The 72089-nt window shown below is 40.6% G+C and overlaps 1 protein-coding gene across 1 annotated transcript; it reads left to right on the forward strand.

Moving 5' to 3' along the window:
- Positions 33375-35923, forward strand: LOC109224284. The gene is made up of 3 exons (XM_019388872.1): positions 33375-34084; positions 34237-34743; positions 34975-35923. The coding sequence occupies exons 1-3, from the start codon at positions 33375-33377 to the stop codon at positions 35921-35923; spliced, it is 2166 nt and encodes a 721-aa protein (XP_019244417.1).

Genomic DNA, 72089 nt, shown 5'->3' on the forward strand with positions numbered 1-72089 from the left:
TTCGGCCCAAAATCTGATTATTCAAGGGTCGTTCAAGGGTTTTTATTCACCTGTTTTTGGACAGGTATTTTTCAAGATCTTTTTCTTCACTTCCTTTCTTTATTTTCTTTTATGATTCTTCTCTTTTTTGGTTTCCTCAAAGTCATTTTTGCATGTGCTAACTAGTATCCTCTTTAGTTTTTAGTTTGTTTGATTTTCAGAAGTCCCTTTTGATTTCAAAGTATTTTTGTTCATTGTTTGTTTGGTTTTAGTTTTCCAGAGTCTTTTGCTCATGCATGTTTAGTCTTGCACCTTTTTCTTTAATCAGTGAAATTAGTCCGTTGATTAACTTAGTTTACTAATTTAGTAAGTCTAGTTAATGGATCGTTTAGTTTAGGATTTAATTGCTGAAATGTTTACATTTTTCTAGTATTTCAGATTTTTTTAATTGGGCTAAGTGGTTGTTAGAGTCTTGGGATTTCTGACCCATTTAGGAAAAGAAGGGGAAGCCCAGTTTTGAAGTTGGACCATTGGGTCAAATTGACCCATATCCGTTCGGTTTAAGGGTAAAAACAGAGGGTCTGAGGGCTAATTTAGGAAACCCAAGTTAGGGAATCTTTGGGTAACTGCCTAGGAAGCTTCCTGGAAGCTGAAAAACAGACTTGCTTGACAAACAAGTCAAAAATTCAGGGATTAAGTAGCAAAAACCAAAATTGGAAAAGGGGCAAAGTGCAAAAATTGAACCCTTAAGGCTGCCCTAGTGCCTTGCCTATAAAGGCACCTTACCTTGCATTTCAAGGCAGAGCTGAAGAGATAAAAATCAGGAAAAATAAAAAACGGCTAAAATTTTTTTGATGAAAATCACTGTTTCATTCATTTTTCTTCTGTGATTCTTGAAGTTGTCAATTTCTGAAATAATATCTGACTCATCTGGAGTAAAAATGGACTGAACTTGGGTATTGTTTAAGTTTGTTGATCAAGTTGCTGTTCTATTGGTTTCTGGGTCAATTTCACTGTTTGGTTGTTTGAATCTGGGGCTAATTGCTGCTACTGCTGTTGCTGATCCCTTACCTATTGTTTCCTTCATTTTCAGGTATTCATCACATCTCTTAATGTGTTAGAATGGATGAACGTTGGGTTTGATTTGGTTAAGCTGAATTTTGTAAAGAGCAATCTTTGTTTAATGTTATTTCTGCACTCCTGTAGCCACTGATAGTCATATTGTAGATTGGTCCTTCCTATGTAGACGTTTGAGTTGCTGTTGTTGTCCAATTCTCCATGAATTTGGAGAGTTTCAGTAGCCATTTTATAGATGAGTTGTTATTAAAAGGGCATGTAACTTGTCTTAGGATTTTATGTTGCTTTCTTTCTTTTTGGGGTCATGTAGTTTGGTTATTCTGCTTTATTTAGCCTAGTTTATCATGTTTTAGTTGTTGTGATGTTTCTTTTTCTTTTAAATGGCTTAAGAGGTGTGTGTGAACCATGAGAATCAAATTCAGCGTAATAAGTTCTGATAGAAACAGGCATGTTTCATGTTCATATAAGCTTGTTGGATTTAATGTTTATGTGAGGATTCCATCCCAGTTTTATTCAAGTAATGTGTATAGATGCATTGATGTCAGTGCATGCTAGTAAACACTCCCTTTTAGTTAATTATTTGGTTTATCAGTGATAAGATACATGATATCTCAAAATGGTAAGGAACTGATTATCAGAATGCGTTTTTTTTATCACAAAGTTTGCCAACATTAGTTTCTTTTAAAAGTCTTTGCATGAGAATTTGATCTATCCTTTTTAATTGGACATAATCACGAAGTGGTTTAAGTGGCTGGGAACCGGACTTTTGCTTGTTTTGGGTTTTGAGTCTGAAGGCATTTGCAAGGAAATGATTGTTTGCGTTTCATCATTTGGGTCGTTCGTTGCTGGCTTTGGTTATCAAACTCTAACTTCACAGTTTCATAAAGTGATTAGAACCCCGGCCCTTTTAATGTTTGAATAGTCCAGTCTCATAAATTAGCAGAGGTGAGTCCTATTGAACAATATAAATAGTTTATGGCCCTCCGAAGTGTAGTTTGAATTCCCTTTTTAGAATTGGAATTGAGGTGCGCCGCGCCAAATAAAATCTCAAATGCGTGGCTCTCATTTAATTATTTCTTTTAAATCCTTAGAATTCGAGGCGTGCCGTTTAGAGAATTTTCTACGGCCCTCGCAAAGTTGAAAACGCGTAGTTGCTTTAGGCGCGTAATCTTAAAATTACCTTCCTAAACTCGGGTGTGCATTTCATGTGACCCAAATCCAAATCTTAATAACGTTGAATAAAATGTGTTCCGGATTGCGGGTGCATTTCATGTGACGCGGTCCAAAGACATGTTTTAAACGACGTTAAATCTTCTTTAAAAAGAATAAAAGCGGTTATGAAGTTAAAATTATACCATAGGCTAAAACATGTATTAAAATAAGATAATAGGCCAATTGTAATAGTTTAAGCGACCGTGCTAGAACCACGGAATCCGGGGGTGCCTAACACCTTCCCTCGGGTTAACAGAATTCCTTATTCAGAATTTCTGGTTCACAGACTTCAAAAGGAAAGTCGAAATCTTCCTCGATTTGGGATTTAAAATAAACCGGTGACTTGGGACACCAGAAAACAAACTATCCTAAGTGGCGACTCTGAATTGAATAAATAATCCCATTTCGAATAATGTCACTTAAAGTGGAAAAACTCCCTTATACACTATCCTTCGGGGTGGTGTGTAAAAAAGGAGGTGTGACAGCTCTGGCGACTTTGCTGGGGACCCAAACCCAGAACTTCGGTTCAGGGTTTAAGAATTCGAGCTTAGAATAGCTGTTATGATTGGCTTTATTTATTATCTAATTTTCCTACATGTTTAAGCCTAATGTGCTAAATGCTTTTAGTGCTTTGATATTCTGTGAACTGTATATAAACTGCTACGAAACCCTTCCTCTCTCTGAGTCTTCTAAATCATGGAGAAGGGTGAACTTCGTGTGACTTCTCTTCTGTCTAGAGTCTTATCCCATTCTAGAACGAGGTTCGGACAAGTTGTAAAGCTGGTGAAGCTTCTGTATTCCCGGTACGCTGCCCCCCCTCGGCTCGAGTTGTCCGCTCGGGTAAGCCAGGTCTAGAACAATACACCCACGGTTTTAAACCTAGTATAACAAAACCTCATGCCGGATCCCTAGTAGGAACGTTTGTTTGCATCACGTGCATTTGACTTAGGAGACTCAACACAGGGGTTGGGTCTGTCTAGGACAGGTATACCTGAAATGAAAAGACCATCCTGATGCATCCTACTTGCTACTTATGCATTTATTTGCTTCAGATTCGCATGTTGACCGGCTTGTGGATAATAGAAGAAAATTGGAAAAAGAAAATAGCAGTGTGAGGGCTCAGAGAGATAATTACTTGTTTTGAAAAAATTAGTGTCCAAAATATACTGAAACTCTGCCAAAATTCTGACAAAAATTTTTTGTTTGAAAAATAGTTGGTTTTTATTTTCGTCAAATCTGCCCGAACTACGCGGGTCTGATTCTCACCGGATGTGAGATACGTAGGCAAACCTCATCGGTTCCGACCCCAATTTTCAAAAATCCAAAAATATTTTCCTTTATTTCCTTCTTTAAAAATCTTTCCTTAGAAAATTCAGAAAAAAGGAAAGTAAAAGTAGTTTTTAAACTCAAAAAAAAAAAAATAGTTTCCTTCTTTCTAATGTCTTTCATGCGGAAAAAAAATCAATAAAAAACAAAATTCAAAGACAGGTTTCCTTCATTTTGAAGTATTTTTCAGAAAAAAAAAAAAAAAATTCCGAAACAAAAATCCAAAAATACTCTTTTCTTCTTTAGAAGTCTTTCTTTTGCAAATGTCAATAAAATTTTTAAAAAAAACACTAAAGTCCAAAAAATATTTTTGCTTTTCTTTAGAAGTACTTTTGTAAATAAATAAAAGTTCAGAAATTCAAAATATTTTTCTTAAAAAAAAGTCCCTCTTTCGAAAATTAAGAGGTTACATCCAAAATTCAAAAATATTTTCTTTCTTCCTTAGAAAAAGAGAAAACAAATGAAAATTCAAAAAAAATATTTTCTTTTTACTTTTGAAACTCCCAAAGTTCAAATCAGAAGAAAAGGGATTTGTATAAGCCTTTCATTCAGAAAAGAAAAATCAAAATCAAAAAATCAAAAAAATAATATTTTCTTTCTTCTTTTAAAGCATTTCTTTCAAAAAAAAATTCCAAAAAAAGAGAGATAGTTTATTTACTCTATTTTCGATCTTCCAGAACTACGCTCGGTCTGATTCATGCGGAGTCATGATACGTAGGCAATCTCCATAGGATTCGACCATAACCAAAAAAACAAAAAAGAGAAGAAAGAAAAGAGAGTCGAAGAAAAATCAAAAGAAAAATGAGAAAAAGAGAGCAAGAAAAGAAATGAAAAGGAAAGAGTGGAAGTTTGAAAGCAAAAACAAAAAAAAAGAAGAAGAATTAGGAAGAATAAGTAAAGCCGGGATGAAACATGCAACCGTTGCAAACATGTAGAAACATATTTAACTGTATAGGTGCATCACACCCCCAACGTGCGATTACCTATGTGTTATTTGTTTCAAACTAACCGTTTTGTTGCTGTGATCCCAATCCAGGTTTTATTTTTAGGTGGTTGGTTTTTGTGGTAATCTGGCTTCGCACCCATACTTTTCGAGGTCGAAAGGAAGCATTGAAATGTCTTCAGAAGTGACTCTGCCAACAATTCCCATCATGGAGGATAGTCTGATCTCGGGTATCCCAACTTCAGAATCGGCAGCTGCCGAAGAAAACAGAATCCTGCGTCTCCGTGTCATGGAAATGTGGGATGCTTGGGCAAATGGAAGAGAGCCACCAAGCGCAATCCCGGGATTCCCTGAACTCTTTCCTAGAGCAACCGGTACCTCCAATGTCCCGATCAGTCACCCAAATACACCACTAGGACACCCAACTATCTCAGCTCATTTTGTGGGAACACCTTCTGAGGTTCGCCCCCAGGTGTTAATGTCCGGTACAGCTTCAAATATCTTCACTGTTCCACTTTGCTCGGCTACGGCACAGCCTACACTGCCCAGGCCTAGTTTTGACCCATCAGCTTTCACCTTCCAAACACCCTCCTTCCCAGTGGAACCTACTCAATTTCCCACTTATACTTACTCCCAACCACCCCGGTATGAGTTTAGTGCGGGGCAAGAAAAGACCACCAAAACTCCTGAGCAAGAAGAGATTGCGAGAAAGATGAGGAGTATTGAATAGAGTCTTAAAAGCATACAAGGCTTGAGTGGACAGAAAAGTGTATCCTATGCCGACTTATGTATGTTCCCCCATGTGCATCTACCATTGGGATTTAAAACCCCAAAATTTGAGAAGTATGATGGGAACGGTGACCCCATTGCTCACCTCAAGAGATATTGTAACCAGCTGCGAGGAGCCGGTGGACAGGAAGAACTCCTCATGGCCTACTTCGGGGAAAGTTTGGTTGACATCGCGTCTGAATGGTACATGGACCAAGACATATCCCGCTGGCATATCTGGGATGATCTTGCTCGAGATTTCGTCAGGCAGTTCCAGTACAACATTGATATTGCTCCGGATAGGAACTCACTTACAAACTTAAAGAAGAAATCCTCGGAAAGTTTCCGAGAATATGCTGTCAAATGGCGTGAGCAGGCCTCCAGGGTAAAGCCTCCAATGGACGAAATTGAAATGGTCACGGTCTTTTTGCAGGCCCAAGAGGCCGACTACTTCCAGAACATGATATCTGTTGTGGGTAAGCCATTTGCTGAGGCTATCAAAATCGGGGTAATGGTTGAGAACGGTTTAAAAACAGGTCGAATCTTGAGTCATGCTGCTTTTAAGGCCACATCACAGTCTGCTCAGAATGGTTCGAAGAGTTTGATAAATAGAAATGGGAATGAAGAGGGAGTCATGATGGTTTCAAGCTCGAGGGGGGCCCGCAGGTCATTCGGCCAATCATATGTGCCTCCTATCGTCCCACCACACTATTATCCCCTTCAAGATGCTGCTTATGCCGTGGCACCGCCTCCCCATGCGGTGATGAATGCGCAACCTTACCCACGGCCACAACATTATATACAAAACCGAGCTCCACTTCCCAGAAATGCCCATCCTTACCAAGCTCCATATAATCCTCAACCAAATGATCCCCAATACAATCCTCGCCCAAGAGAGCCTTTCAAAAAGAATCAGTTTGCCCCTATTGGTGAATCATATTCAAGCTTGTTCCAAAAGCTAATTGGGCTAAATCTATTGCAGCCAGTGGCCCCGAACCGGCCGAACCCCGAGTCCTCCTCGCACCAAGCTGATGCTATATGTGAATACCACTCTGGAGCAGTGAGACACAGTACAGAGGACTGTTGGACCCTCAAAAGGGCAGTTGAGGATTTGACTGAAGCTGAAAGAATCATTTTTCGGGATGAAGAAGCTCCTGATGCGATGAACAATCTGTTGCCTGCCCACAACATCGGGCCAATGGTCGGAATGATTTGTGAAGTTGAGGAATGTGATCCGGCACTGAAGGCCATTGCATCCATGACCGAAACTGAAGAAAAGCCAAAAAACGGTCGCCAAGCCTGAAAGTTCCCCATCAGACGGGAGTCTCGGTAGCCAATATTGTTGTCCTTTCTGCGTCCGGATCGTCTCTGGGTGTGATCCGGATGTTTTACTTTATTGTCTTACTTTCCGATGTAAACCCTTCTATCTTCAAAATTGAAAAAGAAGAAAAAAATCAAAAAATCAAAAAAAAAATTAAATGAAATTAATATTTCATTGTCCAGGAATGTCTCTTTTCTTAATCTTGTCATTTTTCTTATTCTCTTTTCAGTTCTGTTAAATGCAGATTTCAATAACATGACATGCTTGCGGACTTCATGCCCAGATCCCAAAACGCTGTCAGACTTCGAAATAATGAATCAAGAGTCGAAATGCAAGGAAGATAAGTTTGAGGAAATGAAACAAAGAGTTTGAACAACTGAAGGAAAATTGGTTCCAAAATTGGAAAGGTCCATACATTACAACAAGAGTACTGCCAAAAGAGTGCGTTGTACTTGGGACACATCGAAAGAAATGGCCCTAAAACAACTGTTAATGCAAATGCAGTGAAAAGGTACTATGTTGGATCCTCCATATAGTTCTAATATTCTCCGGTTGGGATGACGAAGGCTTTCATTCTCGCTATCCAAACACTATCAACCCTTTGCAAACCCTTTGAGTCGGCTCTCATTATTTGATTACCCTCTTTGAAACCTGGAAGTGTTATTGAAAAATAAAATGAAAAAAAAAGAGAAAAAAGAGAAGTATAAAAAAAAGAGAAAAAAGGGAAGAAAAGGCAAAGAAAATGAGAAAAAAAAAAGAAGAAGAAGAGAAAGATGAAAAAAAAGAGAGAGAAAAAAAAAGAAACAAAACAAAACAGAAAAAAAAGAAAATCAAAAACAAAATGTTTTTCCTGAACTACGTTCGACTTGATTCCGAAAGGATACGTAGGTAGCCTCTCTCTGGGGTTCAGGCACACCAAATAAAAAAATCCAAAGTCCCCCAAAAGTGAAACTGGGGCAGAAGTTATAATGGTCCGGCGATGGGTTCGCCTGAAAGGTTCCAAAGTTGTAAGTCAATCCAAATCCTTTTTACCCAAATCCTGTTCAAGTCCTTCCGATCAATTGGTGAGTTCGAGGATCAGAGAATGCAACTACTTGGATCTGATACAACAAATGAGAAAAATGAAATGAGAGAGTCTTATTGGTGAAAATCCACACGGGCACCATGAGGCGATGGTAAGCAGAGAAATCAAAACGAGAGAGTCTTGTTAGTGAAAACTCGCAAAAAGTACTATAAGGCGATGGTAAGTAGAGAAATGAGAGAGGTCAGCTCGTGAAAACACGCAAAGGGCGTTCCTGATCGAAAAGAGGATCCTCACAACCGTCGATACCGACAGAGTCCCGGTAAGGTTCTCGGTCTCAAGGCAAATTTGTGATGAATTTCTGAGAGTCGGACGGTTTACACAGATCAGGCATCCAGTCCAAAGGGCATGTCATGTTCATTGAAGTCCGTATGTACTCCAGATAAGTCCTTCTTTCCTCTCCCCAAAAGGGACACTTCTTATTTTAAACTCATTCTCCATTCCATTGTTTGTTTTCTTTGAATCCCTTTCGGTCTAACACTGTTCCAAAACTAAGACAAAGAAAGGATGACAAGACTAATTTACAGGGTTCTCATTTGGCACGAGCTAATGTCCAAAAAAAAAGGCACCCAGCCTCGTCAGGGGGCATCAAGTTGACCCCGACTAGCCATGGCGGTCGATGCTTCGAAATCAAAACTCTTGGAAGGAGAAAATCAAATCGAAGTGCCTATAAAGTCAAATGAAGTTGAAAAGGTTGAGTCCCACGTGGCTAACCGCCTCGGCAAAAGTTGAAGAAGCCAAGGTACCCCAAATGCTCTGAAATTGAAGTTGGAAGAAAGAAGCCAGAAAAGAAAGGCCTACAAAGGCGAAATAAAGTTGGAAGAGGTTAAGTCCCACGCGACTAGCCGTTGTAGCAAAATTTGAGAAGCCAAAAGTTCCCCAATGTTCCGAAGAAAGGAAAAGAAAAAAAATGAAAAAAAAAGGAAAAAAAAAAGAAAAAAAATCAGAAGGTAAAGGCCTACGAAGGCAGAATAAAGTCGAAAAGGTTGAGTTCCACCGACCAACCGTCATGGCAAAATCTGGAAAAAAAACCCAGAGGTTCTCAGGGCCTGAAATGAAATCGGTCCCCATGAAACAAGCAGCAGCAGAGGTTCTCACCAAAGAGTTGGGCCGAGATCAAGTGATCAAAACAATCAAGGCCACAAAACCAACCACCATTTCAAACTAACAATTGTTCTTTGTTTGAAAAAAAATTGAAACAGGTGCAACCCAAAGCAACCGTGCAAAAGCAGGTGCAACCAAAAGGAAAAGATGCGCAAAAGCTAGAAACACCTTTGCAGCAATAATCAACCCAAAAGGGAAGTTTTCCTCCAAACTTCTTTCCTGCATTTTATTGAAAAAATATTGAAATGAAAAATGAAAAAAAAGAAAAATAAGAAGAATTTTTTTTTTAAAAAAATGATAGTTTAGAATCCCCAATATCAATCTTTTATGCTTTTCCAACATTGGGCTCCAATTCCTGAGTTGAGTTTTTAGACATAGGGCCTCCATTCCCTAGTCGCATTTTACCAATATTACGGCTCCAATCCCTGAGTTGAGTTTTTAGACATAGGGCCTCCATTCCCTAATCGCCTTTTACCAACATTAGGGCTCCAATATCTGAGTTGAGTTTTTAGACATAGGGCCTCCATTCCCTAGTCGCCTTTTACCAACATTAGGGCTCCAATCCCTGAGTTGAGTTTTTAGACATAGGGCCTCCATTCCCTAGTCGCCTTTTACCAACATTAGGGCTCCAATCCCTGAGTTGAGTTTTTAGACATAGGGCCTCCATTCCCTAGTCGCCTTTTCTACCAACATTAGGGCTCCAATCCCTGAGTTGAGTTTTTAGACATAGGGCCTCCATTCCCTAGTCGCCTTTTTACCAACATTAGGGCTCCAATCCCTGAGTTGAGTTTTTAGACATAGCCTTTTCACCAATATTAGGGTTCCAATCCTTGAGTTGAGTTTTTAGACATAGGGCCTCCATTCCCTAGTCGCCTTTTACCAATATTAGGGCTCCAATCCCTGAGTTGAGTTTTTTGACATAGGGCCTCCATCCCTAGTCGCCTTTTCACCAACATTAGGGCTCCAATCCCTGAGTTGAGTTTTTAGACATAGGGCCTCCATTCTCTAGTCGCCTTTTACCAACATTAGGGCTCCAATCCCTGAGTTGAGCTTTTTAGACATAGGGCCTCCATTCCCTAGTCGCCTTTTTGCCAACATTAGGGCTCCAATCCCTGAGTTGAGCTTTTTAGACATAGGGCCTCCATTCCCTAGTCGCCTTTTTGCCAACATTAGGGCTCCAATCCCTGAGTTGAGCTTTTTAGACATAGGGCCCCCATTCCCTAGTCGCCTTTTTACCAACATTAGGGCTCCAATCCCTAAGTTGAGTTTTTAGACATAGGGCCTCCATTCCCTACCGCCTTTTACCAACATTAGGGCTCCAATCCCTGAGTTGAGATTTTAGACATAGGGCCTCCATTCCCTAGTCGTCTTTTGCCAACATTGGGGCTCCAATCCCTGAGTTGAGATTTTTAAGACATAGGGCCTCCATTCCCTAGTCGCCATTCTACCAACATTAGGGCTCCAATCTCTGAGTTGAGTTTTTAGACATAGGGTCTCCATTCCCTAATCGCCTTTTTTACCAACATTAGAGCTCCAATCCCTGAGTTGATATTCTAGATATAGGGCTCCATTCCCTAATCTCTTCCTTCTAAACAGACACAATCCTTATTTTGTTGCTTCCAAAAAAAAAGAGTAAGTTTAGACTTTTGTTACAAATAACTCACGAAATTTTCCTAGTGAAAAATGGGGCAGAAAAATTTCGTTCGTTTGTTTGTTTTGGCGTCTGAGCAGGTTTGACCTCGAGGCACAGGATTCGAGGTGGCCGAAAGAAGGAGTCTTAATCCAGAATAAAGAAAAGAAGGAAAAGAACAAAAGAAGTGAATTCAAAATGCGGAAACAGAGAAAGATGCGGACTGCTCAAAATTTGATTGAAGTCACAAGCTTCGCGTGTTCCGCCTTGATCCAAAAGCTGAAGAATGAACTAGCGGTTGCAGCTAACGAGCATCAAGATTCAAATCGGAGTCCACATCAAGAACCAGCTAAGACTCAAGATCAAGCTTCAAGAGATTTATAGATAGGAATCTTGTAACTCGTAGTTGATAGGTTTAGCTAGCTTAGCTTTTTATTTTACATTTCGGTGTAATAAGGAGCTCAGCAAGCAGAAACAGCAGCAACAATAGTGAAATCACAGCTTCTCGGTAGTCCCAGCTACCAAAACTTCCAGAACTACACTGACCTGATTCCTTTATAACCAAGGATATGTAGGCAACCTTTGAAGCAAGGTTCGGTCAGACTCTTTCAAAAATGCTTCCCGTGGAGTTTCAAACGGGCAAAAATCCTCATAATTGCTCATTTTATCTTTGCCCGAAAACCCTTCGTGTCTCCGAGCAAAGAGGGGCAGCTGTGAGCATGTGATTTTTGCCTCACATGATGTACTCTTACAGAATTCCAAAAATTAGATTTTTCCTTCAACTATTTGTTATTTTTAGGAATTTTTGCATAATTTTTCCTGTTTGTTTGCATTTTTGTGTGCACATTTAATTTTATTTAATCCCTAAAAAATATATTGCATTTGCATTTAGGATTTAATTCTATATTTTAGGATTAATTAACAAATTAATGTTACAAAAAATGGAAGAAAATTACAAAAATAGTTTATTTTGCACTTTTTAATTTTTATTTCTGAATTTTGGTAGTTTTTCTTTAAATTTGGTTTTAGTTAGTATTTGTTAGGTTAATTTGGTTTAAGAATTAATTTAGGTTTTAATTTTAATTTGAAAAGAAAAGATTTTGAAATTGAAAAAAGAAAAGAAGAGAAATTGAAAGAGATCAGGTTTTTGGGCTCTTTAATTTTTCCCATAGGCCCAATCAAAATCAACCCAAACCCGCCAAATACCCGGGCCAGTCCCCCCCATCGACCAAACGACCCCGTTCCACTTTTATCAAATCTCGACCGTTGATTTCCTCTAATCCAACGGTCCGGAACTGAGGGTAGTCTTAATACTTATATGTCCAAACGCTCCCCTACCCCCCCTCATCGTCTCTAACCTCACACCCACCAGAGGCCAAGTCCTAAATCTTCACCACCGTACGCCGCCCACCGGAAATTGTCAACGGCGGCGGTTGACCACCAATCGCCACCAAAACAACACCCTGGACTCTTCTCCACCCCCTCATCTCAAATCCCCACTCCGTTCATCTCATATCCCCCTGGAATCCTTCGAATTTCAGATCAAAGAGCCAAACCCTAGCCAGCTAAACCCTGAAATCCCAACTTTTTCTGGTGGCGGCGCCACCACAAAACACCCTCAAACTAACACCCCTTGACCACCACGACCCCCTCTTCCCTAATCCATAATACGTTACCCAGCTTAACCGAACTCCTCGAATATTAAATCAAAGAAATGAACCTCAAATCCCAAAATGCAAGTCAGTCAGTTGGACGAAGTTTTGAGCTCGGATTGGACTTTAATCGCGTGTTTTCATCGAGAACACGCGATTAAGGTCTAATTCGGCCCAAAATCTGATTATTCAAGGGTCGTTCAAGGGTTTTTATTCACCTGTTTTTGGATAGGTATTTTTAAAGTATCTTTTTCTTCTACTTCCTTTCTTTATTTTTCTTTTATTGTATTCTTTCTCTTTTTTGGTTTTCCTTCTAANTTCTTTTATGATTCTTCTCTTTTTTGGTTTCCTCAAAGTCATTTTTGCATGTGCTAACTAGTATCCTCTTTAGTTTTTAGTTTGTTTGATTTTCAGAAGTCCCTTTTGATTTCAAAGTGATTTTGTTCATTGTTCGTTTTGTTTTAGTTTTCCAGAGTCGTTTGCTCATGCATGTTTAGTCTTGCACCTTTTTCTTTAATCAGTGAAATTAGTACGTTGATTAACTTAGTTTACTAATTTAGTAAGTCTAGTTAATGGATCGTTTAGTTTAGGATTTAATTGCTGAAATGTTTACATTTTTCTAGTATTTTAGATTTTTTTTAATTGGGCTAAATGGTTGTTTGAGTCTTGGGATTTCTGAAATTGGACCATTGGGTCAAATTGACCCATACCCGTTTTGTTTAAGGGTAAAAACAGAGGGTCTGAGGGCTAATTTAGGAAACCCAAGTTAGGGAATCTTTGGGTAACTGCCTAGGAAGCTTCCTGGAAGCTGAAAAACAGACTTGCTTGACAAACAAGTCAAAAATTCAGGGATTAAGTAGCAAAACCAAATTGGAAAGGGCAAGTGCAAATGACCTACGTACTCCGTCCTAGTGCCTTGCCTATAAAGGCACCTTACCTTGCATTTCAAGGCAGAGCTGAAGAGATAAAAATCAGGAAAAATAAAAAACGGCTAAAATTTTTTGATGAAAATCACTGTTTCATTCATTTTTCTTCTGTGATTCTTGAAGTTGTCAATTTCTGAAATAATATCTGACTCATCTGGAGTAAAAATGGACTGAACTTGGGTATTGTTTAAGTTTGTTGATCAAGTTGCTGTTCTATTGGTTTCTGGGTCAATTTCACTGTTTGGTTGTTTGAATCTGGGGCTAATTGCTGCTACTGCTGTTGCTGATCCCTTACCTATTGTTTCCTTCATTTTCAGGTATTCATCACATCTCTTAATGTGTTAGAATGGATGAACGTTGGGTTTGATTTGGTTAAGCTGAATTTTGTAAAGAGCAATCTTTGTTTAATGTTATTTCTGCACTCCTGTAGCCACTGATAGTCATATTGTAGATTGGTCCTTCCTATGTAGACGTTTGAGTTGCTGTTGTTGTCCAATTCTCCATGAATTTGGAGAGTTTCAGTAGCCATTTTATAGATGAGTTGTTATTAAAAGGGCATGTAACTTGTCTTAGGATTTTATGTTGCTTTCTTTCTTTTTGGGGTCATGTAGTTTGGTTATTCTGCTTTATTTAGCCTAGTTTATCATGTTTTAGTTGTTGTGATGTTTCTTTTTCTTTTAAATGGCTTAAGAGGTGTGTGTGAACCATGAGAATCAAATTCAGCGTAATAAGTTCTGATAGAAACAGGCATGTTTCATGTTCATATAAGCTTGTTGGATTTAATGTTTATGTGAGGATTCCATCCCAGTTTTATTCAAGTAATGTGTATAGATGCATTGATGTGAGTGCATGCTAGTAAACACTTCTTTTTAGTTAATTATTTGGTTTATCAGTGATAAGATACATGATATCTCAAAATGGTAAGGAACTGATTATCAGAATGCGTTTTTTTTATCACAAAGTTTGCCAACATTAGTTTCTTTTAAAAGTCTTTGCATGAGAATTTGATCTATCCTTTTTAATTGGACATAATCACGAAGTGGTTTAAGTGGCTGGGAACCGGACTTTTGCTTGTTTTGGGTTTTGAGTCTGAAGGCATTTGCAAGGAAATGATTGTTTGCGTTTCATCATTTGGGTCGTTCGTTGCTGGCTTTGGTTATCAAACTCTAACTTCACAGTTTCATAAAGTGTTTAGAACCCCGGCCCTTTTAATGTTTGAATAGTCCAGTCTCATAAATTAGCAGAGGTGAGTCCTATTGAACAATATAAATAGTTTATGGCCCTCCGAAGTGTAGTTTGAATTCCCTTTTTAGAATTGGAATTGAGGTGCGCCGCGCCAAATAAAATCTCAAATGCGTGGCTCTCATTTAATTATTTCTTTTAAATCCTTAGAATTCGAGGCGTGCCGTTTAGAGAATTTTCTACGGCCCTCGCAAAGTTGAAAACGCGTAGTTGCTTTAGGCGCGTAATCTTAAAATTACCTTCCTAAACTCGGGTGCGCATTTCACGTGACCTAAATCCAAATCTTAATAACGCTGAATAAAATGTGTTCCGGATTGCGGGTGCATTTCATGTGACGCGGTCAAAAGACATGTTTTAGAATACGTTAAATCTTCTTTTAAATGAATAAAAGCGGTTATAAAGTTAAAATTGTACCATAGGCTAAAACATGTATTAAAATCAGATAATAGGCCAATTGTAATAGTTTAAGCGACCGTGCTAGAACCACGGAATCCGGGGGTGCCTAACACCTTCCCTCGGGTTAACAGAATTCCTTATTCAGAATTTCTGGTTCGCAGAGTTCAAAAGGAAAGTCGAAATCTTCCTCGATTTGGGATTTAAAATAAACCGGTGACTTGGGACACCAGAAAACAAACTATCCCAAGTGGCGTCTCTGAATTGAATAAATAATCCCGTTTCGAATAATGTCACTTAAAGTGGAAAAACTCCCTTATACACTATCCTTCGGGGTGGTGTGTAAAAAAGGAGGTGTGACACCAGCTATCCTTCGGGGTGGTGTAGTTTCGATGTTATCTTGGGTATGGATTGGTTGTCACCTTATCTTGCTATATTGGGCTGTCACGCCAAGATGGTGACCTTAGCCCTGCCAGGGATGCCCCAATTAGAGTGGAGATGGACTTATGGCCACTCTACCAGCAGAGTTATTTCTTATGTGAAGGCTCGACGTATGGTCGAGAAGGGATGTCTAGCTTATTTGGCCTATGTTCGCGGTTCTAGTGTGGAGGTTCCTTCCATGGATTCAGTACCAGTTGTTCGTGAGTTTCCAGATGTATCTCCTGTAGATCTGCCGGGGATGCCACCCGACAGAGATATTGACTTCTGTATTGATTTGGCTTTGGGCACTAAGCCCATTTCTATTCCACCATACCATATGGCCCTGCCGGAGGTGAAGGAGCAGTTGTAAGATTTGCTTGATATGGGTTTCATTAGACCTAGTGTCTCACCCTGGGGTGTGCCTGTATTGTTCGTGAAGAAGAAAGATTGATCGATGAGGATGTGCATAGATTATCAGTAGTTGAACAAAGTCACTATCAAGAATCAGTATCCGTTGCCGAGGATTGAAGACTTATTTGATCAGATTCGGGGTGCCAAAGTGTTTTAGAAGATTGATTTAAGGTCTGACTGCCATTAGTTGAAGATTAGGGCCTCTGATGTCCCTAAGATGGCTTTTAGGACTCGGTATAGGCAATATAAGTTCCTAGTGATGTCATTTGGGTAGACAAATGCCCTAGCAACATTCATGGATTTGATGAACCGGGTGTTCAAGCCCTATTTGGATTCTTTTGTGACTGTATTCATTGATGATATCTTGATCTACTCCCACAGTCGAGAGGAGCATTATACTTTAGACTTTGAGGGACAGCTAGTTATATGCCAAGTTTTCAAAGTGTCAGTTTTGGTTAGACTCAGTCGCCTTTTTGGGGCACGTAGTATCGGCAGAGGGCATAAAGGTGGATCCTAAGAAGATTGAGGCAGTTCAAAACTGGCCTAGACCTACTTTAGCTACAGAGATCCAGAGTTCCTGGGTTTGGCGGGTTATTATCGCCGATTCGTGGAGGGGTTTTCGTCCATAGCAGCCCCATTGCCTAGATTGACCCAGAAGGGTGTCCCATTCAGGTGGTCGAATGAGTTTGAGTTGAGCTTTCAGAAGCTCAATACTGCTTTGACTACGACGTCAGTGTTGGTGTTGCCCACAGGTTCAGGATCTTACATGGTGTATTGTGATGCATCTCGTATAGGGCTCAGTGAAGTATTGATGCCGGATGGCAGGGTGATTACATACACGTTACGGTAGTTGAAGGTTCATGAGAAGAATTACCCTATTATGACTTAGAGTTGGCAGCCATTGTTCATGCGCTGAAGATTTAGAGGCACTATCTTTATAGCGTTTCGTGCAAGGTATTCACTGTTCATCGGAGTCTACAGTATTTGCTCAAGCAAAAGGATCTTAACTTGAGGCAGATGAGGTGGTTGGAGCTGTTGAAAGACTATGATATCACCATCTTGTAACATCCCGGGAAGGCCAATGTGGTGGCCGATGCCTCGAGTAGAAAGGTTGTGAGTATGGGTAACCTTGCATATATTCCAGTTGGCGAGAGGCCGCTTGCCGCAGATGTTCAGGCTTTGGCCAATCAATTCGTGAGGTTAGATATTTCAAAATCGAGTCGTGTTCTAGCTTGCATAGTCGCTCGGTCGTCCTTATATGAGCGCATCAGAGAGTGTTAGTATGATGATCCCCATTTGCTTGTCCTTAAGGACACGGTGCGGCACGGTGGTTCTAAGCAGGTTACTTTGGGAGATGATGGGGTTTTGAGGGTGCAGGGTTGTATTTGTGAACCCAGTGTGGATGGGCTTCGTGAGTTGATTCTTGAGGAGGCCCACAGTTTCGGATATTCTATTCATCCGGGTGCCACCAAGATGTATCAGGACTTGCGACAACATTATTGGTAGAGGAGAATGAAGAAGGATATAGTTACATATGTAGCTCGGTGTCTAAATTGTTAGCAAGCAAAGTACGAGCATCAGAAGCCTGGTGGTTTGCTTTAGAAGCTAGAGATTCCTCAATGGAATTGGGAGCGTATCACTATGTATTTTGTTGTTGGACTCCCACAGACTCAGAAAGTGTTCGATGTAGTATGGGTCATTGTGGACATATTGACCAAGTCGGCACATTTCATTCCAGTGGCAGTTATATATTCTTCAGAGCGGTTAGCTGAAATCTGCATTCGGGAGATGGTCTGTCTTCACGGTGTGCCCGTGTCTATCATTTTTTATCGTGGTACGCAGTTCACCTCACACTTCTAGAGGGCCGTATAGCATAAGTTAGGCATGCAGGGTAATTGAGTACATCATTTCATCCCTAGACGGACAGACAGTCCAAGCGCACTATTTAGATATTGGAAGATATGCTTCGCGCTTCGGTTATGGATTTCGGGGGTTCTTGAGACCAGTTCTTGCCGCTTGCGGAGTTTGCCTACAACAACAACTACCACTCTAGCATTCAGATGGCTCCCTATGAGGCATTATATGGGAGGCGGTGCCGATCGCCAGTTGGTTGATTTGAATCGGGAGAGGCTCGGTTGCTGGGTACAGATTTGGTTCAGGATGCCTTGGATAAGGTTAAGATTATTCAAGATTGACTTCACACTGCTCAGTCTAGGCAGAAGAGTTATGCCGACTGTAGATTTCGTGATGCTGCATCCATTGTTGGAGAGAGGATATTGCTCCAGGATTCACCCATGAAGGGTGATGAGGTTTGGAAAGAAGGGTTTGAGCCCTAGGTATATCAGACCCTTTGAGATTCTTGAGAGAGTGGATGGGGTGGCCTACAAGCTCCCATTGCCACCTAGTTTATCAGCAGTCCATCCGGTGTTCCATGTGTCCATACCGCGGAAGTATCACGGTGATCCGTCCCTTCTGTTAGATTTCAGCTCAGTCCAATTGGACAAGGATTTGACTTATGAGGAGGAGCCGGTGGCTATTCTAGCCTAGCAGGTCTGGCAGTTGGAGTCTAAGAGTTATCCTTCAGTTCGAGCGCAGTGGAGAGGTCAGCCGATCGAGGTAGCCACGTGGGAGTCCGAGTCGAACATGCGGAGAAGATATCCACACCTTTTCACCAGTTCAGGTACTTTTCTATGTCCGTTCGTGGACGTTTATTTTAGAGGTGGAGAATGTGATGAATTGATAGGTCATTTATAGTTTTACCCTTCATTTCTGTGTTTCGAGACCTTGAATAGCTCCGCTTAGCCTTTCTCAATTTGCGTGCGCAGTGCGTTTCCTTTTTTCGAAAGGTTTTAATATGAAAATGTGAAATCATGCTTTTAAACTCATTTGAGTTGACTTTGGTCAATGTTTTGAGCAAACGGACCCGGATCAGTGTTTGACTGTCCCAGTGGGTCCGTATCGTGATTTTGGACTTGGGCGTATGCCCCGAATCAAATTCGGAAGTCCCTAGCTTGAGTTATCGTCATTTGATGAAAACTAGAAGTTTAAAGGTTTAACGAATTTCTAAATTTGACCATAGTTTGACTTTGTTACTACCGGGTTCGGATTTCTGTTCCAAAACTTGCTATAGGTTCATTTCAGTATTTATGACTTGTCTGCAAAATTTGGTGCAAAACGGAATTGATTTGACGCGATTCCGACGTCTGGTTGTAAAATCGAATGTTATTAAGCTTCCTTGAAAATCTCATTTGTTTTGGTGTCTGATTCATAGTTCTAGGTATTATTTTGGTGATCATGCGAGCGAGTTCGTATGATGTTATTACACTTGTGTGCATTTTTGGTTTGGAGCCGCGAGGACTCGGGTGAGTTTCGGACGCATGACGGAGTGGTTGATTGAGTTAAATGATTGCTGGGTTTTTTCTCAGGTCTCAGTTTTCGCAATTGCGATATTTGCCGTCGCATTTGCGATGATGTCAGGTCCGCATTTGCGAACAAATAATTCGCATTTGCGAAGTAGTGCTGGGAGGGGATTGGTTCGCATTTGCGATCACAATGGTAGCAATTGCGGAAGTCCAAGTTCGCATTTGCGATGGCAACAGAGATGTGGAGTCTTAGCAAATGCGAAGGCTTTTTTGCATTTGCATGGTTCGCAATTGCGAACCCCAGGTCGTAATTGCGACTTCTGCGCCTGGACAGGAAAACGCGATATAGCTCATTTATTTCAAACTCTCAACCCTAAACACCGTAGAGGCGATTTTCCCAAGAGATAATCTTCCTAAATTCATTGGTAAGTGACTTTCATCTACTTCCTTTCAATTACCCATCATATTTCATAAGTTTTCAACATCAAATCTAGGATTTTCATGGTAGAAATTAGGGATTTGGGTAGAACTAGGGATTTTTGTAAATTTGGAATTTAGATCTCGAATTGAGGTCGAATTTTGAAATTAATTATATAACTGGGATCGAGAGTGAATGGGTGATTGGGTTTTGGTTCGAATCTTGGGTTTGACCAAGCGGTCCCGGGGTTGACTTTTGTTGAAATCATTAAAGATTGAATCTTTTTCACTCATAGGTAGTTTCTAAAGCTTATTTTTCATTGTTTTAACGATAATTGGTTAGATTCGATTGGTTTGGAGGCAGATTTTAGTGGAAAGGACCCGGTTGAGCTTTGATTTGATTGCAGAGCGAGGTAAGTGTAGTGGTTAACCTTGACTAGAGGTATTATGACTTGTTTTCCTATTTGCTACGTGATTAACGTGTGTGTACAACGTACATGTGAGGTGAAAAGCATTTATGCATTGTTGTTGGGATAAAGCATGCGGGTGGAACTTGTTGCCTTGTGATTTGTTGCCTTTTCAATTATGATATGCATGCTGAGGTTAGATTATTACTTATTTAATCATTTCTTCCGTAATTAATAATTAATTTGTAATGGTGGAGTATTTTGGAAGTTGAGGTTTGGTATCTTGGCATCATGTTGACATAAAGCACATTCACTGCACTATTTATCTCCTGAATTTTATACTATATTAACTACATGGTGAGGGAGAGGGCTAAAGCACGAAGGGTGATATCGTGCCATTACATTATCTTGTCTATTGATTAATACATAGTGAGGAAGAGAATTAAAGCATGAAGGGTGATACCGTGCCGTCTATATCCATTATTCATTGTTACACTGGCAAATCGAGAGTAAAAGCACGAAGGGTGATGCCGTGCCATTTTATTCTACTTATTTCATAATCTCATGGTAAGGTACAGAGTAAAAGCATGAAGGGTGATGCCGTGTCATCTTCATACCGTAAGTTTATCCATTTTTATTGGTTTATGATCTATTTGGCTATCTTGTGATGTCATACCTGTTGTAATTATCGTATCGCTTTCCCCTTTCGCATGTCCCCTCCCATTTGTACTTTGTTAAATCTCTGTTTTGTTGTTGTTTCACAAACACACACACACACACACACACACATACATATATATATATATATATATATATATATATAATTACATGAGTGTCTTATCATAGCCTCGTCACTACCTCGTCGAGTTTAGGCTCGACACCTACCGAGTACATTGGGTCGGTTGTACTCATACTACACTTCTGCACTTCTTATGCAGATTTTGGTATTGGTCCCAGCTGTACGTGAGGTGCACCAGCTCGGATTATCACATACGGAGACTTGAGGTAGATCTGCTGATGCCCGCAGACCTTGGAGTCCCCTTCCTCCTCCCTCTTTTACTGTTCATTTCATTTGAAACAGTTGTATTTATTTCAGACTCTTTTTGTAGAAGTTCTAGTAGTTCGTGTACTCGTAACTCCGGATCTTTGGGAGTAGATGTTATCATATGACTATGTTGGTGTTGTATTAGATTGAGTTCCTATCTCTCGTTATTTATCATCACCTTGTTTAAACTATTAAAATTTGGCTATTTAACTATCTTACGCCGGCTTTCCTAGCAAGTGGATGTTAGGCTCCATCACGACCCCGAGGTTGGGATTCCGGGTTGTGACAAAAGGTGGCCATTGTTGAATATGTGACGGTATGCTATGAATGTAAATATTTTCTGAAACGACTGCCCATTTAATGTCAGGAAATATTCTTCACTAAATGCTTTCCGATGGCAAATATTCGATCTGCTTATGTTGGTTGTACTCCCTTTGGGTTTCATATGATACCAATGGCAGTTGTCTTTTTCGGTACTAGTTGTTACTCGATTCGTCTTCTGCCTGTCTTCGGTTCCATGTGTCGTTTTATCATTCAATCATTTAATATAATCCAATTTTACCCTATACAGATAGTCCTCCTGCTTTCCGGTGCACATCTTTGTGTCATCGGGAAGTTGGTGAAGATTCCTTTCTTGGCAGGAATTTTTTTGAAATCTTCTTAACAGTTTCTGACGCTTGATAAGACGCACGTCTCCTCGCATTTAATACCCCGAACACGTGTTGCCCCGTGATTCAACAATATTTTCACCGGTTCTTGAGGTAATCATGACCATGATTTTTGTCGTCTATACCTTTACTTATACTCAACATCTTTCCTCTTTCACTTCCAAAGCCCTCACAAGTTTATCACCTTCTTTGCTCTTAACATTCTTCTGCTTTTATCTTTTTTCGACTTTCTTTGCTCATAACCCAAAACTCTTTATTATCATGGCTGCTTTTACTGAATCTTCTAAAAATTCTAGTCTTCTCTTCGGCGGAGGTCCGAAGAGAAGCAAAGATAAAGAGGTTGATGTCGATGCTGATCCTCCTACGGTAAGCACCATCATACCCAAGAACTTGAGCAATGTTAATGACTTCCAAGAGAAGTTCCCTTCCGTAAATCCTCGAACTTGGGTTGTTAGCAAGTATCCTTCTTCTATTTTCCCTTCCAGTATTCCTACTGTGAAGGAGGATTGTAACTATCATGATCTAAACATCATTGCCCCTGACCTGCTGGAGCGAGTGACCTTCACCAAGAAGGTTTTTACGTATGCCTATACGTACCCCTTCACTTTGAGCCCATTTTTTTGAGCGGGGGACTTGACCCCATGATCTTGGAGTTATGCCACTAGTACCAGGCCTACTTGGCACAAGTAGGCCCTTCTGTGTGGCGAACGGTGGCTTGTTTGCACCGGCTGTGCATGGAGATGGGGAATACCCTAAACCTAGCATATATGATGAACCTCTACTCTCCCAAAATCTTCTGTAGGGGAGTAATAAATTTCAGCAAGTGTGGCCACCATGCTCTGCTTTCCAGCATGGATGATGACAATGATCGTGGATGGATGGAGCAGTTTATCATCATTGCAACAAGGGATATCATCCCGGCCACAAATCCATCTTTTCCTGAATCGTGGAGTTATTCACGTAAGTTTGTAATCTATCTCTTTCTCCATAAAAAGCATGTTGCCTGTCATTGCTAACCCTTTTGTTTCCGTTATTTCAGCTACTCGATGGACACCACCAAGGGTTGAAGGCCTAGACCAATGGGTTCGAAACATTCTGGATATTACTACGCCAAAGACCCTCGGTGGAAGGAGTTGGCCCCCAAATATGAGTGGAAGGCCAAGAACCACGGTAAACTGATTCTTTCTACTTTCCGCCTCTGTATGTACATAAGAAAATTTGCAAACAATACATTTTTGTTTGATTCAGGACTCCCACAGGGTTCTGTTACCTACCCCAAAGTCGATGTTTTGGTTGATACCTCGGAGGCTGTCAGGTTGTAGGAGGCTCTCGCTCAGAGCACTGCCCTCAGATCTGCCTCCGATGCTGGTGCTACCTCTCGGAGTCTCTAGCTAGAGAACAAACAACCAAAAAGGCGACGTTCTTCCTCGGCTGAGGATAAAAATAAGAAGATAAAGAAGGCCGCGCCCAAGCCAGCCGCAGACACTATGGCCGTTGACGATGAGTGGGAAGCTAGTGATTGAGAGGCTTCCCTTCAAAGGAGACAACAATCTTCATCAGCTCAACAAAATGCTAAATCTGGAGAGGTTAGAACCTCAACCGAGGGCATGGTCTGAGCGCTTTGGGGAGTTAGTAGAGAATGTCGATCCTCGCTTTCTGATCCCAATTGCTACTTACGGGCCTCTTCTGCCTTTAGTTTGTTAGCAACCAATAGTCAACACTACCTCTATCGCAACTGCTTCTCAACCTACAACACCATCAGCTGCATCCCCCTCCACACTGGTTGCGCCTTCATCACCAGCAACTGCTAAATCTTCTCCATCGGTCCCAGATGTAGAGGAGGCTGCTTCTACTCCCCCATCTTCCGATCACGGGAATTTGGGCAATAATTATCCCCCCTCTCTATATCCCCGAGGGAGGAGCAGTGTCACTCTTTCGATTTCAAAGGGGTTACATATGTTGTCCAGGCCGGTAGAGCTTGCCAACTACCTGAAGCCGCTGACTTTATAGAAAGATAAGAAGAAAATACACTCCCTTTTAAGGGATTGTATGTTAAATAACTCTATGCACAATGCAGTAGTGGTATCATACGTTTTCTCTTTCTGCCTGCTCTTTATTCATCTATTGTAACAGGGTTTCTGACTTCGATATATTTTTACAGGCCAACATCCTTGCATCCGAGGGCCTTCAGCGATTGATCCTTGATAAAGAAGGACTTATGTTCGAGCGGGATCAGCTATTGGCTAAGAGGGACCAACTCGTTGCTCGCCTCCCAGTGCTGGAGGCAAAGGCTGCTGAGCCAAGTGAGCTTGAGACCTAGTTGCAGCTAAGCGAGTAGGAAGTGATGGCCCTTACCCATGAAGCCACTCAGCTAAATGTACAATTTCAAAAAGCTAAGGCTAAATGGGCTGAGGTCCAAGATGTTGTGCTCGTTACTGCCGAGCGCGAGTCTGCCTCCATCGAACGAGTGATTAATTTGGAGGCAGCGTTGAACTCCAAATCCAAAGAGGCTGCTCCTGCCGAGGAAAAGCGGGCCCAGATGGAAGAAATGTATAAGAAGATCATGGAGCAAAACCGGGTTCATATATCTACAATTCGTGATCTTGATCTTAGACTTGGTGCCACAAGATCCGAGCTGGATGGCCATTTAGCTGAGGTTTACTGGCTCAAGGCAAAGCTCCAACACCGAGGGATCGTCTTTGAAAAGACATACTCTATGTATCATATGAGGAGAAAATCTTGGAGGAGGCAAAAGCGAGTGTCATTGATATTGATGATGAAATCTCCAAGGCCCGAGCATTGGAGTTAACTACTCGAGGACATTTCCCGGCTTAGCCTGACACAACTGACTCTTCAAGTACCGGCTCCGAGTATTCAGGGACCGAGAAGGAACTTGAAAGGAATGATGATGAAGGTCAAGATCCAGCACCGGCGGTCGATTCACCCACTTCTCTAGGGGGCGTAGATGCCTCTCTTCCCCCGAGTTCTTGTGGCAATGAAATTTAGATTTTCCCTTTTTCTTTTGCTGCTTTCCCTTTGTACTTTTGCACATATTTTGTTTGTCATGTTGATAAATAAAGAAGACTTTTTGTTTAAGTATTACGCAAAGTCATTCTTTTGTGTCGATTAGATAAGGCTTCGGGTGTATTTTATTCCGAAAGATTTTGGGATTCGGGCATAAACTCTTCCGGAACCAACCATTTACTATGAGGGTTTCATAAGAGAGGGCCCTCTTATATTTATGATGCTCTTAAAGAGGACGTCTCCTATTCATTCCGGCACTAGCATTTGAAGTTTTTAGTTATCTTTCAAATGATAAAATCAATTCATTGTTTGGATAAGAAACAAGATAAAAATAAAAGGATTTCATTTTATTCCTTATATCTTCAAAAGTACATAAGCATTCGTTTGCTGAAAATAGAAATTGCCAATACATATGGCTAAATTGTACAACTTGTTTCTACGGGACAGGCCGTGCAGTCCCCGATCCCGATGAGACATTATTGTTCCCAGGTCTCGTAGTCCCGATTTTCGTGGCAATCATATTGCCGTATTCTCATACTATTCCCTCCCCCCATCCCCCCCCCCCTCTCTCCTGTTGTTCGAATGCGAAGTATGCGAATTGGAACACTGGAAGTCTTGCTCCTTTGAGGAAAAACAGTTGTGCACGGTTGAATAATCTTTGGTTCGATGGCAAGCGTTGTTTCCTATTAGGAACTTCGCCATCGAGCCAAAGATTATCTAACCATCCCATAATGGCTTGTTGTGAGCTATGTGATTTTTGCCCAGTTCAAAATACTCCTATAAAATCAATGAAATAGATTTTTTCCCAATTATTTGGCATTTTATAGGATTTTTGTAGGATTTTATTAATTGTTCGCATTTTTGTGCACGTTTAATTTTTATAAAAAAAATCATGAAAAATGTTCCAAAAATGTCAAAAATACCATGCATTGCATATTAGACTTTGTGCTCACATTTTAGGATTAATTAGTTATTTAATTACTTTACTAAAATAAAAATCACAAAAAAAATTGGCTCATTTTTACATTTTAGCTTTTAATTTTAGATTAGTAATTTTCTCTCTTTTAATTTAGGATCAACTAATTGTTATAAATATTATAATTAGATAATTAGCTTAATTTTATAATTTAGATTAATTTAGGAATTTGATTTAGGATTTTCAATTAAAGAAAAAGAAAAAGAAAGACAAAGAAAAGGAAATAAGAAAAGGAATTGAACAAGGGATTTTTATTTTTTGAAATTGGGCCAATTAATTAACCCAAATCTGTTTCCAACCCAGCCCAAAAACCCAAGCCTACCCGGTCCAATCCCCACCCTCCTAAAACGACGCCGTCTCCCTGTTCTCTCATCACAGTAGTTGGATCCGTTTGATCTAAAGGCTCGAAACTTAAAGCCTAATTAACATAAAACTGTCTGAACGAGACCTAATCCCCCCCCCCTGTTCAACCCTCTCTCAGTCTCTCATCTCTCTCAATGAACCAAACCCTAGCCGCCCTTATATCCCATGCCGCCTCCGCCGTATTCCGCCACCGGAAATCGCCCCACGGCGGCGGCGATTCTCCAAATCAACCAAAAATCTCACCAGACCATCTCCTCACTCCCCTCACCCCTAATATCTCATCATTTTTCCCAAAAAACCTCTCAAAATCAAGCAATTTTAGATCGGAAAATCTAAAACCCTAGAAATTCTACACTGAATGAATCTGAAGTATTTAATGGCTCAAACCTACATTAGCCAATTGCTCTTGACAAGAGCAATTGATTCATGTGGGTTTGACTTGTTTTCAAACTTGCTGGAATCCGGCCAAACTCCGGCGAGATCAACCAAGTCCGGCCAACTTCCTATGGCTAGATTTAGGTACTTCCCCAGACTCTATTTCCTCATTTAGATGATGTTAGGTCTAATTGCTGATCTGTTGTGACTTTGATTCTTAGTTTAGGTTTTCTTTGATTATTTTCTCCTCTGAAATAGTCGATTAGTTATTTATTAACCAATTTCCACTTGCAGTTTAGTCATACGTTTTAGGATTATCTGAATTAATGACCTAGGTTTTAATTTCCGGTTTCATTGTTTGATTCGGAACTGTTAATTAGGTTTTCATATATATGTTTCTTAGTCTTGTTTCTCCTGCTTGTTTTGTTTAATTCTTGAGTTTTGTTGACTAATTTTGAGTTGTTAGCCTAGGTTTTCATAGATAATTAATTAATTACTGATTTTTATTAATTAATTACCATTATAGTAATCATGCATGATTAGGAATTATTTGTGTAGGTTTAATTCTCATTTGTTAATTGAATTCTGATTTTTCTACATAATTAATTAACTTAGCCCTGAACAATAAGGGGCGATTTCAGGTTTTTCTTAGGGTATTTTAGGAATTCTAGGTGAAGAATCTTGGCTGTAACAGCTCAAGAAACTTCTAGAATGAAGATAAATATCAAAATAAAATAAGAAAGACATTAAATCAGAATTTTCTGGGTAAAAACAGTGAATTTCAGAAATAAAAAGGGCTGTAAAAATAGAAGAAGTTTCTAGAAATGGTACAGCTGTCCTAGCTGTTACAAAAGATTCTGAAAATAGGATAAGGAAGACAGATGTACTGTACTATTTTAGGATAAGGAATATTCCTAAAATATACCCTCCATAGGCAGCCTATATATAGGCTACTCTATTATGAAAATGACAGAGAGAATCAGATTTTCAAAGCCCTAAAAATACTCTCTAAAAGTTCAGCTGATGTGTTCTTAGGAGTTGATTCCTTTTTTTCTCTGGTTTTAGCAAAAGAAAACTTAAAGAACTTTGTGGGATTTTCTAGTTGTCACAAGTCAAAAATGGTTTGAATCTGAGGATTTCATGTTTCTCTGGGGTTTACTGCTGCTGTTTGGGTTTTGCTGGCTGCTCCATTTTTAGATTTCAATCAGCTGTTCACTTGTATTGTGGCTGGTTTTTGCTATTTAAGAGACCTATTTTTCTTGGTTTGGTCTATTTTGCTGTAATCAGGTATTTGCCTTGAATCTAAGACTCAATTTTTGGCATGAATAAGCTGATAGTTTTCATCTGTTTTATGAAGTTTTGATCATCTTTCATTATGTGTTGATTCCTTCACATTTAGCATGTTATTTAGTAAACTTTGTTTCATTTAAACTCCTGAGTTTTTCTTCTGTTAATTGGTGTGTTGACATGAAAAGAGCAAAAGTCTATGGCTCTACTATGTGATTGTTTGAACTAGTGTGTCTATTTTATACCTATGAGTCTATTTCTGACTTATACTGAACCTGAACCTTGACTTTTGAAGTTGTTTTGCTGATTTCTTTCTTCCTGCTTTGCCTTTTTTTAGTTGATAATATATTGTCAAATGGATTCGTCACAACTACTGAAATTTCCCTTTTATTTCTGATGCTTGTGTGTGAGTGGCAATAAGGTAAAGAAACCTCATGGCTGGAATCGAATGCTGGCCTGTGAGAAACAGCTCTATAGCTGATTTCTTGCAAGTTGAAGCTGGTTTGAAGGATTTGGTAACAGTTGAAAGGCCTGAAGTTAGGAAGAATATTGTTCTTTACTTTAAAAATTTTCTTTCTTTTCTTCTTTAGAAACTTGGTTGTATTTAGGAGTATGTTGCAATTTACGGACTGTCAAATGGACTGTTTAGAATGACTTAATTTCGAGCTTGATTATGTATGACTACTAGTTTAGGTTCATAACAGGATGATTTACTTTGTAATATGCATAGCCCCATATTTGCAGAACTGTTTGAATACAACTTGGGCCAGACTTGCAACAAGGCCCAATCTGGAATTACCTGAGCAAGTCTGGGCAAAGATGAATGGGCCTAGGCGTTAAACCCAGCAGTTTGACCCCCTAGTTATAAATTTCCCTTGTGAATAATAGTACAAACAGATTTCTTTTCATGCCTTGCAAATCATATGTAGCATACTCTCAAAAACCGGAATTGTATTCTGATTTCCTTTCATAAAATTGATTTATGTTTTTTTTGACAAATGTGTATATCTTGTAAATCTTGGTTAGTTTAAATGTAAAGGTAGATAGGCCCAGGCAGTAAACTTTTGCGATTGGGCCCGCCTAATATAAGCCCAATGTGGGCAGACTTGGTTAAAACTCAGACTGGGCAAGGGCCTTTGAGTCTCTTTCATTCTGGGCTGAGTTTTGAGCCCAATACAGCTTCAATGTTGTTTTCTTTCCTTGAGCAAGTAACCAATAGGCTCCTGCCGGCCCAAATCCTTGACCCAAAAAATGATTGAAAGTCCAATACATATGTCCCCAAACATGTATACAATTAATAGCTTTATACTAAGTTCAAATTAGTTTTAAATAGGAGCATCCTTAGCCTGCTTTTAGTGAAATACAAATCTTTTAAAATAAATCGAGGCGTGCCATTCAAAATTGAATCACCTAATCTATGGCCCTCACATCAATATTATAACTTAGTGTAGAAAACATTTTGAACATTCGTAGTTTGCTTTTAGGCGCGTTTATAATAAAAATCATCATAGCTACGGGTACGGTTCCCGTAACGTAATTGTGATACCTAATTTCCAAATCTAGAGGTACATTTATGTGATCCGGCCACAACTTCTAATAACTTTAATAAATTAAACATGTTGTAGATCGTGGGTACGGTTCCCGTGACATGATTCGCAATGTGTATCAAACAAACAAGTGTACGACAATCGTAACATGTTCTAGAATAATTCCATAAAATAATTAAAAGCGATTATAAATCTAAAGATGCACAATAGGTTTAAAACGTGTAATAAATCAGATAATAGGCCAATTATTAATAGTTTAAGCGACCGTGCTAGAACCACGAAACCCGAGAATGCCTAACACCTTCTCCCGGATTAACAGAATTCCTATCTAGAATTTCTGGTTCGCAGACTTTTAAATAAAGTCAATTTTCCTCGATTTGGGATTTAAAATAAACCGGTGACTTGGGACACCATAATAAATATCCCAAGTGGCGACTCTGAAATAAATAAAATAATCCCATTTCGATTTATGTCACTTTAATTGGAAAAACTCCCTTATATCCCCCTCGGGCGGTAAAAAGGAGGTATGACAGCTCTGGCGACTCTGCTGGGGACAACAACCCAGAACATCCGGTTTAGGGTTCTAGAATTCTAGCTTAGAATAAATATTATATTTGGATTTATTTATTATCCGATTTTTACATGTTTGGGCCTAATGTGCTAAATGCCGCTTTTTACCGCTTTGATATTATGTGAACTGTATGTAAACTGCTGCGAAACCCCTCTCTTCTCATCTTCTGGGAAGTGCACGCTAGCGTGACTTCTTTTCTGTTAGTGTCATACCCTAAATTAGAACGAGGTTCGGACAAGTTGCAAAGCCGGATGATCTTTTGGTTAGCGGTACGCTGCCCCCCTTCGGCTCGAGTTGTCCGCTCGGGTAAGCCAGGTCTAGAACAATACACCCAGGTTTTAAACCTAGAATAACTCAGCCTCATGCCGGATCCCTAGTAGGAACATCTGTTTGCATCATGTGCATTTGACTTTGGGGACTCAACACAGGGGTTGGGTCCATCTAGGACAGGTGTACCCAAATTAAATAGACCATCCTGATGCATCTTACGTGCTACTTGTACAATTATTTGCCTCGGTTTGCATGTTGACCGGTTTCTAGAATAGGGAGAAAAACTAGAAAAAATTAAATCGAGGTATGAGAGAGATAATTACCCGCCTTTGAAAAATCCGGTGTTCGAAATATACCGAAACTCTGCCAAAATTTTGAAAAAAAAGGGAGAAAAGAAAAAGAAAAGAAAAGGGAAAATTGTTTCAAAATATTTCATGTTTTTCTGTTGCGTCAAAACTGACCGAACTACGCGGGTTTGATTCTCACCGGATGTGGGATACGTAGGCAACCCTCATCGGGTCCAGCCCCGCTTTTGCAAAAATAACCCAAAAATTTCAAAAAAAAAAAGATGTTGTCATTGTTGTCATAAATAAAGTGGGTGATGTCGTTTTTGTCTAGATAGTCGAACGTCTCGACGGGGCACTGGAAGGCCGTTTTTTGCAAAAATAGCCGTCGACGGTTTCTTTGCCAATTTTTGGCTACCTAGCAAACACAGCCCTAAAATCTTCCCTGTTGAAGTGCTGAAGGGCTGTATTTGCAAAAGTGGCCATGTTTATTTAAATTTTTGAATTTTGTAAAATGACCCCTTTTATTAGCTTTAATAAAATTCACTTTGTTTTAAACCAATCACCTTAATCTAAATGTGCAGAATGAGCACGAAGCAAAACTTACCGATGAAGGTCATGAACAAGATTCCGTTGGAGCTACACATGTGGTGGGAAGATTTGGGTAAGGAAGGACGAAACATGGTCAACCATTACTTGGGAGCACTCACCGGATTATTAAAGATCAGGCCTAGAGGGGACATAATAAAAGCACTAGTGACATTTTGGGACCCAGCTCACAAAGTTTTGCATTTCTCGAACTTCGAACTCACACCTACTTTGGAGGAGATAGCAGGTTACGCTGGGAGTACCGAGGGTTTGAGACATAAATACCCGGTCGCTCCAAGGGCCGTAACCCCTCACAAGTTTCTGGATTTGCTAAAAATAAGCAGGCAGGTCTAGTATGCAGATTTGGCAAGTGGGTTTTCCACTCTACACTTCATATACCAGCGGTACGGGCATGTAAGAGGATTGGACAACCCTAAAAGTGGAATCTGTAGTAAAGGGAACTGGTCAAAGTGGGAAGAGCATAGATGTTTCGCTTTCATGGTGGCATTCTTAGGTCTTCTAGTGTTTCCCAGGAAGGATGGGAATATTGATCTATGGGTAGCTGGAGTCGTCAATGTTTTGATTATCAATGCCAAAAGCACCCTCTCCCCTATGGTAGTATCTGAGATATTTCGAGCCCTCACAGCTTGCAAAGCCGGAGAAGATTTTTTCGAAGGGTGCAATTTGTTACTATAAATGTGGATGATTGAGCACCTGTGTCATCGTCCTCGGTATATGAACTACGGGTCTACAGGGAAAAGCTGCATCGAGGAGTTTGGTACAAGGTTTTTTGGGTTCAAAATGCCGGAAGGGGTCGGAGATTGGGTGTCCCGCCTTCGTTCCATTACCGCAGTTCAGATAGAGTGGACACTGGGTTGGCTTCCCGTTAAAGAGATTGTGTACATGCCTGCCACTGGCCCCTACTTCTTCCTGATGGGTCTTCGAAGCATCTAGCCCTATGCCCCGTACCGGGTTTTGAGGCAATTGGGAAGATGCCAGGTAGTTCCCCAAGACGAAGATCTTAGTGTTCATGCAGTTAAAATCCGCTCTGATGGCCAATTTCATGAAGAAGTGGTTCCTCATATTTGGAACGAGTGCAAATATTTGACAGCAAACACCCGAGTACGTGATTTGTTTAGAGGCGAGGTCTCGCCTAGTTATCTTGCTTGGTATAGAAAGAAGGTCACTGCAAGGTCGAACCTGAAAGGCCAACCAAAAGACCTCATATCCAAGAATTTGTTGAAGCGTCACAAGAACAATGGGCTTGGTTAACTAAAGAAAATGAGTACAGGGCCACTATAAGCAGGTTGGAAAGGCAAATCAGAAATCTTAAATTTGATAGGGGTGTGCAAGCCGCTGTAGATAAGGGTGAAAAGAAAAAGTTGGCCCAAGAAAATGAAGCCCTCCGAGCCCAAATTTAGAAAATGAAAATAGCAGCTGAAAATCCGGTTAGGAGCGGAGCAGATGAAAAACTTATAAACAGTCTTAGGCGGAAAGTATGTGACTATGGGGCTGATTTGGAAAAGATTGAGGTTAAACTAGCAAAGGCCCGAGCAAAGTTAGCCAGGAATGCGGAAGAATGGGCAAGTTTCGTTCAACAGTTGAAGGAAAAATACAACAAAGGAATCACGGGTCTGAAGAAAAAGATCAATACCCTTGAGAGTGAAATGACCAAACAAGCAAAGAACTTCAAAGCAAAAAGGGAGCACTGCTATGCATTGATGTCGCAACTAGAGGAGGACCTGCAACAATTGCAAGAGCAAAATCATACTGCCACACAAGTTTTGGAGGCCAGATCTCAACAAATTGGACATCTGCTCCAAGAGAAGGGCGTCACCAGGGAGAGGGTTAGAAGAATTGCTGACTATATTGTGATGAAGTGCAATGAGTGCGAGGACATGACTAGGTCCATGTTCTTCGCTGCAGTGATGATTTTCGTGCGTCAGATAATGGACGACCTGTATCGCCTCCAAGAAGATATGGCACGTAAGCCCACTGCAGGACCGACTGATGTCCCGCAGGCCCCTGGAGCAGTTTTGGAGGCACTTATGTACAACTGATCATTCTTTTCGAGTCTGTATTTCAGTTTCCTTTTAGAGTCTGTTTTGAGTCTGTTTTAAGTTTTTCAGTTCTTAAGCATGTATGTTGGAGTCGTTGTAATAGAGGAAAATCAGAAGTTTTTATTTAATGAAAATTTGAAAACCCAAAAATGTTTCTTTCTTTTATTTCTCATTTATCCCTGAACTACGTAATGATCTAATTCGCGCGGCGTCGCGATACGTAGGCAATCCCCATCGGATCCGGTCATAGCTATAAATGACTCGAATAAGAGAGAGAATGATGAAAAGAGGGCACAAGAAAAGAGAGAAAACAATACAAAAGAGAGAGAGAGAGAGAGAGAGAGAGAGAGAGCGCAAAGAAAAGAGAGAAAACGATGAAAAGCATAAAGAAAAGAAAAGATTCAAAGATCCGCAAAGGTAACAAAAGCCGGGATGAGACATGCAATCGTTGCAAAGCATGTAGAAAAACGTTAACTGTCTAGGTGCATTGCATTCCCCAACGTGCGATTCCCTATGTGTTAATTGTCTCAAACTAACCGGTTTGTTGTGTATGCTGTTGAGACCAGGTTCTATTTTTAAGGTGGTTGGTTTTGTGGTAACTTGGCTTCGCACCCTTACTTTACAAGATCCAACGGAAGTGCCGAAATGTCGTCAGAGAGTCATCTACCAACAATTCCCATGCCAGAGGACAGCTCATTATCGGTTATCCCAACGTCAGAGTCAGCAACTGCTGAAGAGAACAGGGCACTACGCCTCCGCATGTTGGAAATGTGGGACGCTTGGTCTAACGGTAGAGAGCCGCCTAGTACAATACATGGTTTCCCCGAGCTGATTCCCAGAACAAGTGGAACCTCCAACCTCCCTATAAATTACCCGAATACCCCACTCGGATACCCCACCATGTCAGCCTATTTTGTCGGAACGCCTTCTGAGGTTCGCCCCCAGGCACTGATTTCGGGAGTGGCTTCTAACATATTCCCCGCACCACCAACCTCGGCCACGGCACAGCCAATATTTCCCAGGCCAAGCTTTGAGCCATCATCCTTTACTTTCCAAACACCACCATTTCTACCGGAGACGGGTCATGTCACTACAAACTCCTACCCTCAACAACCTTGGTATGAGTTTACCGCGGGACAAGAGAGAACTGTAAAAAATCCCGAGCAAGAGGAGATCAATCGGAAAATGAAAAGCATAGAACAAAGTCTCAAGAACATACAAGGCCTGAGTGGCCAGAAGAGTGTATCCTATGCTGACTTATGCATGTTCCCGCATGTTCATCTGCCCATCGGTTTCAAGACTCCCAAATTTGAGAAATATGATGGACATGGGCATCCCATAGATCATCTAAAGAGGTATTGCAATCAGTTGAGGGGAGCGGGTGGAAAAGAAGAGCTCCTAATGGCTTAATCGGGGAAAGTTTAGTCGGGATCGCATCCGAATGGTATATGGATCAAGACATCTCCCGCTGGCACATATGGGATGACTTGGCCCGAGACTTTGTCAGACAATTCCAATACAACGTGGAGATAGCTCCAGATAGAAACTCTTTGTCCAATTTCAAAGAGAAGTCTTCGGAAAGCTTCCGAGAATATGCTGTCAAGTGGCGCGAACAAGCTGCCAGGGTGAAGCCCCCAATGGATGAGACCGAGATGGTCAGTGTCTTCCTGCAATCCCAAGAGGCTGATTACTTCCAGAAGACGTCCACTATGGGCAAGCCATTTGCAGAAGCCATAAAGATTGGGGAAATGGTAGAGAATGGTTTGAAAACGGGTCGCATCCTGAGCCAGTCGGCTATAAGAGCCACCTCTCAAGCAATCCAGAGTGGGTCGGGGGCTGCAGCAAACCGGAAAAAGAAAGAAGAGGTAGCAATGATGGCCTCAAATCTGAAAAATCCTCGTCAACCCCGAGGTTACTTTGGTTCCTCTTCCAGAACCCCACAGCATTACTACCCTCACCAAGATGCGGCATATGCCATGACTCCTCATCCTTATGCAGTAATGAACGCCCAGCCGTATGTCCGGCCGCAACAACATTACAATCAGAACCGAGCTCCACCTCCCAGAAATAACCCTCCTCACCAAGCTCCATATAATCCCCGTCCCCCACAGAATAATTTTCCATATAATGCCCGTGCCCGTGAACCACCCAGAAAAACCAACTTCACACCCATCGGTGAATCATATTCCAGCCTCTTCCCAAAGTTGGTCCAAATGGGTTTGTTGCAGCCCGTACCTCCAAACAGGCAAAACCCAGAGTCACCCTCCTACCGACCCGGCACCCGATGTGCTTATCATTCAGGGGCAGAGGGGCACGATACTGAAGATTGCTGGACCCTTAAGAGAGCGGTCGAGAACCTGATAGAGCAAAAACGGGTAGTGTTGAGGGATGAGGAGACCCCCAATGTAACCAATAACCCACTGCCGGCTCATAATAACGGGCCAGTTATTGGGATGATTTGTGAGGACAGGGAATTCGACCCAGCTTTGAAGGCTATCATTGCTATTGCCGATGTTGAAAAGAAGCCCAAAGCGGCAGCAAAGCCAGCTAAGGATGAGAAGAAAAGCAACTCCACTCCTCAAAGAATAGAAAAGACTGTGGAAGCCAAAACAGGGGCAGTACCTCCTAAAGATGTCGTTCTTTATGTTCCCAAGGCCCCCAGAAAAGAACAGTTCGTGTTGAGTCCCCCCAAAAGGTTCGAGCTAAACAAGGGACCTAAGATGTACGTACCAAAGGGGACATATGTGGCGCGGGGGCCGGTAATCTCACCCAGGCTGACTGAGCCCGTGGTTATCAGCCGCGCGCCACAGAAGCCCATGAAAGACCCCACGGTCGTCCCATGGAACTACAACAAAGCAGTGGTGACGTACAAAGGAAAAGAAATCATGGGGGAAGTGAATGAAACAAACCCGTCTGGGAAGTACCTCAATTTGGAAGAATTGAACAAGACCAAACAGAAGCGTTTTCCGCTTAAAAAGCCAGTCAGTGCTGAAGAGGCAGAGGAATTCTTCCGAAAGATGAAAACCTCGGAGTACGATGTAATTGACCAACTCCGGAAGTCTCCCTCCCAGGTCTCACTTTTGTCTCTATTGATAAGTTCGAATGAGCATCAGAAAGTGCTGTTGAAGACGCTTAATGAAGCATATGTTCCGGTCGAGACCACGGTTGAGCAACTGGAAAGAATGGCGGAATGATTTTTTGAAGTCAACCGGATCTCATTCAGCCGAAATGATTTGCCTCCAGAAGGAGCGGCCCACAACAAAGCTCTTCATTTGACCGTTAAATGTGAAGGATACTACGTGAAAAGAGTTATGTTGGATGGCGGATCTGGGGTTGACATTTGCCCCCTCTCGACCTTACAGAGAATGGAAATTGGGACTGAAAGGATTAGACCCAACAATGTTTGTGTACGTGCCTTTGACGGCGTCAAGAGGGACACGATAGGGGAGATTGATTTGATCCTAACCATCGGCCCCGTGGATTTTGAAGTGACATTTCAGGTTTTAGACATGGACACCTCCTACAATTTTCTCCTAGGAAGGCCTTGGATCCATGCTGCAGGAGCCGTACCTTCTACCCTTCACCAGATGGTTAAGTTTGAACACGAAGACCAAGAAATCGTGGTCCATGGAGAAGATGAGCAATCAATCTATAAGGACCTATCAGTTCCATGTCTGGAGGCCAAGGAAGGTAGCGAGCACATAGTCTACCAAGCTTTTGAGATTGTGGTCGCGGATCAGTGTGAGGAAGGAACCCCGTGTCCTCAAGTCAAACGCGTCAATCATGGTCGCCACTGAAATGATCAAGCACGGGTACAAGCCCGGGAAAGGGCTTGGGGTATCTTTGCAAGGCATCACGGAACCCATCACTCTGACTGCCAGTGAGAAATTCTTCGGTGTGGGTTTTCAAGCCACAGAAGCTGACATAACGTGGGCTAATGAACGTAAAAAGAATGGGTGGGTCCTGCCTCAGCAGGTCCCGTATCTCTCCAAAACATTTGTCAAGCCTAGATACATAGAGGAAGAAGATGAGGCCTTCACGACCGATGAAATCGAGGACATTTGTGGAGCGATGAGGCAGATGTTATATGAGGCTCATATGGTCCAGCCGGGTGAAGGCTCGAGCACCGCTGAGGTGCAATATGTGGGGCCGAATGCCAAGCTTCAAAATTGGAAGGCTACTCCGTTCCCAGTCAGGAGGGAATCTTGGTAGTTTCAGTCTTGCCATTTTTTCTACATTTCGAGTTATTTCAGGGTGTAACTCGAATGTTTTTAGTTTATTGTCTTTTAAATTCCAATGTAAACCCTCCTATCTTTAAAGTTCAATTAAATGAAATCAATATTTCATCGTCTATGAATCTCTTTCTTTATTCTTTCTGATTTTTCGTTATTTTTCTTATCTCTCTTTTCAGTTCTAATAATGCGGACTTAAATAACATGACATGCTTGCGGACTTCGTGCCCAGATCCTAACACGCTGTCTAAATGTGAAATAATGAATCAAGAACCAGAATATGATGAAGATAAGGCTTTTAAGGAAATAAACCGAGAACTGGAACAATTTGAGAATAAGCCTAAGCCAAACTTAAATGAAACTGAGCCAGTTAATTTGGGTAGTTTGGAAGAGGTCCAGGAAACCATGATAAGCATTCACGCTGATGAAAGAACTAGAGATGCATTGATCCAACTTTTGTTCGAATTCAAAGACGTGTTTGCCTGATCCTATTATGATATGCCCGGACTGAGTGTTGACTAAGTGCACAAATTGCCAACTTACCCCGGTTATCCCCCTGTCCAACAAAAATAGAGAAAGTTTAAAACCGACATCAGTGATAAGATCAAAGAAGAAGTCACCAAAAAGTTTAAAGCGGGTGTGATCCAAGTGGTACGATACACCACTTCCCAGTGCCAAAGAAAGATGGGAAAACCCGAGTGTGTGTTGATTATCGGGACTTGAACAAAGCAAGCCCCAAGGACAACTTTTCATTACCAAACATCCACATCCTTGTTGAAAACTGTGCCAAACATGAGATACAGTCTTTTGTGGATTGTTATGTTGGGTATCATCAGGTTCTGATGGATGAAGAAGATGCAGAAAAGACAGCTTTCACCACACCCTGGGGTACTTACTGTTACAAGGTCATGCCATTTGGTTTGAAGAATGCCGGGGCAACTTACATGAGGGCTATGACTGCCATATTTCACGACATGATGCACCAGGAAATTGAGGTGTATGTGGATGATGTGATCATTAAATCCAAGACGTAGGACGACCATGTGCGAGATTTGAGAAAGTTCTTTGAGCGACTGCGTAAGTATGACTTGAAGTTGAATCCCGCTAAGTGTGAATTTGGAGTACCATCTGGGAAACTTTTGGGTTTTGTAGTCAGTCGAAGAGGCATCGAGTTAGACCCAACAAAAATAAAGTCTATTCGGGATCTGCCCCCTCCGAGAACCAAGAAAGAGGTTATGAGTCTGCTGGGTAGGTTGAATTACATCAGCAGGTTCATTGCTCAGTTGACTTCTATGTGTGAGCCCATCTTTAAGCTGTTGAAGAAAGATGTGGTGATTAGATGGACAGATGCGTGTCAGGAAGCTTTCGACAAAATCAAAGAATATCTGTCGAATCCGCCAGTGTTGGTTCCACCCGAGCCCGGAAGGCCTTTGTTTTTGTACTTGACGGTGTTGGAGAACTCTTTTGGATGTGTTCTCGAGCAACATGATGTGACCGGGATGAAAGAACAAGCCATATATTACTTGAGCAAGATCACTAGTTATGAAGCCAAGTACACTTTGTTGGAAAGAACTTGTTGCGCCCTAACTTGGGTCGCTTAGAAGCTTAGGCATTACTTGTTGGCCTACACCACTTATCTCATAACCAGGTTGGATCCTTTGAAGTACATATTCCAAAAACTGATGCCCATGGGGAGGTTGGCAAAATTGCAAATCCTGCTCACCGAGTTTGACATAGTCTATGTCACCCGCACGACAATGAAAGCTCAAGCCTTGGTGGATCACCTAGCTGAGAATCATGTTGATGATGAATACCAGCCTTTGAGTACCTACTTTCCGGACGAGGAAGTAAATTCAGTAGAGGTAATTCCAGAAGACACAAATGTTTGGAAAATATTCTTCGACGGAGCTGTGAATGCAAGAGGTGTCGGGATTTGGGCAATCTTGATTTCGCCCACTGGTCAGCACTATCCGGCCACAGCTCGGCTTCGGTTTTTATGTACGAACAACACTGCCGAGTATGAAGCCTGCATTATGGGCATGAACATGGCAGTTGACCTGGATGTGGAAGAATTGTTAATCATGGGAGATCTGATTTGATTATCCGACAAGCTCAAGGTTAACGGGAAACCCGAGATATCAAGCTTATTCCATACAGGCAACATGTGGAAGATCTTAGCAAGCGGTTCAAATCCGTCGAGTTCAGGTACATTCCTCGATTTCATAATGAGTTAGCTTATGCACTAGCTACTTTGGCCTTGATGCTGCCGTATCCAGGCAATGTCCACATTGACCCGTTGGAAATCCAAATCCGAGAAAGACATGGTTACTGCAATACCATTGAGATGGATACGGATGTTCAGCCATGGTATCATGATATCAAAAGATTCTTGAAAACAAAGGAATATCCCGAACAAGCCAGTGGAGACCAAAAGAGAACCATTAGAAGGCTCGCCAGTAGTTTCTTTCTGAGCGGAGAAGTCTTGTATAAAAGGACTCCAGATCTGAACCTTTTAAGATGTGTGGATGCCCAAGAGGCCGGAAGAATCATGAATGAAGTGCACGCAAGAGTGTGTGGACCCCATATGATGGATACGTCCTTGCAAAGAAAATCCTTCGAGCAGGTTATTACTGGATGACTATGGAAAAGGATTACTTCAGTTTTGTCCGAAAGTGTCATCAGTGTCAGGTACACGGTGACCTGATTCATGCACCGCCTTCAGAATTACATCCTACGTCAGCACCGTGGCCGTTTGTTGCTTGGGGTATGGATGTCATTGGGCCGATCGAGCTAAAAGCTTTAAATGGGCACAGATTCATATTAGTTGCCATTGACTACTTCACAAAGTGGGTTGAAGCAGTCACTCTCAAAGCCGTCACTAAGAAAGCAGTAGTGGACTTCGTGCATTCCAACATTATCTGTCATTTTGGTATCCCTAAAACCATCATTACGGACAATGCTGCAAATTTGAACAGTCATTTGATGAGGGAGGTATACGAACAATTTAAGATCACGCATCGGAATTCTACCCCTTATCGGCCCAAAGCTAATGGTGTTGTTGAAGCAGCAAACAAAAACATCAAGAAGATCCTCAGGAAAATGATTCAAAGTTCTAGACAATGGCATGAAAAGTTGTCGTTTGCATTGTTGGGGTATTGCACAACTGTGCGCACATCAGTTGGAGCAACACCCTATTTATTGGTTTATGGCACTGAAGCCGTAATACCCGCAGAAGTTGAAATTCCATCTCTTCGAATCATCGTTGAAGCTGAGATTGACGATAATGAGTGGGTCAAGACCCGTCTAGAACAGTTAACCCTGATTGATGAAAAGCGGATGGCCACAGTTTGCCACGGGCAGTTGTATCAACAAAGAATGGCCCGCGCCTACAACAAGAAAGCGCGGCCTAGGAACTTTGAAGTGGGGCAACTAGTTTTGAGACGTATTATCCCGCATCACAAGGAAGCAAAAGGAAAGTTCGCTGCAAATTGGAAAGGTCCGTACATCATAAGGAAACTATTGCCAAATGGGGCATTGTACTTGGGAGACATTGAAGGAAATGACCCTGAAACAGCTGTCAATGCGAACGCAGTCAAAATGTATTACGTTTAACCCTTCTAGGATATAGAGATTCTCCGATTGGAATAACGAAAGCTTTCATTCTCGCTACCCAAACACTTTTAACCCTTTACTAACCCTTTGAGTCGGTTACCTTTCCTTGATCACCCTCTTTGGAACTCGAAAATGTTTGTCAAAAAAAAGACAAAATAAAGCAACAAAAACAAAAGAAAATCAAAAATAAAGTTTCCCTGAACTACGTTCGACTTGATTCCGAAAGGATACGTAGGCAGCCTCTCTCTGTGGTTCAGTAACACCAAAACAAAAATCCGCATTCCCCCCAAAGTTAAAACTGGGGCAGAATTTATAATGGCTCGGCGACTGTTCGCCTGAAAGGTTCCAAAGTTGTAATTCAATCCAAACTCTTTTTACTCTAAATCATATTCAAAGTCCTTCCGATCAATCGGTAAAATGTTCAAGATTGAAAGATATGGTTACTTGGATCTAATACAATCAAGTGAGAGAAATAAAATGAGAGAGTCTTATTGGTGAAAACCCACACGGGCACCGTAAGGCGATGGTGAGAAGAGAAATTGAAAATGAGAGAGTCTTGTTAGTGAAAACTCATAAAGAGCACTATAAGGCAACGATGAGAAGAGAAATGAGAGAGGTCAGTTGGTGAAAACCCGCAAAGGTCGCCACTGACCGAAAAAGGAATTCCTTACAACCATCGGTACTGATAAGAGTCCTGGCAAGGTTTCTCGGTTTTGAGATATGGATTACGAAGGGTTTTATGAGAGTTGGATGGTTTGCACAAATCGGGTATCCAGTCCAAGAAGCATGTCATGTCTATTGAAGTCTGCACGCACTCCAAATAAGTCCCTCTTTCCTTTCCCCGAAAGGGACACTTCTCGTTTAGATTCATTATCCTGTCCGTTGTTTACTTTTCTTTGAATCCCTTTCGGTCTAATTCTCCTCCGAAACTAATACAAAGAAAAGATGGCAAGATTGGTTTTACAGGGTTTTGTTTGACAAAAGTTAAAATTCAAGAAAGGTACTCAGCCTCAGCAGGTGCATCAAGTCGGCCTCGACTGACCATGTTGGCCGATGCTCCAGAGTCAAAACTCTTGAAAATAAAGGAAATCGAAGTCAAGTGCCCATAAAGGCAAAAATAAGATGGAAAAGGCCAAGCCCCACACGGGTTAATCATTAGGTGGAATTTGGGGAAAATCAAGTCCCCCGGGTTTTAGAAATGAAACCAATTTCCAGAGAGCCAGCGAGCAATGGAGATTTTTATTGAAAGAGTTGGGCCGAGATGAAGTGATTGAAACAATCAAGGCCACAAAACCAACCAATGTTTCAAACTGACAAATTGTTCTTTGATTTGGAAACAGGAAAATAGGTACATTCCAAAACAACCTCGCAAGAAGCAAGTGCAATAAAAGCAAGGTGCGCGGAGACCGGAATGGTCCTGCAGCGGAAGTTAACTCAAAAAGGGAAGTCCCTTTCAAACTCTTCATTCATTCTCTTAAATAAAATGAAAAGTGAAGTAAAAAAAAGAAGAAGAAGAAGAAGAATAAAAATTCAAAATCATGGTAGCCTAGGGTCTCCAATCTCTAGCTACATTTTTCCAACATAGGGTCTCATTCCCTAGTCGCTGCCAGCATAACCTGGTAGTCTTTTCCAATATAGGGTCCCACTCCCTAGTTGATCCCTGGCATAACCCGAGGACCTTCCCGGCATAACCCGTGGACCTTTCCGGCATAACCCGATGACTTCCCCGGCATAACCCGAGGACCTTTCCGGCATAACCCGATGACTTCCCCGGCATAACCCGAGGACCTTTCCGGCATAACCCGATGACTTCCCCAGCATAACCCGAAGACCTTTCCGGCATAACCCGATGACTTTTCCGGCATAACCCGAGGACCTTTCCGGCATAACCCAATGACTTTCCTGGCATAACTCGAGGACCTTTCAGGTATAACCCGATGACTTTCCCCGCATAACCCGAGGACCTTTCCGGCATAACCCGATGACTTCCTCGGCATAACCCGAGGACCTTTCCGGCATAACCCGATGACTTTCCCCGGCATAACCCGAGGACCTTTCCGGCATATCCCGATGACTTCCCCGGCATAACCCGATAACCTCCCCGGCATAACCCGAGGACCCTTTCCGGCATAACCCGATGACTTTCCCGGCATAACCGTGGACCTTTTCCGGCATAACCCGATGACTTTCCCCGGCATAACCTGAGGACCTTTCCGGCATAACCCAATGACCTTCCCCAGCATAACCCGAGGACCTTTCCGGCATAACCCGAGGACCTTTCCGGCATAACCCGATGACTTCCCCGGCATAACCCGAGGACCTTTCCGGCATAACCCGATGACCTTCCCCGACATAACCCGAGGACCTTTCTAGCATAACCTGATGACTTTCCCCGGCATAACCCGAGGACGTTTCTGGCATAACCCGATGATTTTTCCAGCATAACCTGGTAATTTTTTTTCCAACATTGGGTCCCACTCCCTAACCGATGCCAGCATAACCTGGCAATCTTTTCCAACATAGGGTCCCACTCCCTAGCTGATGCCAGCATAACCTGGTAACCTTTTCCAATATAGGGTCCCATTCCTTAGTTGATGCCAGCATAACCTGGTAATCTTTCCAACTTAGGACCTCCGATCTCCATTTGATTTCATTTAGATATAGGGCTCCACTCCCTAATCTCTTTTCTCCCAAGGATACACAATCCTGATTTTGTTGTTTTCAATAAAGATGTAGTTTAGATTTTGTTACAACAACTCACGAAATTTTCCTAGTGAAAACTTGGGCAGAAAAATTTCGTTTGTTTGTTTGTTTTGGTGTCCGAGCAGGTTATACCTCAAGACACAAGGTTTGAGATGATCAAAAGAAGAAGTCTCAATCCAAATAAAAGAAAAGAAGAACAAGAAAAGAAGTGAACTCTAGGTGTAGAAGCGGAGAAAAGATGCGGAATGCTCAAGATATGATTGAAGTTACAAGTTTTACATGTCCCGCCTTGATCCGAAAAGCTAAAGAAGAATGAACCAGTGGTTGCAGCTAACGAGCATCAAGGTTCATATCAGAGTCTGCTTGAAGAACCAGCCAAGACTCAAGATCAAGCTTTAGAAGGTTTATAGATAGGAATCTTGTAACTCGTAGTTGATAGGGTTAGCTAGTTTAGCTTTTCATCTTTCATTTCGGTGTAATAAGGAGTTCAGCAAGCAGAAACAGCAGCAACAATAGTGAAATCACAGTTTCTCGGTAGTCCCAGCTACCAAAACTTCCAAAACTACACTGACCTGATTCCTTTATAGCCAAGGATATGTAGGCAACCTCCGAAGCAAGGTTCGGTCAGACTTTTTCCAAAAAATGCTTTCCATGGAGTTTCAAACGGGCAAAAATCGCTCGTAATTGCTCATTTTATCTTTGCCCGAAAACCCTTCGTGTTTCCTAGCAAAGAGGGCAGCTGTGAGCATGTGATTTTTGCCCTGTTCAAAGTACTCCTATAAAATCAAAGAAATAAATTTTTTCCCAACTATTTGCCATTTTATAGGATTTTTGTAGAATTTTATTAATTCTTTGCATTTTTGTGCACGCTTAAGTTTTATAAAAAAATCATGAAAATGCCCCAAAAATTTCAAAAATACCATGCGTTGAATATTAGACTTTGTGTTCACATTTTAGGATTAATTAGTCAATTAATTGCTTTATTAAAATGAAAATCACAAAAAAAATTAGCTCATTTTTACATTTTAGCTTTTAATTTTAGATTAGTAATTTTTCTCTCTTTTAATTTATGATCAACCAATTGTTATAAATATTATAATTAGATAATTAGCTTAATTTTACAATTTAGATTAATTTAGGAATTTGATTTAGGATTTTTAATTAAAGAAAAACAAAGAAAAGGAAATAAGAAAAGGAATTGAACAAGGGGTTTTTATTTTTTGAAATTGGGCCAATTAATTAACCCAAATCTGTTTCCAACCCAGCCCAAAAATCCAAACCTACCCGGTCCAATCCCCACCCTCCTAAAACGACGTCGTCTCCCTGTTCTCTCATCACAATCGTTGGATCCGTTTGATCTAACAGCTCGGAACTTAAAGCCTAATTAACATAAAACTGTCTGAACGAGACCTAACCCCCCATTCAACCCTCTCTCAGTCTCTCATCTCTCTCAATGAACCAAACCCTAGCTGCCCTTATATCCCACGTCGCCTCCGCCGTATTCCGCCACCGAAAAAATCGCCCCACGGCGGCGGCGATACTCCAAATCAACCCAAAATCTCACCAGACCATCTCCTCACTCCCCTCACCCCTAATATCTCATTATTTTTCCCAAAAAACCTCTCAAAATCAAGCAATTTCAGACCGAAAAATCTGAAACCCTAAAAATTCTACACTGAATGAATCCGAAGGATTTAATGGCTCAAACCTACATGAGTCAATTGCTCTTGACAAGAGCAATTGATTCATGTGGGTTTGACTCGTTTTCAAACCTGCTGGAATCCGGCCAAACTCCGGCGAGGTCAACCAAGTCTGGCCAACTTCCTACGGCTAGATTTAGGTACTTCCCCAGATTCTATTTCCTCATTTAGATGATGTTAGGTCTAATTGCTGATCTGTTGTAACTTTGATTCTTAGTTTAGGTTTTCTTTGATTATTTTCTCCTCTGAAATAGTCGATTAGCTATTTATTAACCAATTTCCCCTTGTAGTTTAGTCATACGTTTTAGGATTATCTGAACTAATGACCTAGGTTTTAATTTCCGATTTTATTGTTTGATTCGGAACTGTTAATTAGGTTTTCATATATATGTTTCTTGGTCTTGTTTCTCCTGCTTGTTTCGTTTAATTCCTGAGTTTTATTGACTAATTTTGAGTTGTTAGCCTAGGTTTTCATAGATAATTGATTATTTACTGATTTTTATTAATTAATTATCATTATAGTAATCATGCATGATTAGGGATTATTTGTGTAGGTTTAATTCTCATTTGTTAATTGAATTCTGATTTTTCTACATAATTAATTAACTTATCCTTAAACAATAAGGGATGATTTCAGGTTTGTCTTAGGGTATTTTAGGAATTCTAGGTGAAGAATCTTGGATGTAACAGCTCAAGAAACTTCTAGAATGAAGATAAATATCAAAATAAAATAAGAGAGACATTAAATCAGAATTTTCTGGGTAAAAATAGTGAATTTCAGAAATAAAAAGGGCTGTAAAAATAGAAGAAGTTTCTAGAAATGGTACAGCTGTCCTAGCTGTTACAAAAGATGCTGAAAATAGGATAAGGAGGACAGTTGTACTGAACTATTTTAGGATAAGGAATATTCCTAAAATATACCATCCCTAGGCAACCTATATATAGGCTACTCTAATATGAAAATAACAGAGAGAATCAGATTTTCAAAGCCCTAAAAATACTCTCTAAAAGTTCAGCTGATGTGTTCTTAGGAGTTGATTCCTTTTTTTCTCTGATTTTAGCAAAAGAAAACTTAAAGAACTTTGTGGTATTTTATGGTTGTCACAAGTCAAAAATGGTTTGAATTTGAGGATTTCGTGTTTCTCTGGGGTTTACTGCTGCTGTTTGGGTTTTGTTGGCTGCTCCATCTTTAGATTTCAATCAGCTGTTCACTTGTATTGTGGCTGGTTTTTGCTGTTTAAGAGACCTATTTTTCTTGGTTTGGTCTATTTTGTTGTAATCAGGTATTTGCCTTGAATCTAAGGCTCAATTTTTGGCATGAATAAGCTGATAGCTTTCATCTGTTCTATGAAGTTTTGATCATCTTTCATCATGTGTTGATTCCTTCACATTTAGCATGTTAATTAGTAAACTTTGTTTCATTTAAACTCCTGAGTTTTTCTTCTGTTAATTGATGTGTTGACATGAAAATAGCAAAAGTCTATGGCTCTAGTATGTGATTGTTTGAACTAGTATGTCTATTTTATACCTATGAGTCTATTTCTGAGTTATCTGAACCTGAACCTTAACTTTTGAAGTTGTTTTGTTGCTTTCTTTCTGCCTGCTTTGCCTTTTTTTAGTTGATAATATATTGTTAAATGGATTCTTCACAACTACTGAAATTTCCCTTTTATTTCTGATGCTTGTGTGTGAGCGGCAATAAGGCAAAGAAACCTCATGGCTGGAATCGAATGCTGGCCTTTGAGAAACAGCTCTATAGCTGATTTCTTGCAAGTTGAAGTTGGTTTGAAGGATTTGGTTACAGTTAAAAGGCCTAAAGTTAGGAAGAATGTTGTTCTTTACTTTAAAATTTTCCTTTCTTTTCTTCTTTAGATACTTGGTTGTATTTAGGAGTATGTTGTAATTTACGGACTGTCAAATGGACTGTTTAGAATGCCTTAATTTCGAGCTTGGTTATGTATGACTACTAGTTTAGGTTCATAACAGGATGATTTACTTTGTAATAAGCATAGCCCCATATTTGCAGTTTGAATACAACTTGGGCCAGACTTGCAACAAGGTCCAATCTGGAATTACCTGAGCAAGTCTGGGCCCAGGTGAATGGGCCTGGGCGTTAAACCCAGCAGTTTAACCCCCTAGTTATTAATTTCCCTTGTGAATAATAGTACAAACAGATTTCTTTTCATGCCTTGCAAATCATATGTAGCATACTCTCAAAAACCGGAATGGTATTCTGATTTTCCTTTCATAAAATTGATTTATGTTTTTTTTTTGACAAATGTGTATATCCTGTAAATCTTGGTTCGTTTAAATGTAAAGGTAGATAGGCCCAGGCAGTAAACATTCGCGATAGGGCCCACCTAATATAAGCCCAATGTGGGCAGACTTGGTTAAAACTCATACTAGGCAAGGGCCTTTGAGTCTCTTTCGTTTTGGGCTGAGTTCTGAGCCCAATACAGCTTCACTGCTGTTTTCTTTCCTTGACCAAGTAACCAATGGGCTCCTGCTGGTCCAAATCCTTGATCCAAAAAATGATTGAAAGTCAAATACATATGTCCCCAAACATGTATACAATTAATAGCTCTATACTAAGTTCAAATTAGTTTTAAATAGGAGCATCCTTAGCCTGCTTTTAGTGAAATACAAATATTTTAAAATAAATCGAGGCGTGCCATTCACAATTGAATCACCTAATCTATGTCCCTCACATCAATATTATAACTTAGTGTAGAAGACATTTTGAACATTCGTAGTTTGTTTTTGAGGCGCGTTTATAATAAAAATCATCATAGCTATGGGTACGGTTCCCGTGACGTAGTTGTGATACCTAATTTCCAAATCCGGGGGTACATTTATGTGATCCAGCCACAACTTATAATAACTTTAATAAATTAAACATGTTGTAGATCGTGGGTACAGTTCTCGTGACATGATTCACAATGTGTATCAAACAAACAAGTGTACGACAATCGTAACTTGTTCTAGAATAATTCCATAAAATAATTAAAAGTGGTTATAAAGCTAAAGATGCACAATAGGTTTAAAACGTGTAACAAATCAGATAATAGGTCAATTATTAATAGTTTAAGCGACCGTGCTAGAACCACGGAACCCGGGAATGCCTAACACCTTCTCCCGGGTTAACAGAATTCCTTATCTAGAATTTTTGGTTTGCAGACTTTTAAATAAAGTTAATTTTCCTTGATTTGGGATTTAAAATAAACCGGTGACTTGGGACACAATAATAAATATCCCAAGTGGTGACTCTGAAATAAATAAAATAATCCCATCTCGATTTATGTCACTTTAATTGGAAAAACTCCCTTATATCCCCCTCGGGCGGTAAAAAGGAGGTGTGACACTTGTTGTTTCAGTGCCTTGTCATTCTAAGGTCTTACTTTGCTGATGACATTTCCTTTGTAGTATGCTTTCTGTTACTGTCTCGTTAAAAACCTTGCCAGAAAAGCCCTTTTGGGACAAAAACTAGTCGAAGGGAAAAAGAGTGTAGCACATACTTTCAGTATAGGCATGATCCATCAGCAATAATACTTTTTGAGGTGATTCATGTTCCAGTTGCTAGGCAATTTTACTCTATCTTGATTCTCCAGCTCGTATGATCCTTTATCGGTGACAGCTGAAACCCGGTAGGGGCCTTCCCACATTGGAACCAGCTTCCTGTCATTGATTTCTCGAGTGTTCTGAGTCACTTTCCTCAAGACCAAGTCTCATACTTTAAAATAGCGGAGATTGACCCTCCGGTTATAGTATATTTCCATCCTCTGCTTCTAAGACATCATTCTTATGTGTGCCAAGTCCCTGCGTTCATCGAGCAATTCCAGCTTTGCCAGCAATGCCTAATTATTTGCTTCTACGTCCATTCGGAAGAACCATAAGTTTGCTTCTCCTACTTCCACCAGGATCAGAGCTTCTGCACCGTATACGAGAGAGAAAGGTATCTCTCCCGTGGTTGATTTTGTCGTCGTCCGGTACGCCCATAGCATGCCCAGTAACTATTCGGGCCACTTGCTTTTAGCCGCTTTTAACCTCTATTTAAGGTTTTGAATGATCACCTTGTTGGTCGATTTCGCTTGCCCATTAGCGCTCGGATGGTATGGTGAGGATGTAATCCTTTTGATTTTCAGGTCTTCAAGAAATTTTGTAACTTTAGAGCCTATGAACTGTGGCGCGTTATTACAGGAAATCTGCTTTGGTATTCCGAACCGGCAAATTATGTTTTCCCACAGGAAGTCGACCACCTCGCGCTCACCGATATTTTGGTAAGGACTTGCATCAATCCATTTAGTGAAGTAAGCAGTTAAAATTAAAAAGAAATCTTACCTTTTCGGGACCCGGTGGTAGTGGCCCAACTATATCTATCCCTCATTTTATGAACGGCCATAGGGATAGTACCAAATGCAAGAGTTCTGCCGGTTGGTGTACCAACTGTGCATGGCGCTGACAATCGTTGCATGACTTATTGGCTTATTTATTGTTGTGGATCATGTTGCACGCCCGCAAGGCCTTATAGGCTTTATATTAGCGCTTGGGCAGGATCCGCCCCTCCGGAGTCTGACATGCCAGTAGTGAGCGCGGGCACAATGATTTATATACATGTGCTCTGGTGAGGGGCATTGATGTCAGGCAATCATACTGTGCTGAGTGATTATGTGTGATGAGTGGGAATTGGATATAGAAAAATTGATTACTCTAAGACTGTGAGTACCTGGGGTTATCACTGTGATTAGGGGTGGGCATAAAATCCAAAAAATGAAATTCCGAACCAAACCGAATTAACTTGGTATTTTCGTTTCGGTTTTTTCAGTATTTTGGTTTATTTCGGCACAAAGATTTCGATATTTCGTTTACGGTGTACGATATTGGGTTTTTGATATTTCGGTATGCCGAAATACCGAGATAGTTTAGTCCAAGCCCAACTTTATTTTTATTTTTTAGCCCAATAACCTCAAGCCCACACCCCAAAAGTTCAAAACCCCTAATTCCCTAATCCCTTACCCTTAGGCTTAGTCATGAGTGACAACCATTCTCTATATAGTATTGGTCGAGATGAGAGCGTAAAAAGACACAATAGGAAATATTTAAATGTATGAATTATGATCAAACATGATTTTGTTCATGAGTGACAATCATATAACGGATCCAACCTGCTAATGTTGTAAGTCTTGTGGTACAATCATTCTTTGCTCCTGACTTGTATTAGTTCTCAAACCAAAAAATATGCCTGCCTTGAACAAACTAAAAATTCTCCGATAAAGAAAAACATACAGATTACAGTATTTACTATAAAGCCTCAAAATAAATTACATAAATTACACAAAAAGCGGAAATTATTCACGGAATAAGATACATAAGATAAACAACCTAGTTTAACAGTTTGAAGCAAGAATGAAGCTCATCAACTAAAAAACACAGTAGTTGGATCATTTTCACACACTAACGACTACAAATCTCACAACAATTCATGGAGGAAAATTGCAGTCCGACAGTCATTGACCGATCTTCTTCTACTCAAACTCAACGTGTATTGCCTTTCGTCTCTTCTCTGTACACAACCTGAGAACTTAAGATTGATCTTTGGTGGAATCTCAAACAACATGGATTACATTAGTTAATGGAGTGGGGGAGACAGTGAAGATTTGGTTTAAACCGAAACCATACCGAAATTGTACCGAACCAAAATAAGAAATACCGAACCGTACTGAAATACTTTCGTACGGTATTTGGTATACACAATTGATAAATCGAATACCAAAATACCGAACCGAAATTCTTAAATACCGAACCGAAATACCTAATGCCCACCCCTAACTGTGATACATTACATTGGACATGCATATTTGACATGTATGCATAGAGATGTAACATTCCTCAAGCTAGCTGTACTTGCCATATTTTTTATCAGTGTTGGGCTTAAATTGTTGAACTTGAAAGCATGCCTAAATTTCTGTACTATGAACGAGCTGAATAAGGAAGTTTCTCTAAGTTATTACTATCATTCTCTTTGTTATATCTGATCCTTCTGAGCTCGCCACTGCTTTCAGCCCAAGGTTAGTCCTTTTACTTATTGAGTACATTGGGTCGTTTGTACTCACACTACACTCTACACTTCGTGTGCAGATCCAGGTACATCTGGACGCGGTGATTGCTAGAGTGGTGCTAGTACATGTTTGGAGACTTTAAGGTAACTGCTATGACGCCTGCAGACCTTGACTCTCCTTCCTTTCATTTTTATTCAGTATTGTTCTACTTTCAGACAGTTATACTAGAGTTTCAGACTATGTTGACACTTAGTAGCTTATGTACTCTATGACACCAGGATTTTGGGTTGGTTGTAGTTGAGTTACAGTTGTTTTAATCAGTTGTCTATGAGATTATTCCATTGTTAAGATTATTAAATCATGTTTTAAACTCCAATGCATAGTTGTTATGTAATTGTCGGCTATCCTAGTAATGCGTTAAGAGCCGTCACGACAGGTTGGGATTGTGGATCGTGAGAAGTATCCATCGCGTTCGTGATGGTTGTATCGCGTTCGCATAGAAGGGGGAGCTGGGCGTGGGAAGCTGGGTCGGTACTCCTAGCGTTCGCAATTAGCTGACCGCGTTCGCGAAAGGTTGGTCAGGTTGACCTTCACATTCGCAATGGCCATGTCACATTCGTGAAGAGTGTTTTTGGGCGATGGTAGATTTTTACCTTCACGATCGCAAGAGGCCTATTGTGATCGCGAATGGGGGACCACTGGGCAGAAACATGTTTTAAATCGGGACTTAGGCTCATTCTCTCTCATTTTACTTTGGGTTCGCCGGTTTTGGAGCTCTTGAAGAGGGATTTTCACCTAGAATTTTAAAGTAAGTGATTTCTACTTTAATGTAAATTTAATACATATATTATGGGTAGATTTTAACATGTAAATTGTAGAAATTATAGAATTTTGTTGAAAAACCTAGGTTATGGTAAAAATGGGATTAGACCAAAAAATGAATATGAAATTGAGTAGAAATTATATGTTTGGGGTCGTAAGGTTATGGGTAACGGTTATGTACAAAGATTTTTGAAATTTAGTTACGTGGGCTAGGGAGTGGCTTTTAGGAATTTTCTAAATTGGGTTGGCTAATTACTCTAATAGTTAAATTATGAACTTTTGAGCACATATTGATTAGTTTGTGTGACCTTTTGCTAGTTTCGGATTGCTCGGCACCGACTTGAGGTTATTAGTGTGATTTGAGGACCAGGAAGAGGGCTTGGAAACGAGGTAAGTCTCTTGCCTAACCTTGTAAGAGGGAATTAACCCCATAGGTTTTTAAATTGTTATTTGCTAATTATTTGTGGGTTCTACGTATGCACGAAGTGACGAGAGTCCATACGTAGTTAAAAATCATGTTAAGTCGGGGTAGACGTAGGACTTTATTATGAAATACTTGTACTATTTGAACCCAACTTGTTAGTTTAATTACTTGTATTAATAAGTGAAACTTGATTAAATATTATATTAGATCAAGCTTCGTTACTTTGAGTTTTGGTGGAATATTCAATTATTAATAAATTTACGTTCCTTTATGTGCTTATCTTGGTGTTGTTTTACGTACTCATGTTACAGTTCTGCACAAATTGTGTAGGTATTGAGGCAGGTACATCTGGTGTTCGTCCAGGCACGCACCCGCATCATCCGGAGGCCTAGTGGTGAGCTACTTTCCATGCTCCGTTCTGCAGCACCCGAAGCCTCCTCTTGTTTTACTTATTATTTCTGTCTATTTTACTTCAGACTGTAGTTTTAGAGGGTTTTGTATATTCTACTACATTGCTCATGCACTTATGACACCGATTTTTGGGAATTTCTAGTAGATAACCATGATTTTTGCCTATTAATTCCACTACTTCGCTCTTATATTTTATCTTATGCATTATATCACCATTACCATTTGTTCATGGTTTCTTTATTAAATAAAATTCATGATTTTAAAAGTAATAAAATAAATAATTAAACAGATAGTCCACTATTGGCTAGCCTGACGGCGATGTTGGACATCATCACGGCCTATAATGGGAATTGGGTCGTGATAGCTTGGTATCAGAGCACTAGGTTCACTTAGGTCTCACAAGTCATGAGCGGGCCTAATAGAGTCTTGCAGATCGCCGTGGAGCCGTCTGTACCTATCTTCGAGAGGCTATAGGGTGTTAGGAAACTGCTCTTTCTTCATCTCCTATCGTGCAGTTGATGTTGTGCTAAGTATATTTCCCTTATTCTCTCATAGATGGTGAGAACGCGCGTGGAAGCTGTACCCGCAATAAAGGAGCTACTCCCCCTTTTTCTAGAAGGTGAGGCAGAGGCCGGGGGAGGGCTTCGGCTCCTATTAGAGGACGAGGGTGTCCTGAGGTTGCTCTCATTGTACCACCAATGGATCAAGTGGAGGATCCTATGATTGAGGAGCAAGATGAAGGTGCCTGCAGCTGAGCTGGCCCCGGCAGATTTCATGACTGCTCCAGAAATTTCAGGAGGTCATGTGTCGTATGTTGCGGTTCATGAATTCTATGACACGGGCTGTTTATTTTAAGCGGACCCAGCCACATCTCGGCGAGAGGGGGAACACAAACCCCTACCGCTCAGGATCCAGGGCACGTTGCTGCCATTTATTAGACCCTAGGTGCACTACCTGCGGGGGAGGCCCAACCAGTTGCAACCGTTATACTAGAGCCCAAACTAGCCGTAACCATTAGGCAGTAGAAGCGGACGGTCAGATGGACCAGGCTGCATCCTCCTGTCTTTGGCGGTTAGCGACATGAGGACCTACAGGACTTTATTGATCATTCCAGGGACAGGATGCACAACATGGGAGTACAGGAGTCTAGCGAGGTGGACTTTACCCTATTTCAGTTCGATGGCAGAGCCCGTAAATGGTGACAGCCCTATATTTGTAGCAGGCTAGCAGGTTCACCTCACTTGACCTGGTACCAGTTCACACGCCTCTTTATGGATAGGTATATTCCACCCTCTCATAGGAAATAGCTACGGGGTCAGTTCGAGCGGCTTCAGTAGGGTTAGATGTTTGTGACCAGTTATGAGGCGAGATTCTCTAAGTTGTCTCGCCATGCACTTATAATACTCCCTACGGATACAGATATAGTGCGAAGGTTTATTATAGGCTTGAATTAGGGTATCTAGGTTACTACGGCCCGAGAGGTTAAGATGGGGACCCCTTAAGAGCAGGTTGTGGAGATAGCTCAGAGGATCGAGGGTATCCGCAGCTAGGGCCGATTGTATACGATGGGGGAGAAGAGTCCTCGTCATTATGGAGGGTTTAGGGGTAGAGGTCAGTTCATGAGGGGTCATTCTAGCAGGCACACGTATTCATCACCACCGCCTACTCGGAGTGCCCCGACGCGGCCCTACTTCAGTGCCATTCTAGAGAGAACCTACCGTCCACTGGCCATTCAGGGATCCTCCAGTGGGTATTCAGGTCATCAGGGTGAGACCCAGGGCCAGTCGTCTTCTGCACCCAAAGGTTGTTACGAGTGCGAGAAGCTTGATCATATGAAGAGATTTTGCCCCAGGCTTCGGGGCATGGCAGTACAGTAGGGCCATCAACGCATGATCACCGTACAAGATACTGCAGCGCCTGCCCAGCCAGCCAGAGGCGGAAGGTAGGTTTTTAAGGGTTGCCCTAGAGGTGAAGGCTAACTAGGTGGCGCTTCGGCTAGGTTATATGGCATTACAGTCAAATCGGATGCAGTAACCTCAAACATAGTGGTCACAGGTATTATTTATGTCTATGGTAAGGATGCTTCAGTACTATTTGATCCAGGGTATACATATTCATGTGTGTTTTCTCTATTTTCTCCTTATCTGGATGTCTCTCGTGAGTCCTTGGGTGTTCATGTGTATGTGTCCACGCATGTAGGTGATTTTGTTGTTGTGGATCGGGTTTACCGGTCATGTGTAGTGACTTTCTATGGCTATGAGACTAGAGAGGATCTTTTGTTGCTAGATATGACCGACTTATAGGTCATCTGGGGAAAGTACTGGTTGTCTCTGTACCATGCCTTTCTTGATTGCCATGCCAAGACTATTAGTACTGCGATGCCAGAGTTGCCGAGATTGGAGTGGAGGGGTTCATCTATCAGTACATCTAGCCGGGTATCTCTTTCTTGAAGGCTCGATATATGGTCGAGAAGGGTTGTTTGGCCTATCTGGCTTATGTTTAGGATACTGCTGTGGAGACTCCCATGATTGATTCAGTGCCCGCGGTTCGGGAGATCTCCGATGTATTTCCTTTAGATCTACTGGGCATGCCACCAAATCGTGATATCAATTTTAGTATCGCTTTGGCGCCAGGCACCCAGCCTATCTCAATTCCACCGTACCGCATGGCTCCGAAGAGTTGAAGGAACAGCTTGAGGAGTTGCTAGCGAAGGGGTTCATCAGGACGAGTATGTCACCTTGGGGTGCACCGGTATTGTTCGTGAAGAAGAAGGATGGGAGTGTGCGGATGTGCATTGATTACCGCCAGTTGAACAAAGTTACCATCAAGAACACGTACCTTTTGCCGCGCATTGATGATTTGTTTGATCAGTTACAAGGTGCCAGGGTGTTCTCTAAGATCGACTTGAGGTCTAGGTATCATCAGCTTAAGATTCATGCTTTGTATGTTTTGAAGACGTCTTTCCAGACTAAATATGGGCACTATGAGTTTCTAGTGATGTCCTTCAGCTTAACCAATGCCCCGACGTCATTTATGGATTTGATGAATCGGATGTTCAGGCCATACCTTGACTTATTTGTCATTTTCTTCATTGATGACATATTGATCTACTCAAGTATTATGGAGGAGCACGAGCAGCATTTGAGAGTTGTGCTTCAGACCTTGCGAGAAAAGAAGATATATGCTAAGTTCTTCAAGTGCGAGTTTTGGTTAGATTCGGTGGCATTCTTGGGACATGTTGTATCAGGTGAGGATATTAAGGTAGATCCCACGAAGATCAAGGCAGTCAAAGTTGGCCTCGTCCTACCACAACGACTCAGATCTGGAGTTTCTTGGGGTTAGCAGTTTATTATCGTCGGTTTGTGGAGGGCTTCTCGTCTATTGCAGCACCTTTGACAAGATTGACCTAGAAGGGTGCTCCGTTCAGATGTTCTAATGATTGCGAGGTGAGCTTTCAGAAGCTCAAGACCGCATTGACTATAGCACAGGTGTTAGTGTTTCCATTTGGTTTAAAGATGTATATGGTGTATTGCGATGCATCGCGAGTTGGCTTGGGTTGTGTATTAATGTAGATGTGGCTAGTTATTGTGTATTTTTCATGTCAGCTGAAACCACACGATAAGAATTACCCTGTTCATAATTTGGAGTTGGCCGTGATAATTCATGCTCACAAGATTTGGAGGCATTATCTTTATGCAGTGTCATGCGAGTTCTACACCGATCACCGTTGTTTGCAACATTTGTTTCGGAAGAAGGATCTTAATCCGAGGCATCACAGGTGGCTTGAGTTACTGAAGGATTATTATATTACTATCCTTTATCATCCAAGAAAGGCGAATGTGGTTATGGATGTCTTGAGCAAAAAGTCAGAGAGTATAGGTAGTTTTGCATTTATTTTAGCGGGGGAGAGATGGCTTTGGACATTCAGTCCTTATCTAACATACTTGTGAGGTTGGATATTTCAAAGCCCAGTCGAGTTCTTGCATGTGTTGTGGCTAAGGCTTCATTATTAGAGCGGATCAAGGCTCATCAGTATGATGATATGCACTTGCCGGTTCTTAGAGAGATGGTGCTATGGGGTGGTTCCAAAGAGGTTACTATCGGTAATGATGGTGTTCTGTGATTCGAGGGTCGCCTTTGTGTTCCTAATGTTGATGGTCTAAGGGACGCGATTTTAGAGGAGGTGCACAGTTCACAGTATTCTATTCATCAAGGCGCTATGAAGATGTATCGTGACCTGAGGCAGCATTAGTGGCAGCGGCGGATGAAAAGGACATAGTTGAGTAAGTGGAGAGATGCCTAAATTGCCAATAGGTTAAGTATGGCACCAGAGGCCAGGTAGCCTACTTCAGCAGATGGTTATACCAGAGTGGAAGTGGGAGCGCATCACTATGGACTTCGTAGTTGGGTTTCTGCGGACTTTGAGGAAATTTGATGTTGTTTGGGTCATTGTCAACATACTGACCAAGTCGGCACACTTTATTCCGGTTGTGACCACGTACTCTTTAGAGAGGTTGGCCTAGATTTATATTTAGGAGATTGTCCGATTACATGGTGTGCCTATTTCCATCATTCATATAGAGGCCCTCAGTTCACTTCACATTTCTGGAGAGCATACATAGTGAGTTGGCTACCCGAGTAGAGCTTAGCACAGCCTTCCATGTGCAGACCGACAGGCAGTCGAAGCGGACAGTTCATATTCTGGAGGATATGCTCAGAGTGTGTGTGATTAACTTCAGAGGGTAGTGGGATCGATTCTTACCGTTGGCCGAGTTCGCTTATAACAACAGTTATCAGTCCAGCATCGAGATAGATCCATTTGATGCTTTAAATGGTCGGCGATGTCGTTCCCCCATCGGTTGGTTCGAGCCCGGCGAGGCTAGGTTATATGGCACTAATTTGGTAAAGGATGCCTTGGATAAGGTAAAGTTGATTCAGGAGCGACTTCGCACAGAACAGTCCAGACAGAAGAGTTATGTGGATCAGAAAGAGCGTGACTTATAATTTATGGTGGGCGAGAAAGTCCTCTTGAAAGTCTCGCCAATGAAGGATATCATGAGATTCAGAAAGAAGGGTAAGCTGAATCCAAGGTTTATTGGCTCATTTGAGGAGTTGAGGCGAGTTGGGGAGGTTGCTTACGAGCTTGCTTTGCCTCCCAGCCTATCAGGAGTTCATCCGGTTTTCCATGTGTCTATGCTCCGGAAGTACTATGCCGACATGCCGCATGTGCTTGATTACAACACAATTCAGCTAGATGAGAGCTTGGGTTATGAGGAGGAGCCAATTGCTATTGTTGATAGGCAGGTATTCCAGTTGAGGTCTAAGAAGATTGTAGCGGTTAAGGTCCAGGGGTGGGATCATCAAGTCGAAGAGGATACTTGGCAGACCGAGGAGGACATGTAGAACAGATATCCACATTTATTCAGCACTCCAGGTATGATTCTAGACTCGTTCAAGGACAAACGTTTGTTTAAGAGGTGGAGAATATAAAGAGCCAAACGGTCATTTTACTTTCTAGATTTATGTTCCCCTATTGAAGACTCCCCGTATGTGCTTTTACTATTTTATGACTTGCGAGGATGATTGGTTTGGTTTTGGAAGGGTTCGGGTTGAAATTAGAACACATAGTTCCTTAATAGTAGCCTAAGGTGGCCAAATTTGACTTGAGTCAATATTTATAGTAAACGACCTCAGAACTGGGATTTGATGGTTTCAATAAGTTCGTATGACAATTTTGGACCTGGGCGTGTGTTCGCATAGAGCTTCAGGCGATCCGAGAGCGCTTCGGCACTTAATGTTAAAAGTTGGCGCCTTGAAGGTTTTAGAGTTTCTTAAATTTCGTTTGAAGTAGTCTTTGGTCATATCGATGTCCATTCGGGATTCCGAGCCTGGAAATAGGTTTGTATGGTGATTTATGACTTGTACGCAAAATTTGACGTCATTCCGAGTGGTATAAGTATGATTCATCGCATTTTGAGCTAGTTGAAGAATTTTGAAGTTCATAAGTTGATCAACTTGGTTTTAGGGTGCGATTCTTAGATTCTATGTTATTTTGTGTTTCGAGGTTTCGAGCAGGCCAGTATTATATTTATGAACTTGTTGGTATAGTTGGACAGGGTCCCGGATGACTGGGGTGAGTTTTGGACCACCCGGAGCTAAGTTCAAATTTTATCAATTTGTTGTTCTGGTTTCTTTCTTCGTGAATGCGAAAAAGGCCTCGCGTTCGTGATGAAGGAACCAAGGCTGGGTATTTAGTGCTTCGCATTCACGATAGGGCAGTCGCGTTCACGAAGGCTAGATACCACTATCCATCGCGTTCCCGATGGTTGAATTGCGTTCACGTAGAAGTGGGGAGTTGGGCCTGTGAAGCTAGTTCGTTACTCTTCGCGTTCGCGATTGGCTGACCGCGTTCGTGAAGAGTTGGTCAGGTTGACCTTCGCGTTCGCGATGGCCATGTCGCGTTCGTGAAGAGTGTTTTTGGGCGATGGCAGAATTTTGCATTCGCGATCGCGAGAGGCCTGTCGCGATCGCAATGAAGGGACCACTAGGCAGAAACAAGTTTTAAATCGGGACTTATGCTCATTTTCTCTCAATTCACTTTGGTTTGACCCATTTTGGAGCTCTTGGAGAGTGATTGTATACCTAGCATTTTAAGATACGTGATTTCTACTTAATATGTGTTTAATACATAGATTATAGGTAGATTTTAACATGTAAATTGTGAAAATTATACGATTTTTTTGAAAAACCTAGGTTTTGATAAATATGGGATTAGACAACAAAAATGATTATGGAATTGAGTAGAAATTATATATTTCGGTCCATAAAGTTATGGGTTATCTACAAAGATTTTCAGAATGCGGGCATGTGGGCCTGAGGGTGACTTTCAGGAATTTTCCAAATTGGGTTGCGTAATTACTCTAATAGTTAAATTATGAACTTCTGAGCACATATTGATTGGTTTGTGCGATATTTGGCTAGTTTCGGATTGCTCGACACTGACTTGAGGCTATTAGTGTGATTTGAGGACCGTGAAGAGGGTTTGGAAACGAGGTAAGTCTCTTGTCATTAGCCCCATAAGTGTTAACATTATTATTTGCTAAGAATTTGTGGGTGCTACGTATGCACGAAGTGACGAGAGTCCATACGTAGTTATAAATCATATTATGTCCGGGTAGACATAGGACTTTATTATGCAATACGTGAACTATATGAACCCAACTTGTTAGTTAAATTACTTGTATTAATAAGTGAAACTTGATTAAATATTATATTAGACTGAGCTTCGTTACACTTTGAGTTTTGGAAGAATATTCAATTATTAATAGAAAATTTATGTTCCTTTATGTGCTTATCTTGGTGTTGTAAATGTATGTTCCATGCTCCGAATAGTTTCCCTATTCCTGTGAATCGGACCGAACACCTCGGCAATATTTTTATATAATGAAATGCATCCATGGATCGGGTTGTACGACCTCAGTAGTGTATGTAAGTGATTATTATACATCGAGTCGTACAACCTCGACATAACTCGTGCGTGATGTCACTAGGAGTTCGATTGTACTCGATATTTCCTTCATTACTTGAGAATAAATAAATACTTGATGGCGTATATTTGTTGAAATTGGCATGTGATGTTTATGGGTTTCAAATTGATATCTTGTGAAGGAATCACTTATTTAATGTTTCTCCTTCCATTATTATCGTTGTATTTCCTGCCTATTTATAATTCTTGCACTTTATTTATTAACCTCTACTAAGTGTCGATATAGACCCCTCGTCACTACTTCTTCAAGGCTAGACTAAATGCTTACTGAGTACACGTTGTTTTACGTACTCACGCTGTACTTCTGCACAAATCGTGCAGGTACTAAGGCAGGTACATCTGGTGTCTGTCCAGGCGCGCACCCGCATTATCTAGAGGCCTAGTGGTGAGCTGCTTTCCATGCTCTATTCTGCAGCACCCGGAGCCTCCTCTAGTTGTACTTATTATTTCTGTCTATTTTACTTTAGGCAGTAGTTGTAGGGGGTTTGGTATATTATGCTAGATAGTTCATGCACTTGTGCCACCGGATTTTGGGAACTTCTAGTAGATATCCATGGGTTTTGCCAATTAATTCCACTACTTCACTCTTATATTTTTATCTTATCATTATATCACCATGACCGTTTGCTTTTGTTATCTTTATTAAATAAAATTCATGATTTTAAAAGTATTAAAATAAATAATTAAATGGATAGTTCACTGTTGGCTAGTCTGACGGCGATGTTGGGCGCCAACACAGCTTATAGTAGAATTGAATCGTGACAAGTTAGGTATATTCATTCACTGTGAACTTATTTATCCTATATACCATGTTCGTACGGTGGCGCGATGTTCTACATGAATCCACGTTCGAAGGATATCATACCAAAGTCGTACAATTAGAACCTACTGCTATTCCCACCCACGTCGTAAACGGATTGTTAGGACCGAAAAAGTCAGGTGTCATGCGAAATCTAGCAAAGCAAACGTTGAACGATGATAAATCACACAACAAAGAGAAATCAACCAAAAGAGACACAAACATTTAACGTGGTTCGGTCAACTGACCTACGTCCATGACGGAGATGAGCAATCCACTATAATAAAAGAGAGTACAAAATATCGAGAGAACAACCTCACGAAGAGGCAAACACAAGTGACACACTAACACTTGTCCCGTAAAGTTCTCCCCCTAAACACGACTCTCAAACCCCATACGACTACATTGTGGATGCTACTGAATGTGAAGGAAGGATCCTCAATTTATAGAAGTCCAAACCTTTTCCTACAAGAAAAAGGACAAGCCAAATATTGGAGATTTATAATTTCCTTTTACAAAAAGGAAAACCCAGTTAAGGTAATTATATTGCCCTTTTCCTTCAAGAGATAGGATAACCAAATATGGTAAGAAAATTATGGCAAACACCTAACAATTCTCCCCCTTGGCCTGAATTTTCTGACAAAATAAACTTGATCCACCTTCTTCACATAGCCTTCAACAGGTCGCATCTCCAGATCTCCGCCACAAAGTTTGTCTCAACGTGCGTAGTACTCCGGTCAAATTTCTCAGACAAAAAATCACGATTATCGTCAAATATGTTGCAGCTAGAACTGAACACGCCAAGATGAACCAGTCTTGAACCTTGCTCTGATACCACTTGTTAGGACCGAAAAAGTCAGGTGTCATGCGGAATCTAGCAAAGCAAACGTTGAACGACGATAAATCACACAACAAAGAGAAATCTACCAAAAGAGACACAAACATTTAACGTGGTTCGGTCAACTGACCTACGTCCACGACGCAGATGAGCAATCCACTATAATAAAAGAGAGTACAAAATATCGAGAGAACAACCTCACGAAGAGGCAAACACAAGTGACACACTAACACTTGTCCCGTAAAGTTCTCCCCCTAAACACGACTCTCAAACCCCATACGGCTACATTGTGGATGCTACTGAATGTGAAGGAAGGATCCTCAATTTATAGAAGTCCAAACCTTTTCCTACAAGAAAAAGGACTAGCCAAATATTGGAGATTTATAATTTCCTTTTACATAAAGGAAAATCCAGTTAAGGTAATTATATTGCCATTTTCCTTCAAGAGATAGGAAAACCAAATATGGTAAGAAAATTATGGCAAACACCTAACACGGATGCCCTACCTGATCCATTTCAAATCCAGCCGGAGGTCTTCAAGCCTTGTTACGGACTAAAGTCCTAAAGAAAAGCGACCCCAATCCCTCCCCAACCCAGGTCAAAGGTCTTCCCGCCCTTTTTTTCAGGGGCAGAGTCAAGTTCGTTACGATCAGCAAATCAACCCGCACTCGTATCAATAGCGATTCNGAGATGTTGCTTGTGTCACTTAAACTAAGTATAATTATTTATTATTCATATAATTAAAAATAAAGATGAGTGCAGTAATATTATGGTAAAAATCTCCTAAGATAAGGCAATATTTGACTTTTAGTTGTTAAGCTTTTATGTCATTTTCAATCACATATTAGTTTTCAGTTAATAGTAAAATTCCTTCAACAGTTCAAAATATTCAAGTAGCTTGGTTTCTTCATATATTTACAGTTGTATGTAAACTTTTAGTTTTTTCAAATTCTCTACAGATATATTATCTTTGTATAAGCTTCTTGCTCTTGTATTTTTCGTTTTTTATTTCTGTATTCGGAGAAACATTAAAGTATGCCAGTCGATAAATCAAGTAATAAGTATTTCCTAACATAGATCTATCAAAAGATTCCAAAGCAACCCTTTTCCACCGAAGGGTACGATAGAATGAGAATTGAAAGAGTCGTAATAGAGTATATCACAGTGCTTCCCACAGACTTTTTTCTTCCTATTTTGGTTTCTTCTTAATTATAACATATGATTGCATTGATTCTAATTAAAAGGCGTAACATGTAATTAAGAACAAATCACTTTCTTGTAATTATGTGCACACAATATCATCAAGTACAACCAAGTGTTTTGCATGTCAACTTCAATAATTTAATAACGATTTTCTAGATTTTATCCTTTAAAAGTTCTTCTACTATATATTATACACTTCCGTTGGACGACAGCTATTTGTACGAATGGTTAAATCTTCTCAAATCATAGAAACACAAAAAGATGTTTGGTGTTTTTCTCGTCTCTTATAGTCAGTTTAGCCAAACTTTTCCCAAAATAAAAGTATTTTTTTTATTTTAAAAAGTATTTTTTTCCCTCAATTTGAGGTGTTTGACCAAGTTTTTTTGAGGGAAAAAAAAGTGATTTTGGCTAGAAGCAAAAGCAGTTTTGACTTTTCGTCCTACCAAAACTACCCTTAGCAAAATATTACTCATATATACCAAAATAACTTTACTTAGTTTAAGCTATTAAGTAATATATAAAGAATTTTGGGATAAGCATGTTAGGACCGAAAAAATCAGGTGTCATGCGAAAGCTAGCAAAGCAAACCTTGAGCGACGATAAATCCAACAACAAAAGAATCTACCAAAAGAGACACAAACATTTAACGTGGTTAGGTCAACTGACCTACGTCCACAACGGAGATGAGCAATCCACTATAATAAAAAAGAGTACAAAATATCGAGAGATCAACCTCACGAAGAGGCAAACACAAGTGACACACTAACACTTGTCCCGTAAAGTTCTCCCCCTAACAAGACTCTCAATCCCCCTATGGCTACATTGTGGATGGTACTGAATGTGAAGGAAGGATCCTCAATTTATAGAAGTCCAAACCTTTTCCTACAAGAAAAAAGGACTAGCCAACTATTGGAGATTTATAATTTCCTTTTACAAAAAGGAAAATCCAGTTAAGGTAATTATATTGCCCGTTTCCTTCAAGAGATAGGAAAACCAAATATGGTAAGAAAATTATGGCAAACACCTAACACGGATGCCCTACCTGATCCATTTCAAATCCAGCCGGAGGTCTTCAAGCCTTGTTACGGACTAAAGTCCTAAAGAAAAGCGACCCCAATCCCTCCCCAACCCAGGTCAAAGGTCTTCCCGCCCTTTTTTTCAGGGGCAGAGTCAAGTTCGTTACGATCAGCAAATCAACCCGCATCGTATCAATAGCGATTCAGATCACCTCCCCAAGCCTACCTAACCTAATTGTTTGTGAGCAATCAATCATGACAAGTCGATGGATCCATGATGAAAGCATAAACTTTTTGAGTCTCCTCATTAATGTTTTTTATTTCGCTATTGCATGTGGTGCACAATTGTATGATGTAATATCTTATGTTCGAGATTACAGCTATCACTAACATATAGTATAAGTAAACATATAAAGGGTTGTCGTTATTTTTTCAAGAAGAAGAATAGTGAATCCAAAAGACACAGAAATATCCATGAAATTATCATCATTAAGATTCATCACAATCTTCAAGAAAATCTTCACTATAATTGTTCATGTTCTCAGTCGAATGAATTGATGTAGGCAATGTTTCTTAACCCGAGATATTTTCACGTCTTCATTCATGCCGTCACTCTGCCTTCTAAACAGCCAATCGAAGAGTAACCGTCTGTTTCCTCAGCTGGGTCGCTTTTATGACGCAAACAAAAAAATACATTTTCGGAAACACGCGCATCGTTCTTAGGATCAAATCAACAAAATGCTTTATTTATCATGGGTGAGATTCGTCAGTTCCAAGTGTAGAGTACTTATCGGTAAGTGTATGTAATTAATGTGAACACAAGTGAACTTTTTATATCCTTTGTGGAGTGAAAAAAATGCTTTGTTTTCTTACGTCACGACTCAAATCTGGTTGTAGAAGTCGCGATGACACCTAATTTTCAAACTAGGTAAATCACTTATTTAACATTATTTAGAACAATAGAAACATGATATAACGAAAATAAAAAATTTAATATAAATGCGAAAATAGGAGTAATACATGTCAAAGCGGCAATACTCAACATAACTTTTCAGAACTAGGTGGTACATAGTCACAAGCTCTAACTGAATAAACGAGAATATCTAAAAATACGGTATTGTCTGAAATACATAAACAATAGAAATGAAATGAGAGGGTGACTCCGATGCATGCGATCAGACCATGCAGGGATACCTTGAAGTCTCTGGTGTATCAAAAGCCTCACTGTCGATCAACCTGATCCGAAGTACCTGGATGTGCACAAAAATATACAAAAGCATAGTATGAGTACATCACAATCGGTACCCAGTAAGTATCAAGACTAACCTCAGTGAGTAGTGATGAGACTCAAGTCGTTTGATACTCACTAGACAAATAACATGTGCAGTAAATATATAATAAAAAAAACTGATGATAGAAATATAATGGAAAACGGTAACAACAACTCCTTTAGAGCGTACGATAACAACTCAAATAATAAGCCCATCTTTGATCCCAAAACATCAAATAGAGGTGAGACATGTGATAACACGTCAACATACAGTCATTAACTCAAATGAGGGCAAACCAGAACCTTTCAGAAACAATTAAAAAATAAAATTAACAACCCCATCTCAACACAATAACAACAAAAATAAAGATACCTCGAAATATCACCTAACATCATCAATAATGCCATCCTTATTACGCCGCATGTGCACATAAAAATGATATATCACTCTTATTTCGCCACATGCGCATATAGCCATCCTAATTTCGCCACGTGGGCAGCCCAAGATAACGCCACCTAAGTTTCGCCCCACGCGTATAACAATAAAAATAATCGCACGGCAAAAATTTCGTGCTGACAGCTCCAATCAAACCGCTCAACGTTTCCACAAGTGCCACAACACCTCAAAATAATAACACCAAGTGCCACAATATCACAAACTATGATACCAAAGTTCCACTATGATGTAGGCTCACAACTTTCAACAACAGTGCACATGGACATAATAATAAGCATAAAAGCGGAGGGGTGTACAATAAATATAGCATGACAATGGCTAAGTCAGTATATGATCATGATCAAATAGTCATAAAAGGATCTCAACATGTTTCATATAAAGTTCATTATCACGCTAAGGAATATTACTAGCCTACGGTCTATTCTGGTCAAATTCATACATAGTACCCATATAATGCTCGTCACATCATGTACACGTCACTTTCACTACATAGAAACCAACATAACAGGACTAGCACCTAAGGAGTATTTTCCTACACAAGGTTAGGCAAGATACTTACTTCAAATAAGCTAAAACAATCCACTAATAAGCTATTCCCGTGCAAATCCACATCCGGACAGCTCGAATCTAGCCAAAATAACTTAATATCATAAATAAAAGCCCAGAAAATAATTCTGAATAACAAAGCTTCGATCTTTAACTAAAATTAAAAGTTCAACCCCGGGCTCGTACCCCGGAACCCGACAAAACTCGCTAATTCCGAACACCCATTCTAATATGAGTCCAACCATACCAATATCATCCAATTTCGACCTCAAATTGGCCTTCAAATCGTCAATTTATATTTTTAAAAAGTTTTTACTAAAATCCCAATTTTTTCCATTCAATTCATCAAACAATCGCTAAATTCAAGGTTGGTAAATCCAAGTTAAAAATACTTACCCCAATCCAAATAATAAAAATTCACTCCGAAATCGCCCAAATCGAGCTCTATAACTCAAAATATAATAAAATAACAAAAGCCCTCGAAATAGAGTATTAAATAGGTCTGCGCAGGTATACACATTGCGATCGCGAAATACCTTCGCGATAGCAAAGAACAAACTCAATCCAGCTGCCATTCCTTCTTCGTGAACGCGACTACCCAGTCGCGAACGCGATGGCCAACCCAACTATGCATGTGCGAACGTGCTCCAGCTCCCGTGAATGCGAAGGCTTACGCCTGTCAGACCCCTCCTCCGGGCTCCCTTTCTATGCGAACGCGGATACCTGCTCATGATTGTGAAGCACAGCCTCCCTAAAGCTCCGCGAACGCGATCCTCTCTCCGTGAACGCGAAGAACAAATCCTCTGCCTCCCAAAAGCCCTTCGCGAACGCAAAGAATAAATCCTCCTCCTCACAAAATCACTCCACGAACGCGACACCTCAGTCACGACCGCGATGAATAAACACCAAACATCAGAAATAGCAATTCAAAACATGAGGAAATGGCCCGTGGCCCATCCGATACACACCTAAGGCTCCCGGGACCCTGTCCAAACACACCAGCCAATCCCAAAACAAAACACGAACCTACTCATGGCCTCAAATCACACCAAATAAAAACAAAACTACAAATTGTACCTTAATTCAAGCCTAATGAATTAATGAACATTCAATTTCTAAAACTCATGCCGAACCATGTCAAATCAACTCGGAATGACCTCAAATTTTGCATACAATTCCCAAATGACACAACGAACCTACACCAACTCCCGAAACAATCATTCGAACCAATATTAACAAAGTCAACCCTTGGTCAAATCTATCAATCTTCCGGCCATTGGGCAATTCTGGTTCTTGGGCTTCGCACCTGCGGAGCTTTGTTCTACAACATCGCTTTTGCAAAGGACTGGGCTGCATCTACGAAGTTGAGGTGGTCTAGTAATGGGCCGCATCTGTGAAAGTGTAACAACCCAACTAGTTATTTTGATCTTTAGCATTACATTTGGTGGTTTGAGGCCTTGAGTAACTTCATATGATATATTACGACTTGCGTGTATGATTGCTTTTGATATTCATAAGATTCGGATTGATTTGATAGAGTGATTCTCAATTTGAAAGCTTTAAGTTGGAAGAGTTGGCCAAGGTTTGACTTTTGAGTAAACAATCTCAGATTAATTATTGATGATTCCAATAGGTTCATACGGTAATTTTGGACTTGGGAGTACGTTCGAATTTGGATTTGGATGTTCCTAGAAGGCTTTGGCTCTATTTGTCGAAAGTTGGCACTTCGAAGAATTTAGAGAATTCATAGATTCGACCGGGAGTTGACCTTGGTGTTCTCGGACTCCTATTGTTGTTTTGAGACCTTGGATAGGTTCATTTGGTTGATTGAAACCTGTGTGAAAAGTTTGGTTTGTGATCCAGAATGTCTAAGCGTGATTCGGACGCGTTCGACCAATTTTAAATATTTAGTTAAAAGATGGATTGGATCTTCGATTCTTGGTTTGTCGTTGTTTTATTATGTTTGGATCCTTAGGATAAGTTTGGATAAGGTAATTGTACTTGTTAGTATGATTTGATGGGTCTCGGGGGTCTCGGGTGTGATTTGAGGTGGTTTAGGACCATTTCTATGTGTTTTAGAGGAGTTGAGTTGCGGTGTGTAGTAGTGTTTCACAATCACGGAGCTTGGCTCACGATCGCGGAGAAGTATTTGGCAGGCTAGCATTTATTCTTCGCGTTCGCAGGAATAGTGTCATATTCGTGTAGTGTGTTTGGAAGCTGGGGACTTGGTTCTTCGCGTTCGCGAAGTGTTGGAGGAGGTCGGGCAGCAGTTTTTCGCGTTTGCATTTGGTTCTTCACATTCGCATAGTGGAGAGGCCAATTAGCCTCCGTGTTCGCGTGGTCTGTGCCGCATTCACATATAAGGTTCAGAGGCAGGGCTTATCTATTCATTGCAATCGCGTGGGTTATGTAGCGATCGCGGAGAGTATTTGCTAGCAGTGATTTAAGTAGTTCAATTTCGGGACTTTTGCCCATTCTTTCATATTTTGAGCCCTAGACTTCGAGAGGAGGAGATTTTGAAGACAAATTTCACTACCACTTTGAGGGTAAGTAATTTCACGTGGATTTATCTATGTATCTTGATTCCTCATAGATTTCTACAACTAAAATTTGAAACTTTAAAGTAAAATTTTGCAATTTTTTTCTACAACCTAAGAGGGTGTAATTTGGAGATTTAGGGTTCGAGTGAATCCGATTTTAGAATCTAATCACATATTTGGATTTGTGGAGTTATGGTAATCGTGATCTACCCATTGCCTGGGATTTTGACCATGTGGGGCCGGGTTGATTTTTGTTGATTTTTGGGGATTTGATTAAAGATTGAAGCTTTATTGTTTGGAGTTGATGACTATGGCTTTGTGTGATACCTGATAGGTTGTTTTGAGTACTAGATCCCCATTTTATATTTTGTGACCTTCTATAGCTCTATTTGGTGAAATATGACTTGTGTGTATGGTTTATGCCGATTTTCGAAAAGTTTAAATGTGAATTTTTGAAGAAAATGTGATTTTTGACTTTGAAAGTGGCTAGAGACCACGATCAATATTTTTTGTAAACTAATGCGGATCGGTAGTTAGACAATTCGGGTAGGTTCGTATTGGTTGAGTCCCGGGTGACCCAAGGCTATTTCGGCGCTTTATCTTCAAAGTTGGAAAATTCAGTTGAACTTTGATTTTTTTTGAGTTTTTGTGTTTGATCTTGAATTTAAATGTTATTTTGATGATTTGAGCCTACGAACGGGTTCGTGTGATGTTAATATACTTATGTGAATGTTCGGGTTGGAGCCCAAGGGGTTTAGATGAGTTTCAGATAGGTTGCAGACTATTTTGCATAGCTGTTGTATTTGCTGGTGTTACTGAACTGTAGATCTCTCATTTGCGAGGTTCTGTTCGCAAATGTGAGCTTTGCATTTGCGAGATCATGCTCGCATTTGCGATGCTGGAGGGGGTTGGACAGCTTCGCATTTGCGAAGCTATGTTCGCTTTTGCGAAGCTATGTTCACTTTTGCGAAGGGGTTTGTCTTTGCAATTGCGATGGCTTTGTCGCATTTACGACTCTGTGAGATTTGGGGACTGCTTCGCATTTGCGAAGCCAGTACCCATTTGTGATGGTCCGAGCTTCGCATTTTTAACATTTAAGGGGCTCAGACACTGATCGCATTTGCGATCACTGGTTCGCTTTTGCAAATATCGCAATTGCGAATAAGTCTTCACAATTGCGATACCTGTAGCTGGGTAAAATGTTGGGATTTCGGGACTTAGCTCACTTTACTTTATTTTTGAAACCTAGACTCATAGAGGCGATTTTTGGAGAGTAATCTCTTCCCAACATCATAGGTTAGTAACATTAACTTGTTTTCAATCAATTTTCATTACTTTTTCAAGAGTTCCATTATCTAATCTAAGATTTCATAGGGTAGAAATTGAGGTTTTGGATAGAATTTACGGATTTTGTAAAATTAAGATTTAGACCTCAAATTGAAGTAGAATTTCGAAGAAAATCACATATTTGGACTCGGGGATGAATGGGTAATCGAGATTTGATCTTAATTTTGGATTTTTCCCACATGTGCCTGGGGTTAACTTTTTGTTGACTTTTTCAATTATGTTGAAGATCGAACCTTTTTCGTACGAGGGTAGTTTCTAAAGCTTGTTTTGACTTGTTTGAATAATAATTGACTAGATTCAGGTGGTTTGGAAGCTTGTTCTAAAGGAAAAGTCATGTGGAGTTGTTGATTCCGAAAAGAGGTAAGTATTATGGTTAGTCTTGATTTGAGGGAATTAGTACATGATTGGTCTATTTGCTACATGATTTATATGTGGGTACATCGTATATGCAAGGCGGCGAGTGTATATGCATTGTCATGGGTTTAAGCATGCAGGGTGTATTTCTTTATTTTACATCTTTAATTGTACTACGTCATTGGTTATTTTGTATTTTGCTTGTTAGGTGCTCATACTTGATACATGTTTTACTTGATATATGTGTCTCCACTTGTAACATATCCTTTATTATTATATGTTCTAGATTATTTCATATTTTTAGTCATTGTACGCCTTTATTTGTTATGTGCTCTTACATGTTATTAGATATATGTTTTTACTTGTCTCATGCATTTACTTGCCTTATTACCTTTACTTGTTTCCTGTTTTACTCTACTATCGTACATCGGATTGCCTTAGAGAAATATATGTTTTAGTTCCTTTTTTATGTTATGTTGCGAGATTCGTCGTATTTGGTTGTTACTGATATATCAGATGGGGTTGCCCCCTGTAATAGTATTATTAAATATATTGGATAGGGTTGCATGACGCAACAATATTATTATATATATTGGATCGGGTTGCGCGCGACAATAATATTATTACATATATATTGGATCGGATTGCACACTACAACAGTATTGTTATATATACTGGATGGGATTGCGCGCTGCAACAGTATTGTTATACATATATATTGGATCAGGTTGCGCGTTGCAACGGTGTTGTTATTGCTAGTTGGGATCAGGTTGCATGCCGCAATGGAAAGGATGTTATGTAGTTATTCTTGGTTGTATGCTCCATTATCATATTTGTGTTGTGAGGTTGTGATGTGATTTTATTCTAGGGCCCTCTGCTATCTACATTTTTTATTCTATAAGTTATGTAGTTATCTATTTCTCTACACTGTTATTGCTTTTCTGCTTATTACTCGTACAGGTTTACAGTGAGTGTCTTGTCATAGTCTCATCACTACCTCGTCAAGGTTAAGCTCGATACTTACTGAGTACATGGGGTTGGTTTTACTCATACTATACTTGTGCACTTCTTATGCAGATCTAGGTGTTTGTCCCAGCAACGTTCAGAGGTGATTGCTAAAACCTTGTCCCATGAAACCTGAAGTTGTGTTGCTTGGCGTTCACAGATCCTAGAGTCCCCTTCCTATATTTTACTACTGTTTATTGTACAAGACAATATTGTATTTTCCATTTTAGACTTGTGTTTAGCATTGTCAGTGGCTCATGTATATGTGATATCAGATTCTGTGAATAGTCTTAGACAGCAATGGTTATGAATTTATTACACATTTCATGAGATATCACTCTTTATTCCTTATTATTTGATTTTTAATTATTAAAATGGTTTAATCATTTAGCTAATGTTACCTTGCCTAGCAAGCGGATGTTAGGCGCCATCACAGTCCCATGACTCAGATGTTGGGTCGTAACACTTTGTTTAACATT

This window comes from Nicotiana attenuata, chromosome 3, assembly GCF_001879085.1.
Source record: "Nicotiana attenuata strain UT chromosome 3, NIATTr2, whole genome shotgun sequence".
In the NCBI taxonomy this organism is placed as follows: Eukaryota; Viridiplantae; Streptophyta; class Magnoliopsida; order Solanales; family Solanaceae; genus Nicotiana; species Nicotiana attenuata.

Bases quoted from the DNA above. Each gene is read 5' to 3' on its own strand.
- LOC109224284 (XM_019388872.1), top strand. From the start codon at position 33,375: ATGTCGTCAGAGAGTCATCTACCAACAATTCCCATGCCAGAGGACAGC. The intron at 34,085-34,236 runs GTATTGCAATCA...AGACTTTGTCAG, and splicing joins CCCATAGATCATCTAAAGAG to ACAATTCCAATACAACGTGG. The intron at 34,744-34,974 runs GTATGTCCGGCC...ACCTCCAAACAG, and splicing joins GCAGTAATGAACGCCCAGCC to GCAAAACCCAGAGTCACCCT.